The following is a 69,813-nucleotide window of genomic DNA, read 5'->3' as shown; positions in this document are numbered from 1 at the left end:
ATGAAGATAATCACGGGGAGATCCAGGATCCCGGTCTCTGAAAAGTGAAATCGGGGCCCCTTGGACTAGACGTTAGAGAGATGGGATTTGGGCCGCTGGGTGGGCCCACAGCCGGTCCAACCAGGCCCGGAGCTGCCCTGCAGTCTGTGGGTGTCCGTGGCTGTCTCTGGGGCAGAGAGGGCAGCAGGAGAAGCTCTGTGCTGATCCTGGGACCCGGAGACCAGCTGAGGGCCGCTTTGGTCCGGCTCAAACCACTGGGCCTGGCCTGGCCATGGGAACCGAAGTCCCTGGCAGACCCTCTGGATTCTTAGGCAGAGTGAGGGAAAGAGGGACCCTTTCCCTGGGTCCCCCATGTCCCCTGGCCAAGGCCAGGCTGATGCCTGGGGGACATGCTGTCTCTCCCGACCTGCACATGACCTGGAGGACACGTGTGTCACTCCCCCTGTTCTGTGCCGGCAGTAAGGAGCCTGCCCACGTGTCTGCAGAGCAGTGAGGTTTGGGGCCGGGCGCAGGCCCTGCGGCTCCAGAGTTCCCGGGCCTGCCCCACCCCCTTCATCGGGAGGAAACCGCCAAGGGCTGAACAGCAGGGTCCCAGCCTCTCCTTGTTCCTCCAGGATCCCCAGGCTGCCCTCTGCCCTCTGCTCTCTGCCTCCAGCTGAACTTGACACAGCACCAAAGGGCTCCCCTGGCCTCTGGCTTCCCACTGGGTGGCCAAAGGGAGGCCCCAACCCAGATCCAGGGAAGCAGAGATAGCTTTGAGGACAGCCAGGTGGGGGTCCCCACTCCCCTGGCTCCCCACCCTGGTTTCTCCCCAGCTCTAGGTCTCTCACTGCATTCCAGTAACTGACCTTTGACCCAGGGATGGCCAGCAGCACTGAAGTCATGGTCTCCTGCTGGTTTTCTACAACCCAGCCCATCCCCTTGTGTGATCAGGAAACTCTCCCAGCTGCTGTGTGGAGGTGCCTTCTCCCTTCCCAGCCCCCTCTCTGCAGGTCCCGACTGCCCCCTCCCAGTTTACCCCCTCTCCTCAGCTCATCTTACTCCTGCCTTCCCTCTCCAGGCACCCGCTGCCCCCCACCCAGCCCAGGTCTCTTCTTCACTTCCCAGCCCCCCTCCGTCAACACCACTCTGACACAGGAATCTCCAGGAGTCACCCGCACCAGTGGGCCCAGAGGCGGGGTCCCTGAGGTCGCCACCTGAGGCTTTGAACAGTGCTGTGTTAGGATCGCGGCAGGAGTTCGAGACTGACACTGTGGGAATGGCTCAGTGATGGGCCACCGTGTAGGCAGGAGACCGAGTGCTTGGAGCCAGGAGGCTGGACACGGCTGTGCCATCATCCACTCTGCTAAAAAGGGCAGAGGAAGAAAAGGGTGCAGGATGCACCTGGTTCTGAGGGGCCACCAGACCCTGAAACGTACAGCTTTGCTGGGGCCCGAGGGCACCCTGACTGGGAGGGCTGGTGGGGAGGGCGCAGGGCCCGCTCTTCACAGCGCTGCCTCCGTGGGGCCCTGGGAGACCCCCACCCGCGCTTCCCAGAGCTGCCCTGATGGACAAGCCTGTCCAAGGAGCCAGTCAGCAGAAAATCCCACCCACTGCTCCCTGGCCTTGAGCTTCTTCTGGGCTGACCTTTGTAGGGTGACTGATAATTTAATCTTTGTGTTTCCTTCACTGAGGGGAAGGGCTGGCAGAAATCCTCTTCCCAAATTTCTTCTAAAATCCAGAGGGGCCTTTTCCACGTCCTCTTTCCTCGCCGAGGACCGGGCAAAGCTGGCGATTTACTGTGCGTTGGCGCCACCTAGTGACTGAGGAGCCGCCTGTCACCCTGTTAGAAGCACATTTCTCCTAGGCAGTGTGCATTCGTGTTCATTAAGTTCTCAGAAATTGGCGTTCATTGATATCACCTGGGTTGCTTGTTTAACATGAGCAGTCCTGGGCTCCAGACTTTGAAGTTTTAATTTTATCAGTCTGGGAGTGGGGGAATCAAGAATGTTTGTTTCTAACCAGCAAGCAGCACCAGACCACACTGAGAACAAGTCTCAAGAAGGACCGTGTCTTCTAAGAGTCTTGCTGCCGTGAATGGTTTTGTATGCAGCCACGCTGCTGACCATGCCCAAATCCGTGTCTTCGGCAGAACGTCCCAAGTTTCTGCCGGCTGTTTTGGACTGGTCACTTTATGTCTCTAGGAACACAAACACATTTATCACAATCTCCTCTGAATCCTTCATCTCTGCACCTCATCCCAACCTCCCTTTGGGGGGAAGAATTGGCCTTGTTTGTTCTATGCAGGTCTTCAACTGATTGGACGAAGCCAACCCACAGCAAGGAGGGTGACCAGCTTGCCTCAGTCTATCAATTTAAATGTTATATTCATCCAAAAAACACCCTCACAAAAGCACCTAGAATAATGTCGGATGAAATATATGGTGCCCCATGGACCAGTCAGATTGATGCATAAAGTTAACCATCACAAGTCCACTCTTTGTCAGCGAGGCACCCAGGGCATCACCTTAAACCACTCGATCTCTGAGTGACGACAGTAAGAAGGTTGTGACTCCACCTAACATGATACAACTGTCTGTGTACAGCTGCATATGCACCGACCCTGCCCCAGAAAAGGAGGCGACGCCCTTGAGTGATATTTACTCTTTCTCCTGATATCCTGTAACTCAAATAGATGATGTAAAAGTAACAATACTTAAATACTGTGGTGTAATGTCAATACATCTTATGTTACATGATGAAAGAGTAAAAGAAGGAAGGAAGAACAGTTCTAATACATATTCTCCCACTGTGCACTCCATATTCCCTTTGCCCTCAGAAAGCACCTGAGCTGGTTGTGGCTCTTTACCTGGTGAGGTGACCCTGAAGGCCACTCCTGGAGGGTGTGGCTCTTAGTGGGCCTGCCGGGATTGGGCTGCTGTCATGTTCCATGAACACCTGGCTCTGGGGTGTGGGATCTGACTTCCTGAGCAACAAAGCAGGACCCAGTGAAACACTCTGGACGTTGCCCAGTGGGAAGCGAGATGAAGGGAGCTGGGAGGACCACTCCCCCTTTCTCCATCCTGCGATTTCTCTGAGGCGGGGTCCCGCCTTGCAGGCTTTCTGGACAAGTTCAGTGCGCTGAGTGCACCCAGCTGCCCTTTGGAGGAGTGGGAGGCACAGGTAGGTGTCGGGTTTCTTTGCCCGTGTCTGCCTCACTTCTTCCTTCCCGCCTTCCCTGCCCTGCACTGGACCTTCCAAACGTGTTAATATCCTAACTCTGCCTCAGGCTCTGCTTGGTGCAGGGCCTGAGCTCAGACAAAGGTGGATAATGATGAAAAGGGTACTTATAAAAACACTTGAGATGCAGGCAAAACTATTTATGTTAAAAAAGAAGAGAGATGGCCTGGGTGGATAGTTCAGTTGGTTAGAGTATTATCCCAATAAGTCAAGGTTGCAGGTTCAATTCCTGGTCAGGGCATATACAAGAATCAACCAATGAATGCATCTGTAAGTGGAACAAAAATCCTTCTCTCTCTCTCTCTCTAGTAAATAAATAGATAAATAAATAGTTTTAAAAAAGAAGAAAGATTGAAAATGAATGCATTATCTATCCAGTTGAGAAATTAGAGAAGGAATAATAGACTAAACCCAAAGAAATAATGAAGGATGGAAATAATGAAGTGAAGAGAAGCAGTTAATGAATTGAAAAATACAATTACACATCAATATACCGAAAAGTTGTTTTAGCGAAAGTACAAATACTTAAAAATACCTATGATAAAATGATCACACAAAAAATAAAGAATGAAAGAAGGGGAAAAAACTATAGCAAAGATTGAAAATATAATAAGCAAATATTTACATTAAATGTTATGCCAATAAACATGAAAACTCAGGATAAAATGACAATTTTTTAGTTGTAACTTCAACACTCACTCGAGAAATAGGGAAACGGAATTGAAGTCCAGTCGGGACTTGTGATTCGGGTAGGGTACTGGCCACCACCCAGAGGAGGAACTTTGTAGGCATCCCCCCAAAAAACAGCACAGGACAACAAGAGCAATGCATACAATTACTCTGATCCTACATTTGCACGGGAGGGCAATTTACAGAGAAGTAAGGGGCAAACTTCTACAAGGAGCAGAGCAGAAGCAGGTCTAGAGCCCACTGTGGGGTAGGGAACGCAGCAGGGACCCTGCGGAAGAGAGGTTCAAGGAGACCCAAGCAGTCCTGAAGGTAACCTCCACCAGGGCACAGTGGCCAAGGAGAGCCTGCCGTCCTGAGCAGGAACATGCGGACAGTGAGTTTGAGACCAGGCGGATCAGAGAGTGTGAGCCTTTAAGTGTTACATCCTGTCCTTGCGAGCAAGAAGGGTCGGAGACTGCTGGGTGGTCAGAGGTGTTTTATTGGCCAAAGTTTCAAAGTTTTACCTGCGCAGGGGCAAACTCTCAGGGTGCCTCCGGAGACACACGGGTGCCAAAATAGCTGCAAATGAGAGTCGCGCCTAATGCTTACAGGCTAGGGTTCTTATAGAAGCGAGCAAGTAAGCAACTTCCAGAAGCAAAAGGTGGCAGTTAGCTACTGGCTCAGGGGCTTATGCTAGGGCTCGTGATCTTGCTGATGATTGGCTGGCAGGGCTCAAGAACAGCTCGTGCTCAGGTTAGCCATTGGCCTAGGGGCTCATGCTAGGGGTAAAAATACCCCCCCCCCCAACAGATGTTCCAAGAAGCTATCTGCTTAACTTCCTGGACCATTTGCCCGGGGGTGGGGGTGCAGTCCCCCCACCCAAGCTTGAACAAGCAGCTAAGGTTGAACAAACTATTTAGTTTTCTTAAGACTATTTCCCTTAGCCCCTAACATTAAGCACTTTGGAAGGGTGGCGGAACTTGTAACAAGGAGGCATCCCCTAGAGGCTTGGTAATAAAAGGAAAGAAAGTAGAAACATCTGAATTTCAGTGACCCCAGAGAAAGTATCACAAAATGAAAGTCAGAAGTGTGTTCGTATCACAGATGACACCCCCCACACACGCACTCACACTTTCATTCAAGAAGCTGAACTTCATTGTACCAACAGCAGAGGGCGCTGTTGAACTAAGAAACGCCGTAACCCAGCTGCGTTAGCCGCGTTCCCACCAGGCGGAGTTTGAGACCAGGCAGATAATCTGAGAAACGATCTCCAGGAACCCGAGTGAGGGACTAGGGAAAGGGTAAAAGGAAGGAGGGGAAATCAAGCCAAGGGTGCATGATGGAGCTGATTATTGCTACGAACGGGAGGTTTATACCTACTGGATGAAATGTAGTTTATTCCCATTGGTGAATGTGGCAGCCAGGAGGGTGCGCTGTTGGGATCTCCCTGCAGGAAAGAATCTGTCGTTTGGCTGCAAGGCGTGCGCTTGGCCGAAAGCCTCCGTTTGCGGCGCCCTGGGATCTGCCCCGCTCGAGAACCAGTCACGCTCCTGGGGGCAGCAGCTCCCAGTTAAGGAGCGACTGCGGCGGAGGTCTCTGCCCTCTCCGCCCGACGCGGGACTCCTCTAACGCGGGGTGCTGGTGCCAGAGCCCCGCGCGGGGTCACGGCTGGGTCAGGTCTGCCCCGCCTCTCGCCGTCCGAGCTCCCCTCCTGCCGCCTCTCTCGGGTCTCTAATCTGTGCTGCGGTCTGGGGGTTCCCTGCCCTTCCCGCCCCGCCGCCCACGCTGGATCTCCCACAGAAGTCCTGCCCAAATGAGCCACCTGCGTCGCTAGTGCGGTCTCCGGAGGCCTGGGCAGGACTGCCCCGCGGCGGGCTGACTTCCGTGCGTCCCCGGGTTCGCACACGCGTGGGAGAATGGCCACGCGGACTCAGGCGGGCGCATCGCGCAGCGGTGCCAGCGAAACCCGAGGGGAGAGAGCTTTGCAGCGCCTGTACCCGGCTGGTGGCTGCAGCCGCGGCGGTGAGGAAGGCGGCCGGAGGAGCTGGCAAGCCAGGCCTGAGAGGTGTCTTGCAGCCGGCCGCCCTTGGCACCATTCGGATGCTTGCCTGACGCTGAATCCCAACCGCTGCAGCGCCTTCGGTGTGACGCCCGCCGGACTTCACGGCAAAACGCACCAGGGTGTGAGCGGCTGTAACTGCTGCCCGAGCTGTCGTTCATTTTCGTCGTTCACCCGCCGCCGCGCCTTCTCCAGTTTCTCTCCCCCGCCAGCACGGCAGTGGGGCTGGGTTACCTGTCTGCTGCGGGGCTTCAGCCCTCACCTCGGGAGTCGAAGGCCTTGTCGGGAGGTGCAAAGGCTTTCCCCGGGGTTCCACATGGCCGTCCATCGGCTGCAGGTCCTGCCGGTGGCCTGGGCCAAGCATCCCTGACAGTACTGCAACTCCTTTGTCTCCTGGGCACCCCTGCCAGAAGGGGCCCCAAAGACCAGGTCCTAGTGACAGCCCCATTTTCAGTGGAATCCTTGCTGTGTCCTCTGTGTGTGTGTGTGGGGGGGGGATTCTAAAACTTCCCCTTTCCTCTCCAACCCCCCCCCCCGCCCCCTTACAACAGGTTAAAGAGTTGGCCTGGTGGGAAAATGCCAGTCATTCTTTTTCTGTAAGTAAAATACTTCCCCATTTTCTAAGAGCAGCTTTCTTAGGGCTCCTCATATTTGGCTTGAGAGTAAGAGGGACCCCCACATGGGGGAGAGGGGAAGAAACTAGTGCTCTCCACTCTGCCGTTTCCGTTAGGGTCACCTTCCTTCCTCCCCACTCGCTGCTCTCTCTGTACGGCCCACAGCAGTGGGTGAGACCCCCTCGGGCCAGCGTGGCCACCCTGAGCCCGGCCCACAGGGATGGGCCCCGCGCTTCCCTTTACAACACGACAGTGTTCACCAGCCTCCCATTTTCTGCTCCGAGGCTTTGGCAGAAATTCTGAGACCACCGTAAATGTCCAATTAATGATGAAAAGATGTTCAGCCTCACTGTAGTCATAGCGATGGAAACTAAAGCCATAACAAAATATCATTTCTTACTCGTTAGTCTGGCAGAAATTAAAAAGAGCAATAAAAACCGAGTTGGACAGCACCTGAAGTAGCCCTGCAAAGGGCTGATGAGGTTTGGTCGGATGCTTTTTTCTCTCCTTTTTTCCATGTGGGGAAAGTACGATTCCGTGCCTGGAAAACACTGGTTACAGTTCAGTGTGCGTTTTTACCTCTAATACGTGGCGTATTGCAGTGTTCATCTTTAAAGCATCGTTTATCTTAAACCTTCAAGCCCAACTTGCAAACTGTCTTGTTCTATTAACTATTCCAGCAATTAAAAAGAATTTTAAAATTTGTTTCTCTTGGCTCCTTGATCAATGTTAAACTAACTTCATTTTAACAGATTAAATCCTTAAACATTTACTCCACTGATTTTTTCATTAATCATATTTCCTGAGACATTTGAAAGTACAATTAAAAATTTAATATATTGTATTCTTCCAGGCAATGAAACCCCTGTCGTGGCAGACTTAACAAGCCAAATTATTCTCAGTAATTATGCTGCTTTTGTAAATTAATAAATCAATCTTGTAAGTGCGGTATTTCAGGTTCTCTTACCCCGTTTCAAACATCGCAGTACAGAAGAGCAGACAAAACATATAAAAAGCAGCAGGGTGATCTCGAGACTTGTTACAAATCCCATTCAGTACAACTCTCTGGAAAGAATTCCACATTTATTTCTGCACTTATTTGTATACCTGCCCAGGGTTTATAAATCGCTCCCTTGACCAAAAGGAAACAAAATTACAATCTCAGCTGCATGGTTCTATTAAAGATGCGAGTGGAAGAGTTGACTCATTCTACCACCTGGTTTGAGGTGCGTCTGCATCCTCTTCTGTGTCCCTTGCTTACCTGTCTCATCGCCCTCGTTTTCTGGACCACTGCTGGGGACACAGGTGGAGGTGAAGGGCCCGCATGGGAGGGCCCTGCAAGCTGCACAGGCCTCCTGCATCACCACCGGCTGGTGAGCCCACACCCTTTGCAGTTAGCCTCCCACCTGTCCTCCAACCGCACGGAGAGAAAATGGCACACGGGCTCGCCCATCCAGCGCGCATCTCCCAGATCAACACGCTCTCGCGACAGGCTTTTTTCTCTTCGTAAACCTTGACTCTTGGTTCAAAAACAAATCCTCTCATATTCAGCGGGGGAGGACCAAGAAGCGGTGACACTCTCATTAAGGAAACTTCTGGAAACAAAGCCCTTTCATTTCAAAGTCTGCTATGGTTGAAAGCCACGCACACAGACACACATGCCTCACAAATTATGCTGGTGTGTCTCGAAGTGCAGCGGGCTGTCCCCTCCCCACCCCTCGCCCACCCCAGTGAAGACCTCGCACATTCCCAGTGGCAGAGCAGTCTCATTGTCGTCAACGGCCGGTCGAACAGCACGGCCTCCCCAAGGCCTCAGTGTCCTTCCTGCATGTAAAACAGGAAACGCACCCGTCCTGGTCTTCGAGGAAAAGAGTGAACCCAGTGGTGGGAGAGTGAGGCTTCATCTTGGGATGAAGAAAGCTGGAAGGAATGCTGCTCCCTCCCTCACCATGAGGAAAAGCTGGATGGGCTACATAGTTCTGGCTTTTATGGAGCCCAGGAGAGCGCTGAGCGCACCAGGCAGCCAAGTGCACCAAGTTCCCAGGACAGGCCGGCCCACAAGGGCAAGGCAGGACACGCACACCATCTCTCCTGGGCAGAGCACGGGCTGCTGAGCGAGCAGCAGGAAGTCAACTGAGCCGCTAACAGCTTCTCCGAGGCCCAGAGGGGTCAGTGTGTCCGCGTGCAGGAGCCGGGTCCCTGCACTCAAGCAGAGTCTGCTCTCACCTGCAAGCTCCTCTTCATGAGCCCCTGCTGGGTGCTCACAGGAAAGGCCGGGACAGGGCAGGGAGGGAGGGACCAGGTGGCTGAGGGGACAGCACAAAGGCCTGCTTGCTTCTCTGGGCCCTTTACTCCCCTATAGGAAAAGCCTGAAGCCACTGGGGGAGCGAGTGAAGCATCTAGGTCCACGGTTTCTGGGAGAAGAGAAGGGAAACCCCATCTTTCTTGGGAAAAGGTAGGGAATCCTCTCCCAGGACACCGGCAAAGAGCCGCAGCTGCTGGAAGAAAGGCAGAAGTCCAAACGCTCTGCCCCCGGGGAGAGCAGGAAAGCCGTGGGCCCAGAATCCTGCACTGATGTCAAGAAGCTGCATGGCTGCTCTGCTGGGCAGCTCAGTTGGTTAGAGCATCAGCTGTATATGCCAAGGTCGTGGGTTCGATCCCTGGTCAGCGTACACACAAGAGTCAACCAATGAATGCAAAAATAAGCAGAACAAGTCCATGTTTCTCTCTGTCTCTCTCTCTCCCCTCTTCCACTTTCTCTAAAGTCAAAAATATATACTGCAGAGTCCAGAAATATACCCACACAAATACGGTCAACTGGTTTTTGGCAAAGAGCAAAAGCAGTACAACGGGGCAAAGACAGTCCGTTCAACAAATGGGGCTGGAACAACTGGACATCCACGTGCAAAAAAGGAAAACTGGACGCAGCCCTCTTACCCTCCACAAACATTAACTCAACATGGACCGCAGGCTTCACAGCAGAATGCAAAGCTGCACAGATCTTGGGAGATAGTGTAGGAGGAAACTCAGGTGCCCTGGGCATGCTCATCTTTTTAGACACAATATCAAAAGCACAACCCAGGAGAGAAACCATTAAAACTTGGGCTTCATGAAAGTTAAAAACTTGTGCTCTGCAAAAGGCAATATCAAGAGAGTTAGGAGACAAGCCACAGACGGGGAGAAAGTATCTGCTAAACACACACCTGGTGCAGGGCTGTTGTTCAAAACACATGAAAACTCTGAAGACTCAGCAAGAACACCAACAACGCAATAAAAAATGGGCCACAGACGCAGACACCTCACTGAAGAATATTTACAGATGGCACGAAGCCTGCAGAAGGATGCTGCGCCAGACGTCGTCAGGAGATGCTGATCACAGCGACGAGATGCCACTCCGCGCCTGTCAGAACGGCCGGGCTCCCGAGCCCTGACGACCGGGTGCTGGCAGGAGGCGGAGCAAGAAGACGATTGGCGGTTTCTTAAAAAAAACTAAGCATACCGTTACGGAACGATCTGGTGCTTGTGTTCCTTGGTATTACCCAAAGGAATTGAAAACTTGTGTCCACACAAAATCTGCACGTGGCTATTTGTAGCGGCTTCATTCATAATTACCCAAAACTTGGAAGCTTTGGGGACATTTCTCAGTGGGTGAATGGGTGAGTAAACCGGCCCATCCGGACAACGGAACATCACTCAGCACTAAGCAGAAGTGAGCTATTGCGCCGTGAAAAGACACGGAGGAAACTTAAATGGGTATCACTAAGTGAAAGGAGCCAAACCCAAAAAGGCAACATGCATATGATTTCAACTATGTAACATCTGGAAAAAGCAAAACTATAGATACAGTGAAAAGATCAGCAGTGGCTGGAAGCTGGGGGGGCAGGGAGGATGAGCAGGCAGAGCAAGAGGGTCTTTAAGGCAGTGGAAGTACCGTGATGATGGATGCAGGTCATTCTGCATTTGTCTAAACCCGCGGAATGCGCACCACCAGGAGGGAAGGCTAGTGTGCACCCTGGGCTTCAGTGACTGACGTGTCAGGGACGAAACAATGTCTCATCCCGGTGGGGACGTTGCTATAACAGAGGTTCCTTTGCGTGTGTGGGTTACCTGGGGGGGCATCTCTGTACCTCCCTGTTAATCCTTCTGTGAACCTAAAATACTTCTTAAAATGTCCTTTTAAAAAACACATAATTAATAAACTAATAATGGATATAAAATATAATCACAAAGAAATAACTAAGACAAATGAAGGCAGGGAACCAAAAAGAAAGAACAAATCAAACAAACAGAAAACAATTAGCAATGTGGTAAATGGAAAGCTAACCACACAATAATTAAATTACATGTAAACAGTCCAGGAATTCTGCTTTTAACTAAGATGGATTAACAGTGGCCGGATTTACCCTTCCGCCTGAACCGCCCCAAACTGGACAAAATCCACACAGCAATGGTTTTCGGGACACTTGGCATCAACCACAGAGAACAGTGGTCCCTGAGAGACAAGGAGCACGGGAGGTGAGACCTCTGATTGCTCAGGCCTTGGGGGAGGCGTGGACCTGGGAAAGCCCGGAAGGGTGTCATACCTGAGGTTAGGAGGCGCTGCCGAGGGTCCGGGAAACAGCGAGCTAGAGCCTGAATAGAGGTACCAGAGGGCCAGAAGACCTCAGAGAGGTGCAGAGGGTCCCTTTTAAGGTCTTGTACAGAGCATTGGTGAATGCAGAGTGCGAGGAAACTCTTCAGGCTGAGGACAGAACTCCTCTCGAGGGTTAGAGGGATGAGCACTTGGCACCCACACTCCTAGGAGCGGTGCCTGTCCCTACCTCTCCACGGACCGCGGGACGGAGCTCTCGGAGAGGTCCTCCCAGTGGTGCGGAGCAGTGAGCTGTAGAGCGAGCACATCACTGGTCCCATATAATGTGTCTTAGGAGGAAGACCTACAAAGATCCAGCCACTTCCAAGCAACTTAACTGTAAGGTTCAAGAACACAGAACTATGAAGCACTTAACAGCAACAGAAAATTCAGTGTCCAGCAGGCAATAAAAAATTATCAGGCATGCAAAGAAGCAGGAATGTATGACCCACAATGAAGGGGGAAGTCAATCACCGTTAGAAAATGACACTGAATTGATATAGGTGCTAAATTTAGCTGACAGGGACATTAAAATAGTTACTGTAACTGCATTTCATATTTTCAAAAACTGAAGTGGAGCCTGGGCAAGTGTGGATCAGCTGGTTGGAGTGTCGCCCTGTCATCTGCAAGGCCATGGGTTCAGTCCCTGGTTGGGGCATGTCGAGAGGCAACCAACTGATGTTTCTCTCGCACATCGATGTTTCTCTCCCTCTCTCTCCCTCCCTCCCCCTCTCTCTCAAATCAATAAGCATGTCCTCGGGTGAGGAAAAGAAAAACTCAAGTAGAAAGATGACTCATATGAAAGAGACCCAAATAAAACTTTAAGGATGAAAATGACAATATCTGAATTTAAAAAGTGCACTGGATGGAATTCACAACAGATAGACGTTGCAGAAGAAAAGATTAATGAACTTGGTGGTGATGAATTCTTTAAGATTTTCTAAATTTAAAAATTTCTTTATTTTTACTTTCATTTTTGAAAGATATTTTCACTGGATATAAAAGTGTATTGCTGTACAGAATTCTTGGTTGATGGTTTTTTCTTTTGGTATTTTAAAGGTGTTACTCCATTGTCTTCATTCTTGTATTGTTTCTTTCCTCTTTCCCCCCTTCTTTCCTTCCTCCCTTCCTTCCTTCCATCCTTCCTTTCTTTTTTGGAGTCACATGCATTTTAGCAAATGCCAGTGAACACATACCTTTGGAGGAGCAATTAGTGGGTTACAGTAAGAAACTACAAGGCAAATCTAGTTCGCATGGAAATTAGAATCATAAAAGCATAAGACTTAGAACTGTTCCTGATGGTAACTTTGCTGTTATTCTCATCTTTGTTCTGCTGATGGAATGTGTCTTTTTTCCTCTGGCTGCCTTTAAGAATTTTCTCTTTGTTACCATTTTGTGCAATTTGATTTTGATGGGTTTAGGAACTGAGGGTTTATATGTTTTATCGTATTTGGGAAATTAAAGGCCACCATTTCTTCTTTTACTTTTTTCTATTCCTGTCCTGGGGAACTCCCGGCGTGTGTACATGATGCTGAATGAAGTTGCCCATTGCTCTGTTTACTTTTCTTTAATTCTTTTTTCTAGTTTCTATTGCTATGCCTTCAAGTTCATTAACCTTTTCTTCTACAATGTCTAATCTTTTCTGATATATATGCATATATATTTTTTAATTTTAGACATAATTTTCATCTCTGAAAGCTCAGCTTAGATCTGTTTTACTAGAAATGTTCCATTTCTCTGCTTATTATGTTTAATTTTCCCTTTAGCATTTTGAACATATGAAATGCTGTTAAAATTATTGCTTTAATATCTTTTTCACTAATTCTATCATCTGCCTTAGTTCTGGTGAACTTCAGTTGCTAGCCTTTCCTCCTCATTATGGGTCATATGCTTCTGCTGCTCTACAGGTTTGGCAGTTTTGCAGAGGGTCCCAGTCATTTCACATTTACTTTGTTGATGCTGAATATCTGCACACTCCACGAATACTCCTGAGCTTTGTTCCAAACACAAAAATACCTGGAAACCGTTGGACAGTGCGGGTCTTGCTTTTAAGCTGTGTTTGCCCCAACACAACAACATTTAATCTAGGGCTTCTTAAAAAAGTTTCTCACCCAAGGATATGTTTATTGATTTCTAGAGCGAGAGGAAGGGAAAACATTGATGTGAGAGACAAACGTTGATCGATTGCCTCCCAGAAATGCCCTGGAGGGGAAGGAAACTGCAACCTAGGCCTGTGCCCTGACCAGGGGTTGAACTTGTAACCTTTTGGTGTTTGGGAGGATGCGCCAACCAACCAAGCCACCATGGCTGATCTAGACCTTTTCTAAATGACACAGAGCTTTCTGGTTATACTGTTCAGTGCCCCATGGACTATGAGGTGTTCCAGCCTGGCTGCTTATAACACGTACCTGTCACTTTTCTGTGTGACTTCTAGGTATGTCCCCTCTTATCCACGCGGGGGATTCCTCCCTCACACACCTGCACTGAACGGGACTCAGATGGACACAGGAGAGGAGCCCTTCCTAGGGGTCTCTTTACCTGCAGCCCCTCCTCTCTGTGACTCCGCCCCCTGGGATCCCCGCTCTACCTCTCGGGGCAGGGAGACCGCTGGGTCTTTCTTGGGTTCCTCCTCCCCCCACCATAGCCTGAAAACTCTCTTTAAGAAGCAAGTTGGGGCAATTGAAAGAATTACCTAATGTGTCGTCTGCATCTTCTATTGCCTGAATTCTTGAATCCTGTTGTTGTATAAATTTTGTCTAAATTTATAGTTCTTTCATATGGTGGGGGGGGCGCGTATATACCCGGTTCTGTACTGTCTTGGTCCTGGGGCTTGAAAAAAGCATCCACAGTTATAGACGTGTTGAGTTCCTATGCTGTACACCTGAAACTGATATAATGTTGTCTGCCAACTACAGTTTAACTAAAATAAGCATTTAAAACAAAGTACATATTTGAAAATTTTCTGATTGAACTTAAAATGTCAAAAAGTTATAATTCAGAACTTCAAATCTTTTATTATATCTTGGAATTTATTACTTATTTGTCTTTCAGTTTTTTACCTGGGGGGAAGTAAAACACAAATAACACCGTAAAGAAATTGTTTTTCAGGGAAAGGTAGAAAGAAAAGTAGTGGAGGGCGGGGTGGGCAAGGACCCTTCATCAGGGAAGGAAAGAGGGAATGGAGCCCCAGCGAGGAGAACGAGCTGCCCCAGGGCTGGGGGTGCCTGGGCTCTGCCTGCGCCCGCTGACCTCGGGGAAGTCACTGAACTATTTGAGGTTTTTTAGAAAACACCTGCTTCATAGCATCACAAGAAAATACTATGAAATAAGATCGTACATATTTTTACATGGCTTTGGCAATGCTGGACACATCATCAAGAACACAGTAAGTATGCATTCCTTTTCCCTGCCTGGTCTTTTGTGGTTCGCAAATTAGCAAAGGTTCAATGGGCACCGTGCTTGAAAATGCAGGTTTTAGTATTATTCAGCATGGCAAGGCCAACAGGTAGGAGGTGCTTTGGAAAAGAAAGCTTGTTCCCAAGAGGAGGGGCTGTGGCGTGTCGGGGGGAGGGTGGGCATGGGGGAGCGCTGGGGTCAGTCAGGAGGCAGAGAGTGGGAGGAAAGCCTGGACCTGCTACTGTTGTGTCTTGTGAAAAGGGACAGGCAAGGCGGGGCAGGCCGGCTTAGGACCGGAGAGGGAGAACAATTGCAGCAGCTTCCGGGGGGCGGGGCTGTCTCTCCCCGTCAGGCACCTGGCCGTGGGGTGATAGTATGTGCGAGCCTGATCCAGGAGGCCAGTGGGGCTCTGGCTGGGATGCTCTGCGTGGGACGACCACACTCACAGGCGAGGCTCACTGTCTCCAGGCCCCAGAGGTCAGGCATCAGAAAGATAGAACATAAAAAGGCATGACTAACACAACCCTGATCACCGGGTTGGATGGGCAGATGGTGCGGCCCTGCCACACCCAGACCTGCCCCCCCACCCCCCGCAGTCTTCTGAGAGCCTACGGAGCCTGTGACTACTAGGGGTGCGGGGGGCACTGGGGCAGAAATGGGCCCCCTCTGTGCCTGTGTCTGCTCCGCAGCAGGAAGAGTCGGAGCCAGGCCCCCGGCGCCAGAGGCTGGTTCACCCGCAGGACATTATGCCACCTGCTGTTACTCCAAGTAATTAGCTTAACGAGGGATGTGGGGTGTTACTCAAGTGTTTCTCATAAATAGGTAATGAATTACTGATGATGGCTCCATAGATTAAAAACAACATTAAAGAAACTCCCGGGTCCCATAAGATATGATTAACTGGCCCAGCCCTGCCCACGGTCAGACGTGAGTGTGACCTTGGCAGCGGCCAGGCGAGGGGAATCTGCTGGGGAACACTCAGAGGGCCCCAGGCCATGCGCACCAACGACTGGCGTCTCCAGCGGGCTCCCTGCCCCAGTTCGCATCCTCTTCTCTGATAACCGGGCGCCTGACCAAGTGCAGGGTGGACTGGAGGCTTGGGAGGATCCTGCCTCGGCCACCTGAGCTCCCTCTGGTCCCTCCCAGCCCCCAAGGCCAGGAGAGCCTGGGAGTAGGCCGGCCTGCCCAGACCTGAAGGGCCGCGAGGGACCCCAGGGCCTGGCCCCCCTGTGCAGCTGGTGCAAGTGGTCACCGGCCACAACTGCTTGTGAAGGTCCCCGTGGGCCGGGTGGCCTCCCACAGAGCACATTCGCTTTGGTCCACGGAATATACTCCCAGGCCCATCAGAGCTATTTAATAGAAAAATTCCACCATTTCAGCTGCTTTTCCCAGTTTCCACGTGACATTGGACTCCCACCCACAACTCAACTCTTTGAAGATAATTCTCGGATGTAGAAGAGACTTCGGGAAGCACGGCCTGGGGTCCCGTGAAGGCCCCTGGGGACTGTGAGCCCCCGATTCAAGTTGTTAGGGAAGTAATTGGGAATGCGTACTTTTAAAAATCCTCATTGGAGAATATGTTTGTTGATTTTAGAGAGGTAGGAAGGGAGGGAGAGACATCGATTGGTTGGTTCCCTCCTGCACAAGCCCTGACTGGGTATCGAACCCACAACCCAAGTGTGTGCCCTGACTGAGGATCAAGCCCCAGCCCTTTGGCATGGGATGGCACTCTGGTCAGCTGAACACTGTCCTGTGGTCTCCATCCCAGTGACAGCCACTCCGAGAGGCCATCAGACCCACCTCTTCTCTCGGGTCCGGCTTGGTCTCCCAGCTTCCGGCTGCAGCGTCTCCCCTCCTCCTCCGTGGGGGACACTGGGACGCCCTCGGCCCCCCATCCCCACCCCGTTTGCCCGCCATCTCCGCCAGGCTCGTCCTTCCATCTGTCCCCTTCGTTCTTAAATTTTGGAATTTAAAATTTCTTCTCCCTGGTCTATGAACAGGCTTCGGCCTATGTCCAAACGGGACAGCAGGCACACCCCCGCCCCATCCTGTCCTAGCTCCTCGCTTCGCACAGTCAGTCTTCTCTACCCGACTCTCGCTCTCCTCTCTCCTGCATTGTCGGTGACCTGTCGTCTCCCGAAACCACACTGTCAGCAGCCTAACGCAGCCTGGCTTGTGGATTCCAGGTGGGGATCTGGGGCCGGCCAAGCTGGGCCGGAAGCTGGGCCCCGCCAGTTAGCAGCTGTGTGACCGCCTGCCTGTGCCCAGGCTTCCTGGTCTGTAAAACTCGGGTGGTCTCATACCTAAGTGCAGGTTGTAGAGAGGAATGAGTGAAACCTGCAGGATACTTACACAGTGCCTGGTATATAATAAATGCTCGATGAGTGCAACCTGTTATTGTTTGTGCCCGCACATCCCAAAGGTACACACACTCAACGTGCTGTAACCAAACTCACCTTTTGTCCTTGAACTTCCTCTTCCTCCTGGGTCCCCACTTGTAATGGAGATCTGCCTGTGGCTGCTCAACCTCAGGTCACTCAAGCCCATTCATTCATCAGCCGAGGCTCCCTCTGCCTCACCAGCCTCCTACTTGGTCTCCCCACCTCACCCTTTGCTCACGAAGCCACCGGGCACACCACAGGGGCTCATCTTATCCTGATAAAAATTCTTCAGTGGCTCCCTATTGCCCACCAGACAAAGTCAGACTTCTCAGCCCACCGGATAAGGCTCTCTGCCAGGTGCTGCCCACCCGCCCCACCCACCCCAGTCCTGCTTCCTCCCTTGTCCCCGTGAAGCCCCAAGCAGTGCCCTGAGAAACCATGCTGCTTCGACCCTCCCTGCCTTCCTGTCCTTCTCCCTGGACACCAGTGGCAGGAAGTGCCTCAGGCCTCCAGACTGGCCGCCCCCCTGCCCCGCACCCCAGTCTCCGCCAGCTCAGCACCCCACTTTGCCATCAGGTACGGCCCCCTGCACATCCTCCGTCACACTTCCGTGCCGTTGCCCAGGATGTTCCCTCCCTCTTTATCTGCCAGACACTCATCCTTCACTTTCAGCTTGCAAGGTCACGACCAGGGGAAGCAATGCGGCGTCTGCAGCTCGAGTTGGCCCTTCTCCCTTTGCTCCACAGTGCTCCCAGCCTGCCTCCGGCCTGTCACTCCGGGCCAGTGTCCGATTGCAGGCTTTGTTTAACTAACTGTCTCACTCAGCAGGCAGAGCTGCTGCAGGAGGGGGAGGGCACACCCCGCCCGGACCATGTCTCCTGTCCCGCTCTGTTTTCTCTTAGCTCGTTACCCCGGACACACCACACGTGTGATCTGCCTGTCCCTCTCTCCCCATTAGAATGTCAACTCTAGGCGGGCAGAGCATGGTTCGTTTTGATGCATCCCCAGAGCCTAGACTAGAGGCTGGCGTGTAGTAAGTGCTCAGTAAACATCTGTTGAATAAATTGTTGAATCACTGATCAATGTTACATTTTCCCGCTGTGTATCTCTGGAATTTAATACATTTGCTGACTTGTAATAGGCACAAAGTATATGTCTTTGATTAAATGAATGAATGGATGAATACTTCACCAAATTGCTGCCTGTTTTAAAAAGTTCAAACAAGTGGAATTCCAAGTTCTCTACTAACTGGCCACTCAGAGTTTGAATCCTCTGTGTCTCAGCCTAAGCCCTTATCTGGAGCCCAACTGTGCTGCTCACTGCCCTTGACCATGTCGCAGACACGGTTCTCGCCACACCCCTGCCCAGACTCCACATCGAAACGCTATTCGCCCATTTTTCCAGCTCATGTTCATGAAGCACATGAGATGAGCCAATAGCCGCTCTAACCGCTGTCCTTCACCAACGCCTGCCCACGCCTTTCTGTCCTCAAGGTGAGAGCAGCTTGGCCCTCACCATCCAGGTCCATGTGACTCTCCTCGGGCACTACTGACCCACATTCTGATGCCCCGTCACTGGCATTATTAACCTACAAGAAGACACTACACATTTGTACATTTTACAGAAAATGTCTCTTTAAAGAATCAGCATTTTTTAACACTTCAAATATTTTGGATGAAAATTTTTCTAACATTTTTTCACAATTCCCCTGTTTTTTTTAAATGGAGTACTATATACAGAACATCCACCCAACTTGTATAACTCAAGGTCACTAGGGACACTGTTACTCTGTGATGCCCCAGTGTGCCAGGAGGAGCCCCCGGTAAAGGGAAAGGGTGAGTCCTGGAACAAAATGACCTTCACAGTGACCCCTCTGCAGTGCCCGGGGTCTGCGAACTCACCTCCTGCTCTTTTACTGTGTTTCTTACCTGGAGTGGGCTTAGAAGTCAGATGATGAAGCTTATTGGAAATGCTTGTAAACGAAGCGTAAACAGTATCTAAGTGAGATGTGACATATCCTTTGCTTTATGAAGTCTGTCTGTTTTAAAGCATGGGTTTTATACAATCTATTTCGCTAGTAAAGGCCTTTCTCACTCAACTCCTGTTTTTCCTGAGGCTGGGTGAATGACTTTAAAAATGTGCCTTCAGGGCACTCGTCAGTTTACGCATCCTCTTCTGCTGCTGGCTATTTTCCGTCCATATTTCATGGCTTTTCAGTGAGGTTGTTCCTTGGTTAGATTAGTAACTTCCGGAGAGCCAGTGGTATTTTAGTTACTCGTTCATTTGCTAAGTATGTTTTAAAGCAACTTCATTATAGAAACTGCACCACAGGGGTGGGGGTGGGGGTGGGAGGGTGTTTTCTGGTTGGGAGAACTGGAAAGGGCCTTGGGTGAGAGATGGCATTTGAGTTGGTCCCAGGGAAGACAGGGAGGAATTCAGTGGGTAGAGTTCTGGGGTGTCCATGAACTTGTGGCAAGTGCGGTCATGCAGTAGCCATGAGAACACCCCCTGGGGGGTACCTACCCCACCTTCCTAGGTGAGTTTGGAAAAAATGGGTAAGCGAGACAGATAAATGTTACCTTTATTACTGGTTAAGGTTACAAGCTGGAGAACTTGACCTTGGGCAAGAGGTGAGCAGGGCTGACCCCAGTCGTGACAGATAAAGGGGCCCAGGCAGGCCTCCAGGTAGGCAGACCGCCCTTCAGTGCCTGGGAAGTTTTCCAACTCTTACCTTTCCGACTTGAATACTTGAGATTGCCAGATAAATCGAACAGTAGATGGCATTTAAAGGTGAATTTGTATCTTAAAATTGAGTTTATTTTATACTTCCCTTCTTTCCCACACAGGTACCACGTAGGAAGGCAGCTAGACTTACTGAAGTAAGAATTACTCCCCTCGAAAATTCAGCGAGGGTCTGCAGATCACACGGGGCCTGTTCAGGGGCATGGTAACTAGAATTGGAAATCTCTGGCTTCCTGTAACTTTGAAGGGTCTACATTTAAAGATGAAAGAGGCACGTTTTTATCAAGCTCTGCAGTGAAGCCTGGTGGTAGGCTGGTGGTGTTGGGGGCGGGGGTGGCACTGTGAAGACAGCAGCACATTGAACAGTCCATGTCCTCTGAAGAACTGCATGTACCCGGCCCAGAGGGGGAGGGGGAGAGATGTCCAGGGGACAGTGAGGGCTTTGGGGGCGTGAGTGCCCTAACCAGGGCCAGTTTGGGGTGGGCGTGCTTCTTCACCCCCACTGTGCAGTGTTTATTAGAGCCTGCCTCCACTCACAGCTGTGTCTTGTGAGCAGCTCAGGGTCCCAGCCAGACTGCAGACTCTCCACAGGGACCCCCAACCCCACCCACTCGAGACGACTGAGGAGGAAGAGTGCAAGCATTCCTACTGATAGTTGACAACTGCGCATGCAGTGCCATGGGGCGCCAGCCACTCTCCAAAACCCTAGTACAGCCATCCCGTGAGGTCGGCATGGGATCTTCTCGCTTTTCACACGGGGAGGCAGAGGCTCAGAGTCAGAGGCAGACCTGGGGCCGCCGGGTGGGAACCTGGCGGCCAGCCTCCAGAGGCGCGCTCTTCCAGCAGTTTCTAGGAGGTGGTTTGGCTGGGCAGTGACTATTCAACAGAATAGTCCAGGAGGGAGAGGTTGGCGGTGGGGGCCGCAGGGGGCCTGAGTTGCGGGTGGTTGTTTGTGGGGCCATTTTCTGGGTGCGTGTGAGTTTAAGTGGGAGTGTGTACACTGGTGGGGGTGTGGGTGCAGATGGATTTTGTTGGTGAGTTCTTTGAATGTGGGGGGGACAGGGAGGGGTTAGGCCCTGGACTGTGTGAATTTGTGTGTTCAGGATCCCATGAGGGCAAACGGGCTTGGGTTTTGTGTACAGTTGTGAGTATTGCATGTGTGTGAGCTTGAGGGTGCAAGTATGTTGGGGTGCTGGGCGTGGCCAATTCCTGGCCATGTGTTTAAGATGTGTGAATGCAGGGTGGGAATCAGTCTCAGGGGTCTGTGTGCGTATGCGTGAGTGTGAGTGTGCGCCTGTGAGCGCGTCCCAAAACCCGGAGTGACGCGAGGTGGGGGGGGAGACGCCGCTGGGCCCCGCCCCCCGCGGCAGGTGGGCTGGGCCCGCGGCGGGCCGGCCGCGCTCGCTGCTCTTGGCTAGCGGCCGCGCCGGGCTCGCAGGGCTGGGCTCGGGCTGCGGGGCGGCGCCGGGACAGGAAGCGGAAAGCGGCAGTGCAGCGGCGGCAGCGGCGGCGGCGGCGGGGCTCTGCCTCTACAGGAGCCCAGCGCAGGCCGCAGAGCCGGGGCCGCTGCGAGCCGAGACCGCGGCCGCGGAGCCCGCACGGCCGGTGGTGAGGTGAGTCCGGTGAGAGGCCCGGCGCGGGGCGCAGACCTCGGGCGGGGAGACGCCCCCAGCGTGGATCCCACACCCCCGCCGCAGGACTCAGACTCGGGTTCACCGCTCTCCTCCCGCCTCCCCTCCTACGGACCGCACCCCGTGTGTGCTTCCCGGGATCCCACCCCTTTCCCACCCCCGCGAGGTGCGCCCCTCCTGCCGCTGCCCCGCGCTGCACCCCACTTCCTTGGGTCCCGGCATTCCTTCCTTGCGCTTCGGACACCCCTTCTCCCTGGCTGCACTTTGGGGTGCGCCCTGGAGGTGCGCGTTTCGGCGGCCGGCAGGGAGTGGCGGAGCGTTCCTGGAGGCACCGGGCGGCTGCTTCAGCCGTGCGGGCCGGGGGCCCGGGCGCACCCTGGTCCCCACCCCGCCGCGGGGCTCGACCCGGTAACCGTCAGCGCCTGGGGGCCGCCCGGCCCAGGGCCAGAAACCGGTACAGAGCTGGCCTGTGTTCACACCTCGCTTCCAAAATTGAGCCAGCCCCGGAGCCGGGGGTGGGGGTGGGGGGGCGAGTCCGGTGGCGCATCGAAGAGCGCAACAGGCAGGTAGGAGTTTACTTTCAAAAACGCCGGGGTGGAGCAGAAGGCGGCTGGCAAGTCTCTGCCCGAAGGGTCCCGGTTGGAGGAAATCTCCCTGCACCCGGGCAGCTTCGCCAGGGGCAGGACCTCTTTTCCAACTGCAGTCTTTGAACTGCCCCAAGCAACGCGCCCAGAGGGGTGTGAAGCTTTATAAAAATTTAAACGCGTCGGTGGTGGAGGCAGGAGTGGGGCGGAGCCGCGGCCTGGCGGCGGGAGATGAGCTTGGAGTGAGACTTGGAGCCCAGAATTCTCTTGCTCAGTTTTCACATCTTTACACCAGGTATCCGGCCCGCGCCGCGAAGGTGTTGTGAGCACTTTTAGCTGCTTGTTAAGAGTTGCTAGAGCGCTTTATTATGGTGATAGTGTGACTGGCACTTGCATTTTGTTAACCCTTTTATTTTTCCGGGCTGTGGTTGGAAATGAATGTATTTTTAGACACTTATTCCAAAAAGCTAGCAAGCTGTAAAGACTCTGGCATTTTCAGTGATGTGTTTAGAAATTTTACATGTCGTTGGGAATATTATAACTTGTGTCGCCCATCAACAGTGCTAATTAGCATTCTCCTTCCTGGGGGTGGGTTCTTTGATTATACAACTCCTGAGCTCTTTAAGTGAGATAGCAGACACTGTCTACATCCAGGGAGATGTAATTAGTCATTTTATGTAACCACTAATTAGAGTTTTTAGAGTCGAATTAAATCAATGGGATCTCGTTGGGGCTCTGATTTGTGGGAGGAATCTGTTTTATTTTATACTTCACAGAAATAGCACTTTTCACCTATCTGTGAGCACTTAGCATTTCTCCACACATTGGTGGTGTCTAAGTGTAATTAGTAAAACACCCAGCGTGCAACTCTTACTGTCACAGTGGTGGCTGTGTGACTTGGTTGCAGCTCAGCCTGTAAGTAAAATGGGACAAGAGTTCTGAGACTGGCCTATTTGTAAGGACCGCCTGCCTCACAGTCTTGTCACTGTCACGTATGGGGGTGACCGGGGAAACCACGAAGGGGTTTCCTTCCCCAGCGCCAATTCCTTGTCATCCCTGCTCTTTTGAAGAATAAACAGGCCCTGAGTGAGGAAGGTTTTACGATGGTTCCCCCCCCCCTTTCTTTGTGTAAATGAAACAGTTCTGGTAATTGCTACAGTGCTATCCATTACCACGGCTCAGAGCACAGGTTCTAGAATTAGACTCTCAGAGCTTGAGCCCCTGGCTCCGGCACTTCCCAGGTGTGCGTGCGGCTTGGTACCCTTAACTGTAACATGAAGTAATGCCTCTTACCTCCTTTACAAGGTTTGCTCTGATAATTAAGTGAGATGTTAAATGAGAACGACTTACAACAGCCCCTCACACATCCTCTATCTGTTGCGTGAACTGGCCGTGGTTACGGGACTAGCCCGGTGTGGGCGAGGGATTTGGCCGTGGCACTGTGCTCTTTTCCGGAAGGTGGGCGAGACTGGGTTGGGAGGGTCTTGGGGCCGGACCACGTTTCTCCTGGGGGCTTTGGTCTGGTCTGAAGCGTGACGAGAAGGCGCGTGCGTGTCCTGCTGTCTTGTGCCCGCTGTCCTTCCAAATCCCGCTTACTGGACATCAGTCACCAAGGAGCTGATCCCCTTGAAATCTGTTTTGCCAAAGCTTAGATGTTGAGCAGGGGGCAAAGGAGTTACTTGAAAGCAAATGTACAGCATAGAACCGCAGACGTGGTGACTGTTCACAAGTCCTTAGAAACCTACACCAAGCTGCTGGGGCGTTTTAGAGGTAATTAATGACTCGGGCCAAGGCAAGCTGAAATCATTGGCAGGACAGGTAAAATGAGGTTGGCGTTTTCTTTCCTTGTTAAGAGTGGCCCGGAATGGCGCATTTACAAGAGCTCTGTTGTAATGAAAGAATCGTGGGAGTTGTCGTAAATGCCACAACCGCTGACCCCCACCTCGGTGGCCTGGGTGATGACTTACAGTTCAGAGACCACAAGTTCAGCAACGTGTTTTGTAGACCTTGCCATTGCCCTCCACACCCTCCCTCACAGCTCCAAGGTCCTCCCGGGAAACCCGGGAAAACACACACTGTCTGATCTGGGATACTCACTCCCAACCTGGGGACAGGAAAAGGGGGCCTGCACGGAACAGAGTGGAAATTATTAAATTACTCGGCTACAGTTAGTGGTCTTCATGAAAGATAGACTGTGACAGATCCCCCAAAAGTACCTAAGTTCAATGAAAATGATACGCAAGTCATACGCCATACAAAGGTATTGAGAGAATTTTACTTTGCTGAATAATAACAATACTCTCCCAGTTGTGAGTGCTCACCATATATGAGGCACTGTTCTGAGTGATTGTGAATTATCTCACTGAATAGCCACCTCACAGAGGCTATACGGTAAGTGCTGTATGTAACTGTGTTGTTATAGTTAAGGAAACAGACACAGGAAGGTTGAGTAGCTTGATTTAAGTTGCACAGCTGATAAGTACTGGAGCTGGGATTTGAACAGGGCCAGTCGAACCACATCGCTTCTCTTCTGTAGAAGTGAAGTTGACTCTAAACCAAATTATTTAAATTCTCACATTCCCCTTGAATGCCATACAATTAAACACAGGTATCTTGAGGAAACTGTTGGCCTCTAAACACAGTAAAAATAATAATGAATAGAGTCAACCCTTTAGCATTTTATATACAATATGATAACAAATAAATATTTGAAGTAATGTGCACAGAACGTAGATGCCCAGACGCACCGGAACCTCTTTCCCTTCGACAACGCCCCCTGCGGAAGGAGGGGAAGGAGGGCGGTGGCCATTCAAGTTCAGTGCGAGTTTCTGCACTGCTGGCGAGGGAGCCTGCCGCCCTCCAAACTGGAGTTCCCTTAGTGACTTAATAAGCTCCAGGCAGAGCTGTCGATGTTATTATAATTTCCTTTTTGGAGAGGAAGGTTAGCTTCTGTTTACCACTGTCCTTACCATAACATATTATTTCCCTGCTATGGTTTTCAGAGCCGTGTGTTCTCCGTTTAAGTAGTAGGTGTATTCTATGTGCATGAACATGACTTTGGGGGAAGATTCTCTTCGAGGCCACCAATCTTCACTTTGCTTTGCGTAAAGGGAGGTGCAGGCGGTTCTCCCTGCCATTTCTGCCTGACAATTCCAGAATTTAAGATCCTGCCACTCAGGCGTGTCCTGTGCACCGTCTCAGCGCCGCCCTCCTGGCCGCAGTGAGGAGCCGCAGCCTGTGATGGCGGCTGCCTCCCGCAGTGCCTGCAGCGCTTGAAGGAGATTGTCCCACAGCAGAGATTGGGTGCAGCTGGTCAGGGCGCCTCTGAAGCAGAAATTGCGCCTCTGAATGAGCTGGGTGTGTGGGCGGCAGGGCAGCGCCTCTCCTGGCCCTTCCGTCCTCACCACTGCATCTAACGCCTGCGCCTTTTCCTCTTCTGTAAAACTGGGCATTTAAACTGGACCATGGCTAAGGTGTCTTCCCCAGCAGACGAGTGGGCTGCGCACGGCCACAGTAACCCTCCGTGCAGCCCACGGGGAGCACCCGGCGGGGCCCAGGAGCTGCAGGGGCGGTGATGAGAAGGGTCGCTGCCCTTGCAGCACCTACCGTCTGTTCAGGAGTCACACGTGCATGAGCTAATCACTCCAATGGAGAACCGAGTGTCGCGGTTTAAAGCGAAAGTCTGGGCCGCTGTGCACGGGGGTTGAGCAAGGAAGCAACACCTTGCCGTGAGTTGAAAGATCACGCTGGCCATGCCCACTGGGCCCCAGCGCAACGTGGGTTGGGTCAGGGGTTCCAGACTCCAGGACCCTTCAGAACACCTGCATCTGCCTGCACCCCATTCAGGCCGGCAGCCTGTCTGAGTTTATCACCCCGGGGATCTGGTTCCTTTTGAAAACTTTATTATCTTCCTGATAAGGTGGCCCCTGACCCTGTGTGAATTCCGCTAATTTCTTGTGTATACAAGGAAACAGTCTTGTAAATATATCATTGGAGTGATAAGCTCCAGGATGTGCTTTTCTGTTCACCACATTGTCCCTTAACTACGTCGTCCCTCCTTACCCAGGGTTTTGCGTCCCGCTAAGTGACCTGTGGTCAGCCACTCTCTGAAAATGCTAAATGGAAAGTCCCAGAAATAAACTATTGGTAGGTTTTGAATTGCATGCATTCTGAGGAGTGTGATGAAATCTCGCTCGATCCCGCCCGAGAGGTGAATTATCCCATTGTTCAGTGCGTCCACGTTGCAGACGCTGCCCACTCCTTAGTCGCCTAGCGGTCGTGCGGGTGGTCAGACCTGCTGGCGGCACCACAGTGCCCGCGGCCAGTGGCCCTGGGTTTCCTTTGCAGCATCTCATGGGCCTCATTTCCTCTCATCTCAGGGACACTGTGTCATCTCACTGCATCGCAGGAAGGAGAAGGCTGAGTACAGCGTGTGCGGGATTTCGAGAGACCACATTCACTTACTCTCGTTACAGTGCAGTGTCATAATTGTTCCATTTCATTATTCTTTATTGTTAGTCTCTTCCTGGGCCTGATTTATAAATCAAACTTTCTCATAAGTATGTATGTATATAAAAAATTATAGTACATATAGGATGCGTTACTATATGTGGTTTCAGGCATCCACTGGGGGTCTTGGAATGTGTCCCCCGTGGGTAAGGGGGGCCTACTGTGACTACTGTACATCAAAGCTCTTGCATTGGCTTTTAAAATGAGTGCGCTCTGGGTTTTTGTGGCTTGGCTGCCTGTTGCTGCTTCTTAGTCCCCACTCAGACCTGGGACAGGAGTTCACAGTGTGGTGCGGGAGGAGGGCCTGGGCTCTGCGGGGACTGGATTCAACAAGGAAACCTGTAGGCTTGGCAATGGCCCTGGAGGAAGTGGGTGGTGAGAACTGGGAGAGTGAGGGGTGGGGGATGAGGCTGGAGAACAGAGGACACCTAGTGACGCACAGGCCGCCTGGGGGGAAGGGGAGAGCGAGTGTTGAAGTGGCCCCGGGGGGAGCTATAGGACCCATCAAACAACTGCACCACCTGGCAGGGGAAGTGGGAAAGAGCAGGCCAGGCCAGGGGAGGACAGGCGCCACGGTGGTTGGCAGTGAACCCAGGGCAGCAGAGCCCTCTGAGTGGGACCCGTGCACTGGGGACTCGGCCTTTTGGTGCTTGTTGGGTACCTATGTGTTCAGAGCATCCTGGGGGCAAACAGTAGCTCTTGTCTTCGCATCCTGCGTTAGGGTAAATCCATGGATGGGGAGTAGGGGACGAATTTGCGTCTTTAGGGACACTTTGTTGGGGAGATGGGAGGGCATGTCGGAGGAATGACATCAGCCCACTACGTTGGACGGTGACCTGTGCCACGCTGGCATTGCTGTGTCCCCAGCTTTGCCAAAAGGGTCCCTAGATGCTTCCCATATAGGGTGGTGGATGAATGAATGGGTGGGACGAGATCTAGGGGACAGAGGACAGGATGTGACCTTTGGATTAGGCTCGTGCCCATCACTGGCCAGCCTCGAGCTGTTTCAGTGGAGAGGATGGGGGGGCCGGGGTGACAATGGGGAGGGGAGTGGCAGGGTACACAGACCCCACCTTCACTAAGTATAGGCTGGAGCTGTGGGAGGGAAACTGGACTGGGGCAGCTGGTAGGGTTAGGTAGAGCCTTTCCCAAAAGGAGCCCATGATTTCCTTTGAGGGACATGCCTGGAGTTGCCTTAATGGATGGCCAGGATTTTTAATGAGGACAGGGAATGACGTCTGTTGGCAGAGGAGGAAGAGGGACAGCACTTGGGTTACCAGGTGCTGGAGGCTTGATGTGGGAGTCTCCAAGCAGCCTAGGAAGTGCTCATGTGAAATGGCCTTGCTTTACAGGGGGAGAAGCAGACGCCCGGAGTGGCGGACATCTGCCCCACGGTGGCGCGGCCAGGGGCCTGGAATGGGATCAGCCCGGTCCTCAGGGCATGGGCCCCCGCCTCTGAAACTCTCAGCCACAGTTAGCCAGAGCTGGCTAGAACTTGGGCTGGAAAGGGCAATCGGGAGTGATGGGCCGGGAGGCAGAGAAAGTGTAGGAGAGGTGGGCGGCGAATTCTGAGTGTAGAAGAGGCGGTGGGGGTTCTGGGCGGAGCCGCCCGAGTTAGAACCTGCATGTCAGCAGAGAGCGGGGTGAAGGGCCTTCAGGGAGAGGGGCCGGTTCAGGGCAGGCCCCCGGAGCTTGGCTCACCTCCCGGTGTAGCCTGCCAGGGACGCAGCCGCAGAGCCCAGAGCAGAAAGGAGCGAACCTCAACTGCCGAGAGCTCACTGAAGTTGCTCGTGGAAGTGGTGTGGGCAGAGGAGGGAGAAGACGAGATGAGTGTGCTGGTGAAGTCTTCTAGGAAGAGCCGGGGTAGGCCTGAGAGCAAAACTAACTTTCTTTTTCAAAATGCCTGACATTCGTTTTCACATTCACAGTCGCCCGAGAAATACGCTGCCTTATTCCTGTTTAAGGGATGAGGAGACTCGAGGCTTAGCTCCCAGGAGATGCTAGCCCAGTGCCTTCTGACTACAGGGGAGCCCCCAGGTGGGAAGGCAGTGCAGGCCCCGCTCTGCCTCGTTCCTTTCCCAGAGCTTCCCTCTTCCCGAGGGGGACAAGGGGACATCAGGTTTCAGAACCGGACCCGGCGTACTGACAGACATGACTTTGTTTACCTAGAACATACTTGGAGCTGATGCTGGGAGCGTTCACACTTGTGTAGCTTATTTTTTTTCCCTGTTAGATACATTTTACACATGCCAGTTCAGAGAGGTTGGGTATTGCGACTGAAGCCACTCAGCTAATAAGCCAGTCAAAGCTGGTTTGGGGACCCAGCCCCAGATGCTGTATCTTCAGATCAACTCTGAAGATGGTGGCTCCCTGGTTCACCCTGGTGTGACAAGGGGAAACTGGGGCTCCAGGCCGGTGGCAAGTCCCAGACTAGCCAGGGAAGAGCTTCAGCCAGAGCCCAGATCTCTCTCTGCTCTCCTGGGGCCCTTGTGGGCAGAGGAGGATTCAAAGGATGAGTCCCAACATCCCCCGGACATCCAGGACCCGGACGGGGAGGCCAGCCCTGGGCCTTTGATCCCCAGAGGGGGGACGGCGCCCTCTGAGGGTGGGGGCTGTGCCGGTTCTGGGGGATTCCCTCCCCACCTGCAGGTGGTTGCTGGGGTGGGGGTGGGGTGGGGCCGTGACCTCCCCCAGCAGGTACAGGGCTGGGGTTTGCAGGTCCTTTGTTGATTTCTTTGCACTTCCCTCACTGGCTGTGTTTGCCGTTTGGGCTCCCAGGGGCCCTGAAAGGAGGAGCCCTGGAGGGCGGACGCCAGTTCTGGGTGATGGCTGCAGGGGAGGGGCCCTCCTCGCAGATCTCAAGTTTTCTAGAAGTTAGCATGTGGGGTCCAGGAACTTACTTGGAAATGTTTCTGATTTATTTTTATTGCCAAGCAATATCCAATGGAGATGTGGGAAAAGACCCAGGAGCCTGCAACTCATCAGTCACCTGCTCTTTTTTTCTGATGTCCCTCTTCATCCTTATCTTTACTTGAGTGATTTTATAGCATCCTAACTGCAGGGTAGATCCGCCCGCCCGGTGCCGTAGCCAGAGTTTGAAACCTACTGGCCATCGTAAACGTCTCCGCTCTGCGCAGCTGAAAAATTTAAGCAGCTGTGTGGTATTTCTTTGGGTGGATAAACCTACTCCCCTGTTTGGGGGACATTTAGATTGTTTCTAGCTTTTTACTGTTACAGACAGTGCTATAATAATTGTTTTTCTTTCAGAAAGAAATTAGTTCCCTCACATAAATTCTCAGGAATTTGGGTTCCTGGTTTGAAGAGACTGAGAACTTTTTTTTCTTTTCCTTTAAAATTGGCCTTCGGAAACTCTGAGCAAATCCCTTAAAAGTGACTTCCTTGCGTATCATTTTTGTAATCAGCAAACTGGCAGGGGGTGCTGGGCCTGGTGTCTGGGGCTGTGGGAAGTCACCTCCCCCAGCCGGGGCCTCTGGGGGCCAGGCTGTGTCCCGGAAATGGCCCAGGGCCAGGTGTCGCTCACCTCCGGTTTTCCTGCTGCTGTGGTTGGGGAAGGGGGGGTTTGCTCGCCAGTCATCTACCTACCTGTCTCCCTCCCAGGTACCTGGGGAGTTTGTTGCTGCATGAGTGGAGCACTGAGCATCTAGAAGCTTCACCGTTGCTCACTTGTTCAGAAATAGAGACCCCAGAGGGGGTAGCTGCTGTAATTTAGCTTCTGGCCCCTTTAGATCAGCTCTGAAGGTTGATGCCTGTTTTCCCCGATTTCCCCAGGATTTGTTCCTGCTAAGAGTGGCTCCTTGACTCCCAGATGCTTTGAGGTTCCAGGAACACAGTCGGTGAAATTCTCTACCTCCACGGAGAAACACTACCTGCTCCTTCATCAAAAGCAAGCTGCCCACTGCTATGGATACCGAATCCACGTATTCTGGATATTCTTACTATTCAAGTCACTCGAAAAAATCTCACCGACAAGGGTATGTAAGCTGTGGATGGCCCCGCCTTCCTTATTGGGGACACTTGCAGGTCACTGGGCGTTTAGATCAGCTTTTCAGGCCCGTGGGAGTTGCAGGGCTGGGGGGCTGGGCGTTCGGTCCCCGTGCGTGGGAAGCGGAGCTCGAAGAGCGTTCAACGCGGCTGGGTGTGACCACGCTGCCACGCTGCGTTTTATTGCTTCTATTGCAGTTGATGACCTTAGTGTCTCACAATCAACTTTAAATTAAAGTTTCTCTCTGCAGTGGAAATGTTTCTTCACTTCCAAGTACTTCTCACAGATGGCAGTTCTCCCAAAGCTTTAGGAAGAATGTAAATGGGAACTTTTTAAAAGCTGTGTTAATTTGTTGCTTTCTGGCCAAAGCTGCTGCCTCGGTCCAGTTTGCATCTGCCAGGAGGCTTACGGGGTGAGGCGGGATGGGCCTGGCGCTTCCTTCTCTCTGACTAGTCTTCCCAATCGAACAAACTCGGGCCTTGAGAACACTGTCCCGGGGGCTAGGGGCTAACCCCTCCCCTGAGCAGAATGCGCAGGGGTGCACGGATACGCACGGAGCCCAATGTGCAGACCTGCTGAGCGCTTGGCAAGTAATAAGTGACTGAAGAGGAGGCGTCGTGCTGCTGGAGGCTGCGGGTGCTGAAACTGTGCCACCACTTCTTCAGACTCATCTGTGAAATGGGTACAGTAGTCGCCTCCTTGCAGTGTTGTTGAGAGGTTATTAAATGGTGCACGTAAAGCACCTAACACAGCACATAGTAGGAGGTCGCTGGCCAGTGGCTGCATCGATGCCATGAGTGGCCATGGCATTTCAGCCCCACGGTCAAAGGCCCCGTCTGGCCACTGCCCAGAGGCCCACAGGTGGCCCAGCCCTGCGTGGCCTGGGCAGGGTGACAGGCATGTCCCTGACTGAGCAGGTCCTCGTATGAGCAGCTGAATGCAGATCCATGCGCAGGAAGGGGCCGGGCAGGGGTTCTCCTGGCTGCCAGGAGGGTCCTCCACGCAGAGGGGGCTAGATGTGGATGGTGGCTGGTGGGGACACTCCTGTCCCTGTCATCATCCTTCTGTGCGTGTTCAGTCTTCCACAGGTGTGCCTCCTGCAGTTAAAAATCTGAATGGGATAAAAAGGGTAATAGAAGGGTTTTGAAAGATACCTAATGACATATAAATGTGTTCCTGAGGCCGTGCTGTAAAAAGCAAGGTTCACCCCTTCGGACGTTGTGAGAGCCCCCCGTTCTCACGATGAGGTGGGTGTGCACAGGCGGACCACGTCAGTGTCTGGGTTACGAAGGATCCGAATCTGCCTCTGGGGTTATGAGGGTCATGGGTACTGTACTTTCAAAGTTTCACAATTTTCTGAGTGCTCGTGCATTGCTGTTAGAATCACAAAAATTCAGGGTAAGGTTGCACATGGGCCCGTGGTGGCCCTGCGAGCCCCGGTGACAGCGGTGGTGCTGCCGCAGGTCTCCGCTACGGGGTGCACACACCAGACTCCCTGTGAAATACCAGGAATAGCGCTTTCAAAGCGGTGAGTCTTCGGACCTGCCTGGAAAAAGCCGTTCCTTGTCTGTGTGCCCGGCTTCCCTTTTCCACACCACAGGGTGGATGTTGGACCTCGGGGCTCTCTTGGTGTTCGGGGATGAATAAGCGAGACCCCTTGCGGTGTTCTGAGTGGGGACCATCCCCGGTGTCCTTTATCTGCACGCGTGTCCCGACTGTCACGCCTCGGGGCCGCTGCTCGGCTGTTCCCCCAGGCCTCTGGGGGCCCCCGGAGACCCATCCAGAGCTGCCATGCCCTTGTGGAAGCTGAAAGAGACTGTAACTTTCCATATTAACGGCATGCAGAACTCCTAGGCCCTTCCCTGGCCCATGTGGAAAGCACTTAGCAAATGATAATGCAAGCTGAGACTTTTAATAAATTGATCGAGGAACGGCACTGGGGGCCGACACGAGACAGGTCTGGTGCAGGGACGCCGTTTGCAGCTCCACGGCTCTTCACACGCGGTGTGAAGGCGGCGCTCACATGTGGTGAATGCCCTGTCTGCGGCCCTGTGGGACGTCGTCACTGTGGGGCAGAGGCTGTCACTCTTTGTCAGGACGTACAGGACACGAAGCAGTGTCAGTTCCCCTCGACAGCCCAGAGCCTCTCGTCCCCCAGACTGTCCCTGGGGAAGCTGCTCTGCTCAGCGCCTCACTGGGAATTTGAACAGAAGCGTAGGAAAGGGGAGGTCCTGGCTTTTGGGGGTAATCTTAGTAGAACTGTGACTCAGAGAGGAGTCGTGAAGCGCTCCAAACATGATATGCCTCATGACACGGAGATCGACTTCACAGGAGGGGCTGGGTTCCAAGCAGATGACAGGTGACTCTTTTCTAGCAAAGAGGTTAGTGCCCTGGTTTCGTGAGGTCTGTCATCTCCAGAGGGTGTCGGTTGAATGGCGAGGGAAATGGTGCAGCCTCGGCAGACCTTGCCTAACCTGTGGGTCTGGTGCACCGGTTCCTTGAGCCGAGTACAGCAGCCACGGCGAGGACCACCGGGCGAGCGCCCGCGGGGGCCCTCAGTCAGTCCTCTCCTGCGTCCTCGCAGCCGTCCTGCAGTGGTGGGAGGCGGTGCCCCCACCGACCGGCTGGTGAGATTGCGGCCCAGGGGCACCACGATGTGCTTGAGGTCCCCAGGCTGGTGGGCACCTGCTGCAGGTGCCAGGCCTACTTGCTGGCTTTTTGGAAGCCCGTGCTTTTCCCCTGGGCTGGGCAGGAGTCGGTGGCAGGAACACAAATGGAAAGGAAACGAAGAGTAACTCATGTGACTAATATGCCAAAATGCATTGTCCAAAATAGGGCTGCCTGAGCGGAGGGGGCTGGGGCCTTTGTTCCCAGGCTGCCCAGACCGAGTGCGAGAGGAAGCAGCCAGCCAGGCCCTGCAGTCAGCAGAGAGAAAGGGCAGGTAGTGGGTGGTGGTGAGAAGGAAAGGGAGGGGCACCTGGTGGGGCCAGCTTTCCCTAAATAGAAAGAGCAAACAACAGCCACAGAGCCAAATCCGCTTCCCAGGAAATGCCGACTGTAAGAGGGACTCATGTGGGACTCGATGGGGAAGCTGCCGGGCCCAGGGCTTTGCAGCAGCTGCCAAAGGCTCAGCTCTAGCATCGCCCGGGTAGGTGCACTTACACGCACGCAGGTACAGATGCGTGCTGCGCCCTTGCCCGCTCTGCCTGCCCCTCTTGCACACACATATGCACAGATACACTCATCTTTACCCAGACAGGCAGAGGTTGCATGGAAACAGACAGAGAGGAAGATACCAAGAGTCCCGTGGCTGACACACCTGTTCAGCAAAGGCACGCAGGTGATCCAGACCTCTTGGAGCCGGAAAGCACCCACCTGTGCCCGTGCTTCTGTCAGTGGCTTGGTTGCCTCAGTCCCCCGATCTCTGGTCCATGTCCTCTGACTGGTGACCACGGGGGAGCCCTCTCCCAGAGGACAGGCCCTTCCTTGGAGTCAGGGTGTTGGGAGCAGTTGGGACAGATGCGGGGACCTGTTGCACCGAGGCAGCCACGCTGTGGCTGTAGCTGTGTGAACTGGAAAGCGCCGGCCGACGGGGTTTTTGTTGGACTCCTGTATTCAGTGTCGGTGTAGACCCCCCGGGGCAGCCACTCAGGACCAGCGCCTCCGAAAAAGCCGCAGGCCGGTTCTGGCTCCCCGGACAATGAGGAGGGATGGGCCCTTCACATTCGCCCTCACTTGGCTGTGGCGGGGAAGCTCTCGCCACTGGGTGTCCCTGTGTCCCCATGCACGCTGCCCTGAGCCTTTCTCCCAGCCTCACCCCCCAAGGCTAGTTGAATGAAGAAGCCACTGGACCTTGCCACATTGTACAGCTGAGGATTACACCCATGGCTCTCTTGATGGAGCCCCTGCTGTAGACAGGGCATTTCACGTACAGGCTGACTTCCAAGCAGCTAGTCCAACAGCGCCCCACCCCCAGGAGGGTCTGGGTGGGAACCATCAGGAGAACCATTCCTGGATCACCTGAGGCACTGGTGAGAAATTCAGATTCCTGCTGTCTCCCTCCCCAGACGGATTCTAGGAGGGTGGCGCCAGCGAGTCTATACCCAGATCCTCACCCCTGGGGACTTCTCTGCACACTCCGGTTTGGAAGGCACTCGTTTAAGGTTTCTGGCGCTGGGGATGAGAAACCCCCCTGGGGTTATCAGATAATGGGCTCTTATCTAGTTTACCTCAGATGTTACCAGAGCAGACGGTGCTTCTCTTTCGGGGGCTGTTGGGCCCTTTACAAGCCAGGCTGAGCTGGTGGGCAGGCAGACAGGCTGTTTCTAGCCCTGGGTGGTTCCCCACCCACCCCCTGCCTGGCAGGGCTCAGGCTCCAGGAATTGGCACTCAGGAAGCAGTTTGATTTCCAATGGAATTTGTGCTGTCACAGGATTTGACCCCTGGGGCCAGTGGTTGGACAGATAGGTTGGGGGAGCGTGTGACTTGACCGATGGCAGAGAGAGTGACAGAGGTGAGAGCAGGTGGGGAAAGGGGAGACATAGTGAAATCGAGAGGGAGGCTGCTGGTTCTGGCCTGGGGCTGGGGGGACCCCGAGGAGCCGCAGCTCTAGACCTTGAAGAGTTCACTCTGGCACGTGGGAAATCTCGCCGGGGCTGCTTATTGTTTCTCACTGGGAGTCCTTCGGAAGTGGTTATTTTTGGCAGCCCAGGGTATTGGGCACTCTCTGCTCCCCAAGGTCACAGCCTGGCTGTGACTCCGAGCAGCAGCCTCAAAGGCACATTTCATAGCTGCAGTGGCTCATCCAGCACAGGGTATGGGGGGCGGGGGCCATGGAATATTCAAGGGGCAGAACCTTCCTGTGGCTCCCGAGATCAGTGTGGCCTGGCGCAGTGTCATCCGAGGCAGAGAGGAGTGGCCTGGGCTCGGATCCTGCTCTGACACTGTGACTTTGGGAAGTCACTTAGCCTCTTTGAGCCCCAGTTTCCTTGTCTGTAAAATGGGGACAGGAATACTGGCCTCATACGATTATCGTTGGGTTGGAATGAAATTAATACAATAAAGTACTTAGTAAAGCACTCTAAGAATTGGGAGGGTGGTGGAATGGAGTGATTGGCCTTCCCTTCTCCGAGCTCCCGGCTTTTTCCCTCCCTGGTTGCCTGGTTAAAATAAAACACCCGTGCTGATCAGAACACATCTACTCCTAGACTCTGATTTACAGCAGATTGCAGTGGTAAGCTGTGTAGAGATCAGAGATGCTATCACCTGGGAGTCAGCAGCGTCCCGGCTCTCGGGAGGACTTGGCCCAAGCTCATCCTGGGAGGCCACCGACAAGGCAGGAGTTGGAACACAGGCGGTCTGTGGGGTTCTGTTAGCTGAGTGGCAGGTTACGGGAGATGCGCGATGGAGGGAGGGCAGCCTTCCCCAAGTCAAGCCCCCATGTGTTGCCTTGGGTGAGAGGAATATAATCACCGCCACTGCCTGTGGACCCTCATTCCACACTCCTGTGTGGCTTTACCTGCTCTGTCTACGTGGTTTTATCATCGTCCCCATTTCACACACGAGGAAACGGAGGCGTCCAGAGGCTGAAGAACGTGTGCAGGGCCACACGTCTCGTCGGGGCAGAGCTGAGGTCTGAGTGTTTGTCCCCACGGCGAGTGTGCGCAGTGCTTCTGCCCTGCCAGGGACATGTGGGAAGGAAGGAGGACAGTGAGTGAAGGAAGGTGGACTGAGGTCAGGGCCTCCTGTGGGACAAGAGGCTGAGGGAACATGCCACCGAGGGGCTCCTGTGGTTGTACTGACCATTCCCAGTTGGGGGCTGGAGGGCCAGTTCCCCTGGGTCATTGATGCCCAGGTGTTGACCTCTGAGCTTTGCAAAGGGATTGATTTCTTTTGCAATGTCGAGGAGGACCCACAGCAGGGGGCTCTTACAGCCACCTTCAGGGACCACCTAGAATTAATGTGACACAGCAGCCAGCTTTCCTTTGGAGGCCTGAACACACACTCACATGCACACACACACAAACACACAAATGCATGTGCACATATACATTCACACACGCACACACACGGACACACATGTGCACACTGTGGTGTCATTCGACCTAGCTTTTGTTTGTTTCTGGGGGTGTCGTTGAGTTCACCTAGACCTGGTAGGAATGCCTTTTAGCTTGCATGTGTAGGAATGGGAAGAAATGGTTCTCTGTGTTGGTTTAGAATTTCCTTTCTTGTCCAAAGGTGTAGGGTGACGGTGTGTCCCAGATTTTTTTGGACAGACCCAAGCTTGAATATTGTGCAGGGCTGTCCTAATACAAGGTCCTAGAAGATAAATTTAGGTAAATAAAAAGCAAACCAAGGCAATCATTTTACAATGCCAACGTGCTTTAGCTACACAAACTCTAAAATTCCCTGTTTTAGACCGTGAAAAAATAGGATCTCGGAAAGGAAATACTAAGTAGGGAGAAAAGATCCACTTACTCTTTGTGGGGGGCAACTGTGTGTTTGTGTGTGATTTTTTTCCTAAATTCAAAATGAAATGTACAGTCTATTTTGATGAGAGTTAATTAATTTGGGGGAAAATGTGCTAGCTGATTATCTTTCTTTTTCAGGGAACGAAACAGAGAGAGACACAAATCACCCCGGAATAAAGATGGCAGAGGGTCGGAGAAATCGGTCACCATCCAGGCTCCCCCCGGAGAGCCACTGCTGGCCAGCGATGCCACTCGGGCGGAGGAAGTCCAGGTGAGGGTCAAAGGCAGCCTGTGAGCGCGCCGCCCTTGGTCAGGGCTCCTTTCGGTAAATGTTTTTCTAAGCCGTGTTGCAATAGGTTCTCTTGGGTTTTTATCTTTATTTTCCCAGCATGTTGATTAGTTTATCTACTACCCGCGGTTTCTTGTTGGTCTAAGGACAGCTTGTCCTGCCATTGGCTAGCTTGGGGATTCTTCTTAAGTGTGACTGGCAGGCTTGCTTTGAATGGTGTTGAAAAGAAACCAGCGAGGCAGACCTCCGGGCAGAGGAGGGAAAAGCTAAGGGCTGCAGTGTCTGGAGACTCCCCGCGGTGGAGCAGGATAAAGGAAGGGAGGACTCTCCTTCCCGAAGCCCAAGTTGAGCAGCGGAGAAGACCAGGGTGGCTAGGACAGCCCGGACAGAACATCACCACTGGCCATGAAATGAATCGGGGGCTACGTCCTTAGATGCCCGGTAGGGAGACACGGGTGCACCAAGTAGGCCCTGGACACACTAATAGGCAAGACACACCACGCAGGGGTGGGGGTGAACAGCCCCCACTGGTGGCCACCACAGTGTCGGCCGGGACAGTGAGTGGGGGGCGGGGGAGTCTGTGGCGCCCTGGAGTCGGCATTTCCTCTGTCACTCGCCGGACAGCAGCTCCTTGGCCCCAGACACGTCGTCCTGCCTGGTGATGCAGGGATTCTGTGGTGTGCCTTGCCATGTTTAAGAAAAGCTGGAAATCAGGATTTTAGGTGAAATCATCCAATTTTTTAAGTAGAGTTGACCTGTGAACAACATGGGATTGAGATGTTGATTTTTTTTTTCAGTAAGTAAGTACAGTCCTGTAAATGCATTTTTCTCTTCCTTACGATTTTCTTCATAGCATTTTCTCTAACTTACTTTATTATAAGAAAACAGTATGTGATACATGTACCAAATGTGCATTAATCCACTGTTTATGCTATTTGTAAGGCTTCTGGTCAGCAGTAGGCTGGTAGCTGTTAAGTTTTGGGGGTGTCAAAGCTGTATATACGCTGGTCTTCGACTGTGCACGGGGCAGGGGTGTCAGTACCCCTAACCCCTCATCGTCCAGAGTCAGCTGTATTGGTAATTTATGAATTTTCTAAATAAAACGTTCTGTGGGTCCTTCTCCCTGGGCCCCCACTGTCTGGCAGCCCACCGGAGTTGAATAAACGTCTGAACTGCACTCAGAAGCACTTCTGTGTGTCCTCCACAGGTCCTGAAACACACGCGTGTCCAGCCTTGGCCCCCAGCACACTGGGGCAGGCACACGCAGCTGTGGAGATACAGGACCGTGTGTGCCTGCAGGTGTACCCGGGTGTGCACTTATAAGCAGATAGATGGACTGAACTTAGAATTTCCCAGAGTATACAAGGTGCTCTCAGAACCCCGAGCTGCAGCTGGTGGATGAGTGTGGGGTTTGTCCAGTGATGAGTCACGGTCTGTAGTTCGGGGTCAGAGGTTTGGAGGGGTGGTTGGGTGGATGGGGCCCGTCCTGAGAGTGGGCCTCCCTTAGGTCCTGCGGGGGTCAGTTTCCTGCCAGATGTGGACCGAGAGGCACTGGTGGCCCACATGAAGGCCTTTCTCCTTTGCAGCTTCTCCGCATCCGGTAGCTGCGTCGGGAAACTCTTGGCGTTTACGCCAGGATGATGACGTGGGGGGAGGAGCGTGGAATTGGGCATTTGGGGGCTGCACTTCTCAGTAGTGTTGTGACTGTGGGCAGTCACCGCCTTGGGGGGGGCCTCCCTTTCTTCATTCAAAATCAAGGGGCTTAGATGAGAGGATCTTAGATCCTTTTGCCGTTCTGAGAATCTCAAGCTTGAGAGGGCCCTTTGGACATCAGCCTGTTTTTGGCACGGGCGTGCACACATTCTGAAATGCACAGGGGGGTAGTGAGCATCTCTTTGGCAGGAAAAAAGGGGAGTGGCCAAATCAGAGCAGCGTGGTGGTCAGCAACGTGACTGAAGGGTGGTACTAATGCTTCCAGTATTGGTTACCCACTGCGTATCGAGCTCCGTGCAAAACGTGGAGCCCGGAACTGCCCTCACGGACAGTGTCCCAGAGTAAATGGTTTCAGGGAGCCTGTGACCTCACCTGGTATCGGAGCAAGTTGTCCCTCTTTGAATGTGTGGCTGTTTTTTTTTTCTCTGCGATTTTTTTCTCTTTAAAAAATGGAAGTCAACTTAGATACAGAGAAATGAACAGATGTCACGTGCACAGTTTGAAAAATGTTAAGAGCGGAATAACCCCATAGAACTCACACCCCGACCGACACACATATTTCTGTTCCTCCAGGAAGTCCTCCGCTGCCACCCCCACCTCTCCGAGGCAGGCCCTGTTCGGATTGCTAGATCAGCTTTGCCCATCTCAGAATTTGGTGTAACTGCAGTCACATTCTCCTGCTTTGGACTTTCTTGTTTTCACTCAGCACATGATTTTGAGATTTGCCCAGGCCGTGGTGTTTCCGCAGCTCGTTCTTTGGTATTTTGCTGAGCAGTGCTCCGTTGTATAAATACACCACAATTTGTTACGCATTCTCTGGAGGGACAGACATTTGGGTTTCGCTGTTTGGGGCGATTATGAATAAAACTGTTAAAACATTCTCGTACAAGTCTTTTGTGGACATATGTTTTCATTTATTGTGATAAAAACCTGGAAGTGGAATTGCTGGGCCATATAGTTAAACATATATTTAAATTTATATGAAACTGCCAGATGAGTTTTCAGGAGTGAGTGTGTCATTCTGTACTTCCCACCAGCCGTGACGAGAGTCTTGGTTGCTTCTATTCACTCACACAGTCACCTCTCCACATACGTGATGCCTCTTCCTCCACAGTGGTGACCTTTGCCACCACTGCCACCGCTCGGCGCAGTCTGTCCATTTTGTATTTTTTATCCTTACTAGATTTGAGGTTGTTGTTTGGTTAGGAGAGCTCTATCTCGCCGACTCAACTGTTAAGCCAGATTTTCCTAAGTTGCTGTCTTACACATTAACTTCACCCACTCAGACTTCTTTCCAAGTTAAGCCGTGTATTAATACGCAAAGCTCTGAGGGCCGGCCTCTGTGGACCCTGTGGGGCTTTTCATCCCCTCCTTGTTCTGCTGTGGCTTTGAATGCCGTCAGCGTTGCCAGTGAAGTTCAAAAATTGTTTAAAATCATGGCAACTGGGTCTCGTTCAGTGCAGAGACTCATTGCTCTAACCAGAAACTCCCACAAAGTTTAAACAGAGAGAGAAAGCAAGAAAGTAGAGGACAGACGGGTTGTAATAATCCCGGTATTGCCATGCCTCTGATGTTGAACTTGCCAGGAGAACCAGGGAGAGAGTTTCAGCTGCCCCGGCCACAGACACTTGGATTTGCTCAGCTTGGTCGGCGAGAAGCGTTGTCAAGGAGGTGCCTGGCACTGGTGTTTATTCAGTGGGTCTTAAAATTATTCAGGAGCTTTTAAAAAAAGTGTGCCCTTGCTGCGGGCAAGCTTTGACTCGCTCCAGGTAAGTTCCCTCGCTCTGCCCGGCACTGTTCAGAGCTCCTGGGGGCACTTCCAGAAGGTGGACTTTGTAATAAGCCTCTATAACCCAGGCACGATTTGAGGAAGGGGCTGGGAAGGTTTTCTCTTCTCAGGCCATAGGCGAACTCCATGTGTTAGTCTAACAAACAGCAGGCTGTTTATCGCAGGACAAATAGTCCCTGACCCCCAAAAGCCCAGCAAGGGGTTCCAGCACAGGGAACAGCAACCAGTGTGGGAGTCTCCGGATGCACAGACAGAAAGGTCAGATTATGCTCTCCCTGTTTGTAAAGGTAAATAGAGGATGCGTTTTGAAAAATTTCAGTGGAAGTAGTTAAAGTTTAAAGTGCCTGCATTGAACGAGCTAAGCTTCTATTTTCTAGGAAGCGCATGTGGGGGAGGGGGACCCCACGAGGTGAGCCCTCCACGCCCACCCTGTCCCCAGGCACTCGCTCTGTGGCTTGTCACAAAGGGCCTGCTGCTGTGTGCGGCTCTTCACCCTCCTGTGTTCCCCCCGCCAGGATGACAACTGGGGAGAGACCACCACGGCCATCACAGGCACCTCGGAGCACAGCATCTCCCAGGAGGACATCGCCAGAATCAGCAAGGACCTGGAGGACAGTGTGGGGCTGGACTGTAAGCGCTACCTGGGCTTCGCCGTCGCCGCGGCGCTTGGACTTCTAGTTTTCCTCACCCCCATCGCCTTCCTCCTGTTGCCCCCCATCCTGTGGAGGGACGAGCTGGAGCCTTGTGGCACCATCTGCGAGGGACTCTTCATCTCCGTGGCCTTCAAGCTCCTCATCCTGCTCATCGGAACCTGGGCGCTCTTCTTCCGCAGGCAGAGAGCTGACGTGCCACGGGTGTTCGTGTTCCGCGCCCTCCTGCTGGTCCTCATCTTCCTCTTTGTGGTTTCCTATTGGCTTTTCTACGGGGTCCGTATTTTGGACTCCCGGGACCGAAATTACCAGGGCATCGTGCAATACGCGGTCTCGCTGGTGGACGCCCTCCTCTTCATCCACTACCTGGCCATCGTCCTGCTGGAGCTGAGGCAGCTGCAGCCCATGTTCACGCTGCAGGTGGTCCGCTCCACCGACGGCGAGTCCCGCTTCTACAGCCTGGGACACCTGAGGTAAGGGGCGACGGGACGCTCAGGAGGTCTTCGACAGGTGCAAGGGCCAGGACCAGGGTGTGACTCTTCTGAGGAGTTTTGAGAAGAGCTGTGTTTGGGGGGGTGAGGGGGAGGCATTCACGCACATTGACCATCCCGACTTCCAGATGCTGGCTTTTATCTAGGTCGGGGTTTAGCTGGATCTGCTCTTCAGGTTGTTGGCCCCTCCCAAAAATGGAGAAAGGATATGTAGTGATGGCTGCTGACCTTGCCCCTGAACTTGGCCTATGAATGATGGATTAAGCGATCAGCCATTCCATTTGCTCACAATGGTACATCTGGTTTACCCTGTTGTACCGGTGGGATTACTCTTCATTCCTGTTTTCTCCTTCCCCAGTGGCACCCTGGTTTGGGTGGTACATTACACGGTCGCCCTAGGGACCCTCCAGTAAGGAACCAAGTGCCAACGAGAGAGAGAGACTTCCAACTTGGAAGGGTTGGGTATTTTGAACTTGTGTTTGTGAGACAAAGTTAGAAATACATTGAGATGTCATGCTTCGCATCTGTGCATAAAACCTAATTATTCTGTGGTTAATTAAAAGAGCAATAATCATCATTCACTTATTTAATTTTATTTTGATTCATCCCAAGGTAAGCACTGGATAATACAAAGTGCCGTATTTCGTCTTCAAAGCACCCTTTAATTTCGGTTTTTAATCCCTCTTTACGGATGAGGAAATGGGTGAACTTCAGTCATTTGCACAGATGTCCTTAAGCGGGGCCTGAGTCAGTGTCCTCACGCGGGTGTCCCCCACTTGTGTTTACTGGCCTCGTTTCCTTTCTTCCACAAACCATGACTCCGAGGGGCAGGGGCCGTGTCTCGTTGCGCCCCCGGTGCCTGGCCTGGAGCTGGGCACACTGTTGGCAGTGACGTGGTTCCCCACCAGCTGCATCGCCTGCCTTGTCTGACCTTGCCCTCCCACTGGGCTCTCCGGCCTCACCAGGCCATACATGCCGATGCGTGTAACCTGCGTGGCACCAGCTCATCACAGCCATCACTGCTGTGGTGTTACAGCTGCCAGAGGGCACTTGAGTGGGTATCCGAACAGTGGGCTTTGTCATATTTCTGGCCAGGGCCCAGGAACACGGCCCAGTGCCGGTCTGGATGGGGTCATGCTGCCAGACAAGCGCGGTGTTGGCACGCACCCTCTCTCAGTCGCCGGGTGCAGCTTGCTCCATCCTGGACCAGTGGTTTAGCATTCAGGGCTGTGGCCAGCCTGACCCGTCCTCGCAGGGAATCAGTATCTGATTCACGTGCTCTGAGCAGCAAACTTAGGCACCTCGAGTCCTTTCGGTTGCCCCCCCAGCAAGCTCAGACAGCTTGCTTTTCTAAATTTTATGTTGGAGCATGAGCAGAAGGCTTGTATTAAATATCTGTGCCATGCAGAGCCCGGGACTGGGGCCCTGAGACCGGGGAATGGGGGGGTGGGGGGGTGGGGGGTGGCTGCCTGCGAGCTCTACGCCCCGAGAGAGACCAGCGCACCGCCGCGCAGCTGGATGGGAGGTGGGAACACAGGACGGGGGGATTCCAGGCTGTGGCCGCAGTGAAGCCCGGTGGGACACTGTCTTCAGACGGGACGGGCTTTAAGGATGAGTGAGCGATGGAGGAAGTCCTGCTCTGGTCCCAGGAGAAAGGAGTGACCGGTGGGACTTCGTAAACTAAGTGGCCAAGATACTGGCAGGGAGGCCCACTGTGGTTCTGTGTTCTGGCCTCGGTCCTCGCTGCTGTGAAGCATCTGCGGAGGTGATGTTGGGGGGGGGGAGGCAGGCTTCTCACCTTAGGTGGCTGGGGCGATGGGGCGGCCGCCCCTCCAAGGCTCTCTCCATCGCTCCCCCAAGACTGGACAGGGTGGGGAGACGTGGGGTGGGGACAGCGGAAGAGCCCAGAGCACTGTGCCTGTGGGATGTTCGAGAAATGGGCAACAGTGCTGGTACCTCACTCACTGCGCTGCCCATAGCTCTGCTGGCCAGGGTGGGCCGGGGTGGCCCTGGGCGGGAGAGGCTGGGCTGACGGTGCCGTGGCCCACAGGTGGGCTGCAGACCTCTCGTGGTTGTTCTCGCCATGACCAGCAGCCTTTGGGGCGTGACTTGCTGACCCTGGAGCCGTTAACCCAGAGAGGCGTGCAGGCTCCTGTGTCCAGCAGCCCAGGGGGGAGAGCATGTCCGGGTGGCCCCAGTGTCTCCCTTTCAGCTCCTTTCCGGGGCCCTCTGTGTCCACTCTCCCTGCCTCGCTCACACGGAGACCCCGGTTACGAGGTGGAAAGAAGACTGGAGAAAGAGGTGCCTTTGTTCACAAACAGAGCCCTTAGAGCCTGCAGTCCTGCGAAGGCCACTGTCATTGCCAGGAGCTGGGGCACGCCTGCCCCTCTCCCTCCCGGCACCGTGTGGGCGAGTCACCTGCCGGTGCTCGGGCTAAATCTGGTCCAAACCCAGCAGTGGCTGGAAGAGTCGCTGGGCCCGAAATGTAACCTCTGAGCGCTTTTGTGAAGTGTGGAAACATTCAGGAGGGAAGGGGATCGGAACAGACAAAGAGCGGGCCCTGGGGTGAGGGCGGCCGCTTTTCTCTGGCCCAGTGGGAGTCCCAGGCCCCTCCACGCACCCTTTATGTAAAGTCCTCCCCGCAGCAGGGACCTTTTGGGCCGGGGCTCTTTTCAGTTTTGTTTTCAAAGGTGATTTCATTGAATCGGCTGAGCTATTTTTGAGAGTTGTCTAAAGAACGCCTATTCTTTAGTTTCTTAGAGAAAATCTGCTTCTTGTTAGCTTTCATTAAAGGTCCTTGCAGGGGCCCTGCTTGTTGGCAGGAGTGGAGTCACGGCTTATTTGAAAATGTCCAGAAATGTAAAAGGTTATTGTCGTACAACGTGAGATAACATAAGTAGATTAAGAGACTTCCTAACCTTTGCCCGGTGCCTAAGGGAAGACAGAGGGCTTTTGGGGGGGGGGTCCGTCTCCTTCGTTCCTCCTGCCACTGGGGTGGCGCAGGCGGAGTCGCCCTCCACTGTGGAGGGTCCCCCAGCCGCAGGTTAGGGGGCCTGTGCAAGCTGCAGGGGCCCCCCCGCCCATGGGCCACACCCTGCCCTGTGCACTGCACAGCGTCCTGGGGTCTCGGGACAGTTGATCTGTGACCCTGCACACACGTGTCACTTGTCACTTGGCCCCATTCTCACGGCGAATTGCCAGCTCTTCCAGGATTTTACCAAAGAGTAGTGAGTTTTGATCTAACTGTATTTAGGGAGAAGTGCAGAAGAGAAAAGAGACTAAAAATAACGTTTAATTATCCTAATTGGTAATTTCTCAGGTTTTTTTTTTTGTAATCCTCACAAGAGGATACGTTTATTGATTTTTAAGAGAGAGATAAAAAGAGAAATAGCAACACGAGAGAGAAAAGCATACCGTTTGCCTCCTGCTCTTACCCCAACCGGAAATCGAACCCACAGCCTTTTGTCATATGGGGCAACCCCCCAACCAAGAAAGCCACCTGCCAGGCCAGCGTGATAGTTTCTCGGTTTTGACATCTTGAAGGGGAAACACTGTGGCTGTTGGAGTACAGAAGCTGGTGTAGCCGACTGGCCCCAAGATGCAAACCACGAACACCTTAACGATGCACGTAGCCCTTCCCCCGCTGGACTGCCTAGGCTCCCACCGTGTAACTCACTTGAGCCCCCCTGGCCTGTGGGATCTGCACCGTCACCCTGTTCTCAGAGGAGGAAGCCGAGGCGCCCAAGAGTGAAGCAGCCTGTCTGCCTGCAACCACGCAGCTCAGGACAGTCAGGGCCAGGGTGTGAGCCCAGGCTGTTTGCCTCTAGAACAGTCTTAACTGCTTCACCGTAGTGCCTCTGGCTAGAAATGTTCATGTTCATGTCTCTGCTGTAAGAGGTCGTGAAGGGCCCTGGCCGGACGGCTCGGCTGGCTGGAGCATCATCCCGTATGCGAAAAGGTTGCAAGTTCGATCCCCAGGCGGGGCGTGTGTGGGAGGGAACAGATCAACGTTTCTCTCTGGTATTGATGTGCTTTTTTCTTTCTTTCTCTCTCCCTTCCTCTCTCCAAAATCAATAAATATATCCTTGGGTTAGGATTTAAAAAAAGAGTGCATGAAGGAACTCACAAGCATTTCGGAGTGCTTACCCTGTTGCAAGCTGGGTGCTGTTTTTCATGCATTATCCCACTCCGTGTAACTCGTGGCTGTGGGGCTAGCGGGGAGGGAACGAGGAGGGTTGTCGGACGTGCCCTGTGCAGCCATTTCTTAGCCCATTGGTTCCTCTGTTCAGTCAGTGAGCAAACGCCTAACCACAGCAGTAGGTGTGAGTCTTTCTGTGGTCAAACCTTTTTAACTTTCTGTATGTCCCTTGTCCCAAAGAAGACCTCTTTTATCTATCTATCGATACTGTGTAAGACCACCCTAGAACTTCATAGTGCAGAGCAACATTTTATTATTTTGTTACAATCGCAGTTCTGTGAGTGGGCTTGGCTGGGAGGGTCTTTTGCTGGCCTGGCCAGGGGTCCCTGTGTGATCCCAGGTGCGTGGGAGGCAGCTGGGGCTGGGCTTCTCCCCCCAGAGAGCCCGCTTTGGGGAGCAGTTTCTTTATGAGGGCAGCGGGGCTCCTTTTCAGGGGTCCTTGTCAGGGCGCCCGGGGACTCGGCAGCTGACGCTCCCAGGACCATTTAAGGCTCAGCCCTGGAGCTGGCCCAGCACGGCTTGCCCTGAATTCGCCTGTCCAAGCAAGTCCGAGCCCCAGCCCAGATTTAAAGAGAAAGGACTGTGGGAGGCGGGGAGCCCTGGGCGGGGTGGCTCCTGGGGGTTCGTGACGTGGGAGACTCCCACGGCTATGCCAGACTGTCGTCCTCAGTCTGCTTGTCCTTACTTTGCATAGAGCGCTGACAGATTCAGTGAGTGACTTCTACACCTCAGAAAGCCCAGAAGTAGCATCTCTTAAGTGCGGGGAAAGAGCTCTTATAAGGAGGCATGTGAACATCAGTGAGAAGTGGTGGCTGATCATCATCAACAAGGAGAGACTGAAGTCGCAAAAGCAGGGAGAACTCCTGTGTCTGGCCTCTGGGAACCTGTCTGTCCACAGTGGCCCATTCCGTTGGGTTTTCATTTTGCTGAAGCTCCATGACAGCTTATAAATTGGCCTTGACCGTGGACCTTTGTGTCCAGGCTCTGGTCACTGACCACAGAGCCACCTGTGCTGTTGGGGGGATGGTTCTTGGCTCGCTTTTCAAACAGTGGGAGTGTTGACTGTGTGTGAGCGTTGCACGACCGCACGACCGTGCTGGAAGGGAACTGCTGCGGGCTGAGTGTGTCCCTCCCCCCAAAGTCCACAGATGGAGATCGGTCGGGAAACCCGCTTCTGGATGATGGGGAACAGGACAGGATGCCCGTGTGATAAAGTGGCAAAGAACGTGGCTGAATCGTGTTCCGGTCCTAGCGGTTTGTGGCAGGTAGAACTTGCCTGATGAGGTTGGGGATTTAGCTAAGGAGACTTCCAAGCAGAATGTTGAAGACACAGCGTGGGTCTCTTACTCCTTCCGGGAAAGTGCAGGCGGAGAGACGTGAATTGAAGAAGGGACTGTTAAACGGAAAGGAATCCAAACTAGAATCATCAGGAGACTCTGAGCCTATTCAAATTTTTTTATTTATCTTTTTTTATTAAAAACTTTTTCCAATTACAATGTACATTCATTATATTGTGTGTTAGTTTCAGACGTGTGGCATAGCGGTTAGACAGTTGCATACTTTACAAAGGGTTCCCCCCGATGCCTACAGTACCCACCTGGCACCGTACACTGTTATTGTGTTACTTACTGTATTCCCCATGCTGTACCTTACCACCCCTGGCTGTTTTATAACCACTGATCTGTACTTCCCAATTCATCTTTTCCACGCAGTCCCCCAGCCCCCTCCCCTCCGCAACCACCAGTCTGCCCTCTGTATCTCTGAGTGGGTCTCTGGTTGGTTTGTTCATTTATATTGTTCTTTAGGTTCCATGTAAAAGTGAAGTCACATGGTAATTGTTTCAGCCGATCCAGATTGCAAAAAAGAAAAAAGCAAACCATGAAGTCTGACTTGAAGAGAGCAGCAAGGCGTGTTTGATAACATTTGATAAAGAGATTAGCGTGGGTGTGAGCCGGGGATTGAGTCAGCGGATCAGGGGGAAGCCAGGAATGCAGATGAGTTTGTCCCAGTGGAAACCGAGTCGGCTGGGACCAAAGGGAAGGGGGAAGGATGGCTGCGGACACGCACTGTCCTGCAAGGAAAGGGAGGAAGGAGGCTCAGAGCCTTGGACCAAAGAGGAGCATTCTCAGGAGTTAACATCCGACGCAATGACGCTGCCAGGTTTTGGACTTGCTTGGACCCATCACCCCTTCCTCCCTCCCAGTCTCTCCCTTTTGGAACGGGAATGGCTGTCCTGCGCCTGACCCGTCTTGCTGCTTTGGAAACACAGGCCTTGCCTGGTTTCACACACACACAGTCGGAGAGGAATTTCCCCTCAGTGTGAACTGCATCACTGTCTCGCCCGTGCAAGCTTCGGATGGGACTCGGACGTCAGACTCAGCGGATGTTGGAATGAGTTAAGACGTTTGGGGCTGATGGGAAGAATCGATATATTCTGCATGTGAACAGGACATGAATTTGGGGGTGGGGGACTGGAATGTAAGGGACTGAATGGTGTCACCCCAAATTCACAGGTGGAAGCCCAGCATGGCTGTATTTGAAGGCGGGGCCTCTGAAGCAGTAATTAAGGTTAAACAAAGTCGTAGTTCTGACAAATCTAAGGTACGAGTTCTAAGGTACTAGAGAGCTTGCACACTTGTACTCTTTGGACCAGGGAAAGGCCGTGTGTGAAGGCAGGGAGACAGCAGTCAGAAGAAGACCCCGCGCCAGAAACCAGTGTGGCCAAACCTTGGTCTTGGACTTCTAGGCTCCAGGACTGTGAGAAAATAAGTTTTCGAGGTTTCAGCTTCTCGAGCCATGGCATTTTGTTATGGCAGCCCAAGCTGAGACAGGAGCAGGGTAGGTACCCTGAGGACTTTTGACCCAAAGCACCAGGACACTGTCGTCAGATGGATTTGCGCAGCTCGGCCGTGGTGTGGCACAGAACTCGTGTTGTCCCTCCCCCAGCTCGAGCCTGCGCCCTCCCAACACAGGTGGGGGGCCTTGCTTCTCTCGGACGCACTTTGATTTTCTAGTGAGAAGTGAAAAAGGGAGAGTCTCCTGGGGAGGCTAAGGTTATTCCAGTAATTTCCAGGGTATTTCCAGCTGCCCTCGAAACCTTCTGTCTGCAATTCTGGGTCAGATGACCTCTGGGACAGGGATCACTGGGTCTTGGGCCCTGCACACACACCCCACGCATGTTCAGAACCAGCATCCAGGGTCCAGAGGACCTAGCCCCATAGGTGGTGAAGTCGGGGAGTGTTGTTTATAGTCACGATTTCATAGTCAATGTCACTTTTTTGCAAATGTGCGTTTTGTTTAATTGCTTTTTAGTGAAGGTGCTTGCCAGGCTTCGCCCCCACTGCCTGACAAAGCAAAGGACCCGAGGGAGTAAGACTGAGGAGCAGCGCTGGGGAAGGATCCGAAGGCGGGCACCGAGCTGCCGCTGTGCCCTGGCCCTGCGGTGCCCGTTCGGAGCGGTTTGATGAGAGGCGCCGGGCACTGCAGCCCTGTTTGTGCAGCCGCCTGCTGGTATTGGCCATGGCTGGGACTCCTCTCTCGCACAGCGTCCGTCCCCCAGAGTGTAGCCACGGAGGGGAAGGAGCCTGTGGGTGTGCACCTGGGGTAGGTGGCCTTCCTGCAGGGCCACAGGCAGGGCTGGGTGGTGGACCCACCCACCCGAGTGGTGTGCTGTGCCTTTTCCTGAAGGACTCCCGCTGGGCAGGGCCCGGCGTTCTGCACACCCACCCATCGATGGATAGGTGTGATTTGACACAGTGCGTGTGAGAGGCTGACGCACAACCGGGCAGGGGGTAGGGGGGCAGCGGCCTGCTTTCCCTGCCCTGCGCCAAGCCGCTGCCCAGCTCTGCTCACTGTCTGCAGGCAGAGGTCCCCTTGGCCAGGCTGATCACCCTTGGCCTCTAGGTTTCTCACTGCGTGCCCTGTAGCTATTCCCAGGCCCAGCGGTCTTGGTGCTGAGGGAGGTGAGGCCAGGTAAGGTAAGGCCAGTCAAGCATCTTGGGAGGGACTGGAGGTGCTTGGCCCCCACAAAATATCCTCCTTAGAGAACTCTAACTAAGCAGGCGGTGGTCTCGGACTTTATCTGGTGTGGTTCGGCACAGTGATAGAAAGTGTTGAGGCTGAATTTCCGTCCTGGGGGGCAGGTGCCGCCAAGGTCAGGCTGTGCAGGGAGGTGGCGGTGAGACGTGCTCTGCACCCCAGCCTGGAAGTGGGGCTGCACTCATCAGATCTGTCACTTGAGAGAAGCATGTGTTGCAGGTCCCCTCCATTGCAAGAGGTCTGCCATCACGTTTCTGCTGTAGGCGAGACAGCCAGACAGCCAGCCAGCCGTGGCTGGGTCATCTCAGGAGGAGGCTGTCTCAGGGTTGTCACTGCACTCAGAACCGCCCATGGCATGTGTGACAGCTCCCTGTTGCTTAGTTCCCGAGACCAGCAGAACCGGGTCGTTGCATGCGGCTGCTGGCGACGTCTAGTCCTCGCCGACTCCTCCCAGGTCTCCTCTGAGCACACCGTGGTGCAGTTTGTCTGTGCGATTAGAGGGCATTCCCAGGGTCACACACGGGACAGGATGGGGCATGGAGACACGCTCTGGGTGCTTCCCCCGAGGGCACTTCAGGGGCCCCTCTGTGACGACCAAACACGGTGGATTCTACCTCCTGAGACCTGTGGGCGTGGATGTCTTGGCTTTGAGTCTCCTTTGGTGGCCCTTCGGTGGGGACACCCGCAGGGCTTGTCTGCAGGCCCAGTATTCAAAGCCTGGGCCAGGGCCACTTTCCAGCTCACGAACCTTGATTCAAAGAACTTGGGCCCTGAAGTTCCCCGTAGCAGAGAAGCCGGAGGGGCAGGGCCACCGATCCGGCCCCCTCTCAGGATCTCAGGCAGCTGTGTGTCCCACTTACTCTGTCGAGACAAAGTCCCAGAAAACCCCAGCCTTCCTTCCAGATCTTTCTTCAGTCTAACCTAGATCTGTCAAGAAACACAAGCAGATTCCAGTTTTTCCTCCCCGCCGTTCTCAAGTTCCCAGGTGATCATTACCTGTTTTCTGTGTGGGATTTGTGTTGGCCACCTCCCCACACGCAGCTGTAGACAAACATTTTAATTAAAAGGCGGGAGGGCCGGGGGGATGGAGACAGGCATGTGCCTGGTTCTCAGCGGAGGCGGCGGCAACGTTCAGGGGTTAATTATGTTTGCGTCTCTGGGTCTCACGCGAATATTGCTGCAAATCGTCCTGGTTCTTTGTCAGACAAGCCAGCTTATCTCCAAGTCCGGGGCAGCCACGCCCACACGCCCAGGTTGGAGTCTTGTTGACTCTTCTGGGGAGAAGTCAGTCGGGTAAAACCAAGGGCATCTGCCGGCTCCCTCACGTTGGGAGTTTGCACAGAGAGCTGAATCAGCCTTCGTTTGGGCTCTGCATTGTATGTGGTTTCCTCCAGCCCCCTGGGGTCAGGCCTCAGATGCAGCCACCAGGGCAGGCACACTCTACAGAGCTGGAGACAGGATGGCCTCGGGGCCTCCGCAGCCCTTACTGGTGGTGTCCTTTGGGTGGGAGGCGGGCCCAAGTCTCCCACCCACCACACACTCCTGCTCTCTCCTCATACCTCTCACCTTAGCCCTCCTTGCTCCTTACCTGCCTCCATCCTTCTGGCCCTAAAGAACACAGGTGTGTTCGCAGGGTTGACTCTGGGCCTGGGACACTGTCTGTGATGCTTCCCACCAGCCCACACCTCGGGAATCAGAGCGGGGGTGGGGGGCACTTACGTGGGATGTTAGCGTGAAAGAAATGCTTTCATGTTTTTCACACTTGAAGAGAGCTTTTCATGTGTGAAAAGAGCCGAAGGGAGCAAGCTGCCATTTGAAAAGAAGTGGCTAAAACCTGTGCGAGGGTCCTCCCCCCGACCCTGGCAGGGACGGCCTTTCTCCCCGATCTGGGAGAAGCTCAAGCCTCTAAAACGTAAGGGCCTTGGATTGGACACACTGAAGCCTTAACATTTCTGATTTTAATGGCCTGTATTTGTCTGATGGCAGGAGCCACAATCAAATCCAGGGGAAAGCAAATGAATAGGAAGCGGACAACTGTGTGCATGTGCACGGGCACATGTGTGTGAGAGTACATGGGTGTACATGCATGTGTGAGCACATGTGTGTGCACATGTGTCTACAGTGTGCTCACTTGCTTTTCCAGGCCTCAGCACCTTATCTGCAAAACAAGAGTTGAAAGGGAGGATACACATGCTTCTTTTTTTTTAAGTAGTTGATGGGCTCGCACCAGGAAGAGGGGCCTCGTCCAGAAGGAAGTGGTGGGTACATCAGTGGGTGGAACTGAAAGGTCATTTCAGGACCAAGTCAGAGAGCGACTTTCCTTTTCCGGCAGAGGCTGGAGTCTGTTGTAAAGAGAATCGGTGCGTGGATTGGGGTTTGGACTGGATGGACTGGGCTTCCTTCCATTCCGTGTCTCTGCTTGGCTAACCACGAAGAGTCTCCGCATTTGGTGTAGAGTCAAAGGCTGTGATTCAGGATACGTGGAGAGCGGGTCATGCTTTTAGGCCCAGAGGCTGCAGGAACATTCTAGCTACCACGCAGCCCCAAGCCTGCTGCAAAGTGCTCACACTCAGTAATCCGATATTTTAGATTTGTATAATCCTTTGTAGTTTACACATGCTTTTGCTGACATCGTTTCTTTCGCTCTTCCCAATAAGCACATGCAATAATTGGTAATATCTCTGCATCGAAGGCCAAAAAAAGGGGAGTCATAAAGCTGCAGCGTCAGACCTGGAATCCAGGCCTTCCCACTCGGAGGCCAGTGCTTTATCTGCTTCGTGTGCCACGGATGCCTCCCTTTCGCCAGGCTTGACTGCGGGCTGCGGAGCGTTGGCAGGGAACGCCGCATCAGAAATGGAGCGGCATAACCTGCTGGTCTGCGTTCCTGTGGAAAACTGTGCAGAGGGCTCACCCTGGCTCACCTCCTGCGGCAGGTCCCTTGTGGTGGGCCCTCCATGGGGAGGGCGGGGCAGCGGCTCCCAAGGGATGGATGGGCCTCCCGGTGTAAGCTCTTGATGCCACCATTTGTGAGCCGTTTGCTTTGGGCCAGGCCCTTTAAAATACATCATCTCATTTAATCTTCAGAACAGACCCAGACCAGACTGACAGCTCCTCCTGGGGAAGCAGGGAAGTGGGGGTTGAGTCTCCACTATTTTTGGGGGCCTACACGCCCGCTGCCTTGGAAGCCTGGGAAAGTCACAGGAGTTGGAATGGCCTCCATGGCCGTTGAAGCCCAGGAGACAACTGACACCAGACTTCAGCCAGAACCTGGTGTGTCTGCATGTTGCGTTTTGCCGCTAGGATTTCCGGCTAGCCGCTGGCCCCAGAATGTCCCAGTCTTCTCAGTAACCGTGGGGTGATGTGTTTTTATACAGTGGAGCGGTTTGGAGTCCACTTATGTTGTTACAGCAGGGCTTTCTGTGTTGTTTTTCTCATCCTGCAGATGAAGAACCTGGTGTTTGGAGAGATGGGTTGTAATGTGTTCAAGGTCAAAGAATGCATGAAAGCCAAGAGTCACACTGGGGTCAAAGCCAAAGCCATTTGCACAGCACAACCTTCCCCACAGCAGTTACACACGGAGCACGGTGGGGGGTGGGGGGCGTTCATTTGCTCTTGTTGTTATTTTCAGGATCTAGCTGTCAAAACGTGTCTCGGAGATTTTTATGAACTAACATTTGAACCATCTTTGGGGTTGCTTCTCTTCAAGCCTGTTCAACAAGTGGAGCCCAGGGGTGAGCCCCCCCCCCCCCCCGCTCCCTGTTGCCATGGCGACATGTAACAGTCGTCAGTGGCACTGAAGTGCTTTTGTGGTTGATTTGCCACCACAGGCCACAGCATTCCACCCTCTTTGTCCTGAAAAGACAATCGGCCAGGAAGGCCCGCTGGGCACCAGCTGCGTTTCAGGTTTCACGTTTGGGAGTGGCTGTCAAATTCTCTCAGATACTGGTGCTGACCCATTGCTGCCCAGACTCTTCCATGAGTTCAAGTTCAGACCAGCCTGGACCGAGCAGAGTTGAATGTTCCGTTATTCATATGTTATCTTTTCACACACGTGTCTGGGCTTCCTGTACTTGGGTTTTGTGCATTGTTCTGCCCATCCGTGTGGTCTGTGCGGGGGCAGTTCCCTGGATGGCCGTGCAGGAGGGTGCCTGCCACCTGGTGTGCTTTGAGCTTAGAGGCCCTATCCTGGCAGAGTGCTCCTCCCTGCGAAATTTTGGTGGGGCCCTGTCCCCAGCGGGTGCATCAGACTCCGCCTGTCTGTCACACAGGGCGTCAGCTGTCTCTCTGACTGTGACAGTGATAAGAAGGATGGCAGGTTTCTCGCCACCTGGGGTTTACTTGCCCCCCCCCTTCCCCCGAGGTGAGCTGGCCGAGAGACTGGGACCCGTTAAAGGGTTCGCTTTTGTTCATCTCTGAGATTCCTTTTGCTTCTACAACTCCATGGTTTATGAAATAGATGCTCAGGACGCATCCCGCACCTGTGGGAGCCCAGGGTTTCCTGAATGAGCAAGTTGAGCCCGCGGGAGTTATGTTCCCTCGGGGAGGTCGGCGGGGGCGTCCCTCATCTCTGGGGACTGGCTGAGGAGGGGGGCTAGCTCACTCCAGGACACCACCGGCGACAGGTGACAGCTGTCCGTGCTGTGGGTTTGGGGACGAGTCACCGAGGACTGGAGAATTGGAGAAGACTTCTTAAAAGAAGTCGGTCCTGCTCCGGCCAAAGAGTAGAAGCAGGAAGATGCTGACCTTAACACTAGCTGATGAGAGGGACCTGGCCCCTGGCGCTGTGGGGCCATGACTTGGGCTGAGCTAGGGTGTCCTGTGGATGTCCCCCTCAGTAGGTGCTGAATTGTTCTTTCTTTTACTGGGAAGCCAAATAACACATTCAAATGTTACTTTTAACCTAAAGCCAGTTATGTAACAAACTCAACCGATCCAGAGCATGAATCAGGAGCCAGAACAGAAAGGAAAGCCTTTGGTTTAGGATTGATATAGACACCAGATTCCTGCGCTACAGCAGGTATGGGGCAGAGCCCCGCCCCGGGGGCCCCAGAAGCCCATTCTCCCGACTTACACCAGAGCCGGGAGTGCGTGAGAACAGAGCCACGTGGCGGCGGCGGGCGGATCGCAGAGTGGTGGCGTTGACAGCAGCCAGTAAGGGAGGGTGCCGGGAGGAGGTGCGGCAGCCCTGTGACTCAGACCACCCTGCTGCGTGGGGCGTGGGCCTCCCCCGACCTCCTCCCCCGTGCTCCACACCCATTCATGCTCTTCGACAAGGTGAAGAGACACCCTGGGGTTCAGTCCAGACCTCACAACCGTTTTATTTGAGTCGGGCATTTCAGTTCTGGTTTGGCTTCAGTCCTGTGGAGTTTCTCACGCCCCAATGTCTCTGACGTGTCGAGTGTGGCCCAGATGTTTTCTTGGGCGAAGGCCGGCTGCCGCTCTTGGGGGCTTTTCCAGACCTCCCCTGCCAGCCCCCCAGCTCCCACACTTGCTGGTCAGCCTGGGGGCTGCCCAGGCCCACCACTGCTCCCGGGGCAGCTGGGCCATTCTGGGCCTTCTGGAACCTCTGCTGAGGTGACGAGACTGGAGGAAGAGAGCACCATCTGAACTTGCCCCGTAGTCGGGTTTTTCTGAGTGAGAGTTCTCGGGCTTGTGGAACACTGTGAGGTCCACGCAGGTGACATCAGAGGCTCCTGTCCTGGGTTATCTGCCCCACTCCGAATGCTCCTGGGGCCCCCTGGGGCTCTGGCGTGAGGCGGACGTGCGACCCCAGCCATGGAGCCCCTGCAGGACAGCTGCCTCCTGGGCAGCAGAGTGCACCGTCTCTGGTTTCAGGGCGGAGAGTTGCCAGGCTCCCTCCCGGCCTCGCCTCGCCTGCCTCGAAGGCCTGGGCTAAGTTCGTGGGGTCCCCTGGGTCCCTCATCACAGCCAGAGAAGGTTTGTTTTGAAGACGGGCCCGAGGATAACCTCTGAGTTGCCTTTTGCTTTTTACATTTTGATCGGAGAGATACTGGCCTGCTGATATCCAGGCTCCTAGAGATGTTTCCACGTCAGGGTACAAGCGCGGGTTGGAGTATTTGCACCCCAGCTTGTCTGTGTCTTGAATAGACTTATTTCTCCCTGGAGGGTTCCTAGTCTCCCCCAGCCCAGGAACTCTGGAGAACCCGGAGCATGGGGGCAGGGGGTGGGAGTTGGAGTAGGTGCGGGGAGGGAGTGTCTGGACATGCACCGTCCAGGAACTCGAGGTGAGGAAGTACTGGCCCCCTTCAGAGACGCCAGACACAGGCCAGGAGGAGATGGGGCCGTGCCGAGCCGCAGAGCCCCGGGTGTCGGCACCAGAGGACTTCTGTGGCACACAAACCTCCGCTCGACGACCACGTCCCCTCCTCGGGGACCTGTCCTGCACCCACCCGAGTCCTGCAGTCGGCCTTCTCTGTGCTTCCTCCATGTCCCCCATGTGTGTTCCCACTGGTTGTCACAGGACTTCATTCCAAGGACGCCTGGTTAAGGAGAAGCTCCTTCTGTTTTATCTTGGCATTCCCGGGGCTGGGCAGAGGGAGGCACTCAAACATGCAAGTGATGAGTGAGCGGCCACATAACTGAATGACTAAGGCTTTCAAAGCGTGGACCCGCTCTTAGCAATCTGATGCGGCCATTGTACAAGGCTGGTCTCGCCGGGGAGCGTGTGTCTAGGTACATACTAGACACCAGCCGAATGCAGGTCGCCGGTTACTGTGGGGATACGAGTCAGAAAGCTTTTCCAAGACTCTGCTGTTACAGAGGTTAGCTGACTGACTTGGAGATGGTTTTTAGACTTTTTGTTAGACTCTGGGGGCAGAGTCCCAAGAGGAGCTGAAGGGTGGGGTCGGCAAAGTGTCCAGTGGAAAGGTTAGGGACAAAGCTGTCTTGTGTCAAGGGGAGGTCCCTGAGCCACTCGGAGAGCCGTGAAGCGCTCCATGGCACGTGGGCTACTACAAACAGTCCTTGTGAGCCCATCTACTTAGAAGGGACCCGGGAAGGAAAATGTAAAGGGCGAGATGCAAACAGCTGCAGTTCAGCGTGGTGGCGGTTGGTGTCAGTGTGGACTGGGTCCCACAGAGGCCACGAGTTGTGGGGAAGGGAGCTGGGGCCTGTAAATGCAGACTGGAGTCCCTGCCCTTCTCTTTGGGGAAGCACGCACTGTTGGGCAGGTCACAGATGTGTGAACTTCGATTTTCTTCTCTTGAGTGATGGCCGGGGTCGAAGGAGGAGAGGTGGGTAAAACCTGCCCTGCATCTGAGACCAGGAGCAGCACGTTCTGCTGCCGATGCTGAGTATTGGCGCCCTCCCTCCCCACCCTCGTAGTCCCCTATTGGCATTTCCTCTTCTCTGCTCCCACCCTTTCTCCCAGGTGCTCGGTTACAGATCGCAGGACATTGGGGTGAAGCAGCTGGCCCAGGGTACTGGGGAGGAGGAATCAGGATTAACTCCTGTCTGCAGCAGCCTCTTCCAAGTGCTCTCCGCCCTGGTTGGGGGCCTGAGATGCAGTGGGGGGAGTGCAGGAAGGGGCTCTGCACGGCACCGGGGACCCTGCATCTGTACTGTGGTCTCTCGCTCAGGAGCTCTGCGGCCATCTGAGAGTGTCTTGACTACTTGGGGGTCCTCTGTTTCCTCTTTTGTCAACTGGGGGACATAGGAAAGTTCTGTGTGGCCTAAACATATCTAAGGTATAACTTACTCCTTTCTCAACTACTGGCCAGTGGGGTCTGGCTCATGGCGGGGCCTGGGACAGGGCACCAAAGCCACTTGACAGTAGGACTTAGTTTCACTTTTAACTCTGGACCTTTTCACTTTTAAGCCTTCTGTGCACCATTATTCTTGGTGCTCTGGTATTTTACTGACTTCCAAAGAGGATTTTTTTTTTCACTTAAGACCTACTTACTCAGTGAAAAAGCTTTGCATTAATTTTGCATCCCCCCCGCCCCTTTTTTTCAGTATCCAGCGAGCAGCATTGGTGGTTCTGGAAAATTACTATAAAGATTTCACCATCTATAACCCCAACCTCCTAACAGCCTCCAAATTCCGAGCGGCCAAGCACATGGCAGGGCTGAAGGTCTACAATGTGGACGGTACGTGCCTTGAAACGGCGTCTCTGGTGGGTGCAGGGGCAGCTGGGACACTGCGGGCCTTAAACCCTGCAGAGGATTCACTGTCCATCTGGTTCTGCCTCCTTTCTCTGCTTGTCGTTGTGGTTCATTCTCATTTCAGGACAATTTCTCTCTCTCGCTCGCGCTCTCTCTCTCTCTCTCTCTCTCTCTGGCAGGCAAACATTTTCAGAGGAATGTTGATTTATGGTCTACATCTGTGGGAGGTTCATTCATTTGGGGATTTTATGATGGAAAACAATAGTGATGTGTGTGTATTCCCCGCCTCCTGCTGGGAACATCTTATATTAAAAGCTATTAGGAACGGGCTTCTTTTCAACATGTAGATAATGTGTCCCAAGACTCAGCCACCCAAGTCCCTAGAGATTGTATAATTCTCCATAGTTCCGGCGTCTGGCAAGACACTCACTCACAGGCGTTTCTCAGCCCTGCCCAGAAGCTGGAGTTGAGTGGGTGGCGGGAGGCCAGAGGCCAGGCTGGGGACGTCAGAGCTGTTTCGGGCTATCAGATGGTCCAGTGCAGGAAGTGGGACGCGGTGTCATTTCTTGCTGGGCAGCTTGGGGCAAGGCGAGGGCTTTGCAAACCCTGCAAGAAGATCATGTTGTTAGCAAGTCCGGTGATTTATAGATGGTGTCGGTTTCGGCGGTGACATAATACCCTCCGCATTTTCAAATTTTATTTTATTATTATTTCTGGCTAATGAGATGTGCACTATCGCATGAATCCCGAAGGACTGGGGCACAGTTCCCTGGTGACACCGGATCCTGGGCCAAGCAGGTGAAACCTGAGAAAGCACGAGATCGGCCTCGTCTTTCCGAAAGGTTGAGGTGGGCCGTGGTCTGGGGAAGCAGACCGGGGCTTCTAAGTCTGTGTGAGCGCAGCTCCTGTTTTACAAGTTCCCAGGCACTGGGTCTTTTCTCCAAAAGCTGTGGCCGCCGTGACATTCTAGCAGTGCTCGTTTCCCTGTGTGCTCAGTGTCCCTGAGTCCCTGGCCTTTGCTTTGTCTCTGTCCTTGTTTTCCCCTCCCCCTCATTCTTGCTCACTGTCTCGGTGGATGAGACCTGATGTCCCGGCTGCCCTGAGGGCCACTCTGAGCCTTTCTGTGGCAGACGGTAAGTAACATCTTCACAGTCCCTGTTATTTTCAGCCAGTGTTTTAATTGTCATTCATTCCTCATCTCCCTCTGAGTCCTTTCCCCGTTTGCACAGATCTGGTCAGGCTTTGGGGAGACTTCCTGCCTCTCGTGAGCATATGGAATGAGGAGCAGCGGGGCTGTCCACCCTCATGGGAAGTCACCTTTGGGACTGGTGTCTGTGCTTCGCAGGGGATGGGTGGACGGTCACCGCAGACCGTGGTACTCGTGTTCCACCCCGTTTCACGGCCCCGCGGCATTAAAACTCTTCTTTCTCCGCCGACCTTGCCCCGTAGGCCCCAGCAACAACGCCGCCGGCCAGTCCCGGGCCATGATCGCCGCCGCGGCGCGCCGCAGGGACTCGAGCCACAACGAGCTGTACTACGAGGAGGCGGAGCACGAGCGGCGGGTAAAGAAGCGGAGAGCAAGGTATCTTGTCCCCCAGCAGCAGCCCCCGCTGTCGTGGACTTTTTTCTTTCTTCCTTTGATATCCTCATTTCGTGAACATGGCCTGCTCGAGCCTCTGCGTGGCTCTTGCTGTGGTGTTTCTCGAACTTCTGTGTGCGTGAGCAGCACCAGGCATCTCCTTACGTCAGACCCCCACCCCCAAAGACCACCTCCTGTCCAGTGGGTCTGGACTTGGGCCCAAGAACTGGCATTTCTGACAAATTCCCAGCCGAGGCTGAGCGGCCGGCCCACAGCCCACACTCGGAGTGGCCCGGCCCTGCACCCCCAGGCCCTTGCTGGTTTTCAAGATCAGATCCTCTGGACTGAAGTGGATGGAGGTGGTTTCCATCACGTGTGCTGCTGTGGAGGCTGGACCGGCGGGGAGCCAGCTCTGGTTCTCTGAAAGGCGGCTGCAGCACCCCGGCCACCACGCAGAGCTGCGGGAACTCAGAACTCGCTTCATCTCACCCTTCCCTGAGTCTCCTGAGCACCTTAGTGGCAAGACTGAGAACAGAGGTTGTCTCCAAGTCCCAGGCCTCCATTCCCCTCACCCCCCCAATCCCCGTTCCACATGTTACTTTTATGTTTGCTTCCCATTTCTCTCTCTTGCTCCCCTCCAACCACCTGGAGTGCCAGCCTAAAGATGGGGGCCTTGGGAGAGCCGGCGGCAGGTGGGGACATGGCAGGAGGGCAGGAGTCCTTCCAGGTCCCAGTGATACGGTCCCCATATCCCGCCCTAACACCTGGGTTTCCCATCCCCAGGCTGGTGGTCGCCGTGGAGGAGGCCTTCATCCACATCCAGCGCCTCCAGGCCGAGGAGCAGCAGAAGGCCCCCGGGGAGGTGATGGACCCCAGGGAGGCTGCCCAGGCCATCTTCCCGTCCATGGCCCGGGCCCTGCAGAAGTACCTGCGCACCACGCGCCAGCAGCACTACCACAGCATGGAGAGCATCCTGCAGCACCTGGCGTTCTGCATCACCAACAGCATGACCCCAAAGGTGTGGCGCGTCACCCAGCCTCGAGTCCGGTTGTGGGGGGGTGGCCAGGAGTGGCCGAAGCACAGGCTTCTTTGAAACAGCAACTAATAAGAATTCGTGATTCTCGCTTACTTCATAGCAGTATATGGGTACAGTTAGTGTTTAGATGCACCTTTGAAGGCTTTCAGGTTCAAGCATAGGAGAAACTCTCAGGTAGAGACAGCACAGGTAACCCTTAGGGGTCCTCGGGGGTTCCAGAGCCAAGGTGACTCATTCTAACCTCGCTCCCCCACCAAGTAGCTGGGAAACCTGGGGCCAGCAGCTTAACGCCTCTGCGCCTCAGTTTCCTGATCTGTAAATTGGGGATAATACTGATAACCACTTCACTGGGTTGTTGTGAGAAATAAAGGTGTTCTTTCGTGTGAGGTGCTTACAGCAGTGCCTGTTATATGGTAAGGACCCAATAAATGGCTTTTATTATTAGTGGTAGATGAAACGCCATCACTTGGTAAGGCGTTTTGGGTGTTGTGGCATTAGTTTTACTGAGTGGTCTTTTAGATTATGATTTGAGCACACTTTTAGGGCTACTACAAGAAACAGTCACATATCCAATAGAGGGAGGGGGCCAGGGAGACAAAATAGTGTAAGGGTTTTAGCAAATGAGCTCTCTTCAGACAGAAGTGGGTTCAAATCCTGGCTCCTCCATTTAATTGGTGACTTAAGTCATAAGTCACCACTTAAGACTTACTCTACCCTGGTTTCCTCTTTTATAAAATCAGTATCTACCCGATAGGGTTGTTGTGTGAGAATTATGTTAAATATGGCAACGTGACCCTGAGTAAGGTTGGCATAGAATTCACATGTAACCTTGGGGAGCTGCTGTCATTAGTGTAAGGACCTGTGTCCCTACAGTGTCCTATGCATACAGGTACTACTGCTGGTTACATTGTCACTAACCAGTAACGTCCTCAGGGAAACAATACAGAAATACTCAGCAAAGAAGCTATCAGGTTTCCATATTCTTTGACTCTCCTAAAAAAATGTACGCAGCACAGTCACAGATATACATGAATATGCATGCAGGTGATTTTTGCAAAATAATCTGTAATAACTGCAAACAAAATAACTTAAAAATAGAACAGCAACTTACAAACTGTGGTCTACCTGGCCCCTGCTCAACACGGAAGAATCTCTGTGAGAATAGTCGTTTACAAACAGCAGACGCAGAAAGGCTTGCACGCGGCCGTGCGTGTGCGTGTGCAAAGTGTGCGCTTGTGCCGCCTGCGGAAGCTGTTCTCCTTGTTTCAAGATTTTGTCATGTTTCCCAGTGGCTTTCTTTTTCATTTAAAAGATGTGTACTTTTCTAAATTAAAAATAGTAATTTTTTGTAGACAAGTCCAAACGTGAAGGAACAGGGAAATGTACAGAGTGAAGTTCCGTTCCCCTAGCTCGAACAGTGCTCACCAACACAGACTGGGGTATGTGCTTGTGTGTGTGTTTAGAACAGAAAGGGGAAAAACAAGTGGTATCATTTACATGTATGTTATTCACTCAGCGCTCTCTTTCCACATCAGGACCCCTGATCTCTGTCATGCAGATCCAACTCACTCTAATAGCTGCATCTCATTCACGGGATACCGTGACTTGCTTACCTGATTGTCTATTGATACACTTTTGGATTCAGGTCTTTTATGACTCTAAACCTGGGGGTTAGCTGTTTCTGTTAATCAGTGTGATCGGAACGTAGCCACGCCCTTTTATATTTACATATCTTCTGCGGCTGCTTTTTCTCCACACAGGCTGAGTTGAGTAACTGCGGCACAGTGTGGCTTGCAAAGATGAAAATATTTACATTTAGAGAAAAGTTTGCCAACTCCTGGTCTAAACACTGTTGCCATGGCTATCTCTTTTACATATGTTTTTGTGCATTCGTGCAAGTGTTTCTGAAGGATGCATTTCCAGGCCAGGAACAACAGCTGGATCAGAGGTGTGGATCTTCCAGATTGTCGTTCGAAAGGGCGTGGCCTTTCCCACTTTGCCTCTGGGGTGGGGTGAGACTGTTTATTTCCCTCCCACACCTGACAGCATTGGGAGTTACCATTCTTCTTAATTATTGCCCATCTAAGAGAAGGAAAAGTGTTTTTATTACTTGAATCCATAGTTCTTTAATTTTTGATGTGATAGAACATCTTTCATAGGTTAATGTCCTTTTGGTTCTTCTATAAATTATCTTAGCTTTATTTCTCTCACTGTTGAATCGTTTCTTTTTCTTGTGATTCTAAGAGCTATTTTTATATTAGAAGTATGTGTTGCATCAGAGGCACAGCTATACTTAGAACGCGTGCTCACAGGTCTGAGACCAAACATGCCTTGCAGCAGCCGTGAGGGGTGGGTGCCGGGGGCACAATTAGAAGCCAGCCTTCGCCTGTGTAGAGGACCTCAGTGATGCATCTCAGTGTTTTCTGGCTGTGTCACTGGCTCGTCCTTTCTCACAGCTAAATCAGTGTATTTATTGATATAATAATACCCATGCTATTGTGCTTCTAGTGCTAGATACAGCAGAAGTTCACATTTGAAAAGCAGCACCTGCCTTCCAGGGGAGTCAAGTTTAGCGTGGGGCCCACCGAACAAGTCAGTAGTTGTTCAGAAAGTGAAACGTCACACGGCAGTCCTGCCAACAAACACAGCGTTTAGAGGAGGGCGTGCTCATCCTTTTCAGAGGTCAGGGTGCGGTGTGAGAAGGTGTAAACGGCCAGGAGGAGGAGCTTCCCTGGGGACGTGGGTGAGCATGAGCAGAGCTAAGCAAGGGAACGTGGGGTCTGGCCATCCCTTGGACTAGCCATCTGTGTGCACACTCCACCCAACACAAAGTGACCATGGCTGACACTGATTGGTGGTTGCCGCGTGCCCTTAGGTGGTTAGTCAGCCGTTTGCCTCCACAGCAGGCCTGTGAGTGAGATGCCCTTCTCTCCAGCAGCAGAGAGGTTCACTGGCCTGTCCAAGGTCACGAGACCAGTCAGTGGTGGACCACGTGTTTCTGTGCCCACAGCTCCAGGCTGGCCCTCGCCCTCCGCTCTCAGTGTGGGAGGGGGCGGACCAGGTGCAGGCAGGGGCACTGCCTGTGGCTGTTCCCTGGGATCTCACGGCAGAGGTCGTCCCACCACCCCCTTCCTGGCCTGTGTGTTTCCGCTGCCTGCACCCTCTGGCTGGAAGTCGGTGGAGGGGGCAAGGGAATCCTGGAGGTCTTCGCTCCCGGCCAGTGGACTCGGCGGTGAGGATCCCACGGGAGCTCGGTGCGCTGCGCCGTGCCATGCCTTGGTTTCCTGGGAAACCTTTCCCACAGGTGCAAACAGACCTGAGCGCTGCCCTGGGAGCAGCCGTCTCCCCGCTAAGCCCCTGTCTCCCCTCGTTGCAGGCCTTTCTGGAGCGCTACCTCAGCGCGGGCCCCACGCTGCAGTACGACAAGGAGCGCTGGCTGGCCACGCAGTGGAGCCTCGTCAGCGACGAGGCCGTGACGAACGGGTTACATGACGGACTCGTTTTCGTCCTGAAATGCCTGGACTTCAGCCTCGTCGTCAATGTGAAGAAAATTCCATTCATCGTGCTCTCGGAGGAGTTCGTAGACCCCAAATCTCACAAATTTGTCCTCCGCTTGCAGTCTGAGACGTCGGTTTAAAAGTTCTCTATTTGTGGCTTTATTAAAGAAAAAGAATATAAAGAGATATATGTATACCAGAGGGGCATCTCGTTGTTTTCACTAGTTCCCATCGCTGAGACTGGCAGATGAGAGACCCACGTCCTTCGACCATCTGCACTTTATTTGGAGGAAGCAGGGGACGTCCATCCTGGGAAGAGTGGCAGGGGGCGTCCGACTGTTGTGGACGGACTTCTCGAGAAGCCAGTCCCTGGTGTTTCCGTGATAGCTGCAACCAAAGCGGAGCTGGCGGTTCTGGGGAGCCTCGCCTTACAAGTCACCGCTGCCTTTCGTCCAGCGCCGCACCCTCCCTCAGACTTAGGGGACGCATCTGTGACCTGGTTCAGGAAGCCAGACCTGACGTGGCCACGCACGAGCTTGTGTGTGAATGTCCAGTTCCACGTCACCCATGGGAGCCAGGGGCTGTTCTGTGTTGTCTCGGATTCTGCAGAGAAAGATCACAGTGGAAAATGTGCACTAATGATTTCATTTGAATTTTTTTTCCCCCAAAGTAGAAAGCTGCCTGCCCTGTTTCTGACCCTGCCTCCTTACTGGCCAGAGCGGGTAGCCTTTTGCTGACTTGGTGATTGGTGCGTGTCTTCACCTATCCCGCCCTCCCCCAAGCACACGCGTGCACCCCCTGCCCCACCTGGCTGGCTGGCTGGCCGGGGACATCCAGTTTTTGGAGCTGCGTGGAACCTGGCTCTGCCTGTGTGCCTGCAGACTCTGCACAGCCTCAGGTGGTCCCATGAGTTGTTTGCATAGGGAAGTGTGCATGGCCCACCGGGTAGATCACAGGGAGTATAAGCCAGCCAGAATGTCCCTTGGGGGCTATAGTAGGAGCCCCGCCCCTCCTGCCACTCCTCCCCCCTGCTCCCCACCAAACTGGGGGGCTTCACACTGTGACTCTGGTACTGGCAGCTTCAGCTTGGAGCCTCTAGTTTCCTGGGATACCAAACAATGCCCACCGCAGTGACAGTGGCTGCCGTCCAGTCCCTGATTTCTGACCACCGTCACTGTGCGACTGACTAACTCATCACCTCTGCCGCTTACTATCGGGGGAGGGCTGCTTAGCCTCTGGTGTTGACCTGGTTTGTCCGGCTTGGCCAAGCGAGAAGGGATGGGCTGGCTGCAGAGCTTAGGGGAAGGAGAGTGGGGAGCCAGTCTGGGGTCCGGGGTCATTTGTCCACGATCTGCCTCTTAAATGCGGCTGGTTCCAGGGGCCTTTCCAGAGGCCTGGGTTGGGCGTGGGGGCAGGGAGCGCCTTCCTGGCAGAGCCCTGAGCAGGGGAATTCCGGGAGGAGCCACATCCGGGTTCTCCTGCCACCCTGGGCCCTCCCGTATCCACAGCAAACCTTTACAAAGCAGCTCACTCTTGCTTTTCCCAGGTATTCAGCGCACCATCCGCTGGCTTTGGTAAAGGACGACACCAACCAAGTGCCCTTTGTGCGTGTGTGCCCCATGCACCCTTACTGGTTTATGCATTCCACAGGGGGTACAGTATTTGTGTATCACTCTTTAAAGGAAAATTGGCTTTGAGTATTTGTAATGCATCTGTACCTGAAAAAGTAAACACGTGTTCTTGAATCAACAGCGTCCAGGCCAAAGAGAAGATGGCTGGGAAGGAAGCGCCCGCTGGTGTGGCACAGAGCCCAGGTGTCCCGTTTGACTGTGTGGTTCTGTTGATGAAAAACACACACAGTGTCACCGCGGTGCTTTTGTTCCTCATAGTTTTTGCCTGTAGGTCCCTTCAAACTGGACATTCCTTAGGATGACGTCTTTCTCAGGAAATGTATTATGGGAGATGCTGAATGTCTATGACTTTGGCCGTGAAAGATTCCACTGTCCCAGACGGGATGTGTCAGAGGCTGCTGTGTCGGGAGCCCAGCAGTGGAAGTGCCACATGTCTCTCCTTGTAGTTCATAATGACGCTGCTCTCCAGCACCCTAAAGTCCTGGGCTTCCAGGCCTGTCTGAAGTTACCCGTCCAGAAGGGGTTAAGGCGGATTGGTTGCTTTGGGTCCCGCACGCCGGCGGGGGTAAAGAAAGGTTTAAATTAAGGAATCTATTTTCTTTCTCCCTGTTTCTCCCCCCCCCCGCCCAAGTCTTGGCATAGGATAATGTCAGACTTTCTGAGATTATTGTTTCTGTTTTAAATTGAGTATTGATTTTTTTTACACTGACTTTGTATGGAGTCCTTTTTTGAAAGAATACCAAAATAAAATGCAGAATCTTTGTACACAGCCTTTGCACATCCAAACTCTTAATAGCTTGAGTTACTGGTGCCGTGGGAACAATATAAATGCTGTTAAAACATTTAAGGTTTCAGAAAGCTACATTGCACAATTGAACACAACGCGGTTTTATTTTAGTTCTTGGAACCAATAGGCTATTCTTTTTAAAAGGGGATGAACTGTGCCCTGGGGCTAGCTAGTCGAATCTAGATACATCCACATTAGAAGGGACAGGATTTCATTTGCCTTAAATGTTTATAGATTTTTCTATAACTTTCCACTGAAGTTATTAAAATGTGAATGTCCATGTTAAGGAGCAGAAGGCATCAGCAGGCAGTGCTGCTCTTCTCTTTGGCAGCATTTGAACCAGTAGATACCTTTTGTCCCTCAGTGTGTCCTTGGGAAGATAATGACAATTTTTATTCATTCATGACCTCACTGTTCTAGTCTGCGTTCTAGGAGGTGGAAGGGACGTCAAGGTTTTGTGGCTCGTGCATCCTTTGCATTATCCATTAAGTCAAAACACGTAATGCTTTTGCAAAAGGTTGGCAAATAAGCCCCAGAGAAAATGCTCAGCCAGGTTTTTGCCCACCCATCATCATCTCCCTTTGTCCTGCTCTGTCCAGCTCTTCAAAGCTGCAGACAGGACAGACTCTGTGCAGCAAATGGCAAGGGGTGGGTGGCCTGTGCGTGTGCTGTGGGTAGTGTGGCGGCCCAGCCCCCGAGCTCGGACCTCCTGTTCACTGGGGAGGACGTAGCGGCTGCTGTGTGTTGGGGAGGGACGTGCTGCCTGCTCTCTCCACTGCAGTCGGGGATAGTCCAGGACCGCAGTCTTGCGTGCCATCTCCACTTTTGAGTGCCTGTGTTTAGGTGTGGCCATACCTCTGTGGGGAGCCATGGGCCTGTCGGGTTGGCAGAAATTGATTACCCTGCTCCTTCTCAGTCCCGTCCCTGGGAGAGAGAACGTTCCAGCCATTCAGTGGAACCCAAAAAATCAGGTCTTTGGTTGACTCTCTTCTACCCGGGCCCTGCTATGTAAGGCCCCCTAAACAGGGATGTCGATTGTTCGTGGTTATGTGTTTCCATACACATGCGCATTTCTCAGTCTGTGTATTACCAGGGAGGTGACGTGTTTATATGTTAGACACCTGAGCATCTGTGTGATCTGTAGCAGACAGGTGTGCATCTTCATGGATCACTTGTTTGTGTGCTTATGTGGATGAGTGTGTGCATAGAAGTGTCTTCTGGGGAGCCCACTGTTCTATAGGCGAGTCTGCCAACCCCTGTCCTAGCCCCTCCAACCTGAACGCAGAAAGGAAGGTTGAGCTCATTGTAATTACTGCTCCGGCTTCACTACCCTGGAAGCCTTACTATATGTTTCTCAATATAGCTTAAAAATTGAGCATCATCAAAAAAACAAGATTGATTACTGAAGGTGGTGGGGAAATGTTAGCACGATATTTAAACAGTCCTGCAGCAGAGACCTTGCAATTCTAACTAAAGTGGTGTGAGTGTTCCCGGGTAGTGTTCGTGCTTCACGGATCTTGTTACAAGAAATAAATCACTACTGTGAATTTACTACTATGTAACCTTGTGGTCATATTCCGTGTTAAATAAAATATGAATTGTTCTTAAGCCCATACACAGTTCTTGAATGGTATTCGGTGTGGTAATGGAATGGTAATGGAATTGAGCTGGTCAGATGCTGCATGGAAATCCCTGTATTGAGCTTTAATTAAGTGGATGCTCAGGAAATTTAGACTTCAGGTCACGTTTTTGATAAGACGTTATGGTCCAAGAAGAAAGAGAAGGATCCTAACATCTATTTATCAGGCCTTGTGTGTAGATACTGTTCCAGACAGCCTTGTGGTCCTCACGTGCCTCTACCGTGGGGGTTCTTTTAATCGTACAGGTGAGAAAAGGGGTATCAGAGAGGGGGAGACTTGCCCATGGTCCCATGGACAGTTCATGGAAGCTCACATTCAATGTTTGGTTCCAGTCTCTCGGTCATACACCTTGAGGTATGATCTATGTGATCTGGCATTTTGGATGCAAAGGAGGGACCTACAGGTGCTTGACCTTGAACCAGACCCTGGGATGAGGGTTTTGTTGGAGGTGGAATTGCTTGTGCTCCTTCACTTTGGGTTTGCCCCAGAGGTGTGGCCCCACCTGGAGCTTCTCCACCATGAGGGCAGATCTCAGGATTTTCAGTGCAGAGAACTTGAGAATCTCCTGCTCCCAGAAAAAGCAGCCCTGCTGGTGTGGTACCTGGTGTTGCACCAGGAGGCAGCCCCCTGCTTTTGCCCCTCCGTCCTTCCCCACGCAACCTGCTGGCTTGGGCCGGTGTGCACCTTGGGCTTTGGTCGCAGGGAGGTGTGCGGGGGCTGACCTGGCCTCCTGAGATGAGGAGGCCTCTGCCTGCTGCTGTCAACATCCTGTCCCTGGTCCGGTTGGGAGAGGGACAGCCCACGGGCCTGGCCAGGCTGGTTTGCAGCGGAGCCTGCCCTCACCTCCTGACCTGTGTTCTCAGTGAGCTCTTTGCATCCACTGGTTTCCCTCGGGAGTTTTAGAGAACAGACGTTAAAATAGGCCTCCGAAAACAGTGTCTTTAAGCTCTGGCTCTGTCGTGCCGAAACTACCATTTTCTCTCCTGCTGTTTGTTTTTGGTCCAGGACGGTGGGGGGGGGGGGGGGGGGGGCGGGGACATAGCGCTCATACCCCGGGCACTGTCCTCACCAGGAATGGGGACGTGTTTCAAAGGGTAGATAAGCAATCTAAAACTATCGAATGAAGTTAGACTTCAGGACTCTGCGTCCCTTTGCCAGGCCGTCCCATTTCGACACAGATAACCCCATTGTGTTGGTTCGCCGGCAGAACAAAGCTCTGTGGAGAGTGTCCCCAGCACAGCGGCTTCCCGACACCTGAAAGGTCACTTCCCACATGTCTCTCTCAGCTTGAAAACATCAGCGTTCCGTCCTGGTCATAGTGGAATAAAAACACACTTATCTTAAGCCTTGGGGACAAAGGTGACAAATCTCTGGGCTTTCATCTTGAATGTCTTTGGTGTTTCTTTTGGCACTGAAATAATACGAGGGTAAAAATATTTTGAATG

At 53.1% G+C, this 69,813-nt stretch overlaps 1 protein-coding gene across 2 annotated transcripts; it reads left to right on the top strand.

The window, feature by feature from the left end:
- Positions 1-21,168: 21,168 nt before the first annotated feature.
- VANGL1 (VANGL planar cell polarity protein 1) lies at positions 21,169-69,370 on the top strand. Of its 2 annotated transcripts, none has more exons than XM_037135088.2 (8): positions 21,169-21,323; positions 30,224-30,426; positions 37,046-37,178; positions 41,214-41,821; positions 58,050-58,183; positions 59,648-59,780; positions 60,561-60,795; positions 64,190-69,370. In XM_037135088.2, exons 2-8 carry the CDS (start codon positions 30,356-30,358, stop codon positions 64,448-64,450), a joined length of 1,575 nt encoding a protein of 524 aa, XP_036990983.2. In that variant the 5' UTR covers positions 21,169-21,323; positions 30,224-30,355; the 3' UTR covers positions 64,451-69,370. The 2 variants fall into 2 exon arrangements, with proteins under 2 accessions (XP_036990983.2, XP_053512010.1); XM_053656035.1 differs by lacking the exon at positions 21,169-21,323 and adding an exon at positions 21,605-21,623.
- The last annotated feature ends 443 nt before the right edge of the window (positions 69,371-69,813 follow it).

The sequence above is a fragment of the Artibeus jamaicensis genome, unplaced genomic scaffold, assembly GCF_021234435.1.
Source record: "Artibeus jamaicensis isolate MK-2021 breed Jamaican fruit bat unplaced genomic scaffold, CSHL_Jam_final scaffold_1689, whole genome shotgun sequence".
NCBI lineage: Eukaryota > Metazoa > Chordata > Mammalia > Chiroptera > Phyllostomidae > Artibeus > Artibeus jamaicensis.
The sequence above is the reverse complement of the archived record's forward strand: the minus strand, read 5'-3'. Positions and strand labels throughout refer to the sequence as shown.

Excerpts from the sequence above, each read along its gene's own strand:
- VANGL1 (XM_037135088.2), top strand. The coding sequence starts at position 30,356 with ATGGATACCGAATCCACGTATTCTGGATATTCTTACTATTCAAGTCAC. Across the intron at positions 30,427-37,045 it reads AAAAAATCTCACCGACAAGG|GGAACGAAACAGAGAGAGAC; the intron begins GTATGTAAGCTG and ends TTTCTTTTTCAG. Across the intron at positions 59,781-60,560 it reads GTAAAGAAGCGGAGAGCAAG|GCTGGTGGTCGCCGTGGAGG; the intron begins GTATCTTGTCCC and ends TCCCATCCCCAG.